Source organism: Anarrhichthys ocellatus, unplaced genomic scaffold, assembly GCF_004355925.1.
Source record: "Anarrhichthys ocellatus isolate YVR2014 unplaced genomic scaffold, GSC_Weel_1.0 scaffold4, whole genome shotgun sequence".
In the NCBI taxonomy this organism is placed as follows: domain Eukaryota; kingdom Metazoa; phylum Chordata; class Actinopteri; order Perciformes; family Anarhichadidae; genus Anarrhichthys; species Anarrhichthys ocellatus.
The window spans coordinates 3,595,626-3,667,714 of record NW_022280034.1 but is presented as its reverse complement, the minus strand read 5'-3'; the positions used below and the strand labels follow the sequence as shown (position 1 = coordinate 3,667,714).

The following is a 72,089-nucleotide window of genomic DNA, read 5'->3' as shown; positions in this document are numbered from 1 at the left end:
CACACTCTTATGTTCACACTACCTATCCTCGAAATCCCTTTGGTGGGACATGTCTGTTCTTTCCAATCTACAGCTGTATATTAATATGAGTGAAGACATTACCATCGCCATTAATCATCGTTTGTTCTTTTTCAAGAGCAGACGTGAGAAGGAGGGACTGGCAGAGAAGGATGACAGATACAAGCCAGCTGACGAGGAGAGGGGCAGATCAGTTGTTCTTTGTCTTTGTTGAGGGTGTGTTGAGGGTGTGCTCACTGGGGTGAGGTGTTAAGTGTGGGTTTTTGTGGTCAAGGAGCATCGCGCCCGAGGGACTTGGCACATTGGCCGTTTCCTCTGTGAGTTTTAGGAGGGAGTGCATGCAAGTGTGAGACTACCGGAAGAGTTCCTCGATGCCTCCCATCGCTTTAAAGCTCATTTTCTACAGCTTCCTATACAAGAAACCAAAAGTGTGCTGCCATGCTCTGACGGCTCTGTGAGGCTGTACTTAGGCATAGCTGTGCATCGAGCTAAATGCTAACGGCAGCATGTTGACATGCTCACAACAACAATGCTAACACCCTGAAGGTATAGAATGTTTACCGTGATCACCTTCTTAGTTTAACAAAAGTCTTGTGGTGCTAGATGAAAAGTCAGGGGATCACCAAAGTCGTTAGGATTCATCCTCTGAGGACCATGAATATATGTACTAAATTGCATAGCAATCCGTGGAACAAGATATTCCACTAAAAGCCAAAAGTTTAAACCTGCTGACAGTGCTTTGTGAAAAGTGAGGGGATCACAAAAGTCAGTAGGATTTATTCTCCGGGGACCATGAATATCTGGAGCAACTTTCACGGCAAATCATCCACTTGTGATAGATATCTTTCAGTATGGACCAAAATGGTTCACTAACTGCACGACAGACTGACGTCATCCCCAGAGGCTTCAGCCCTAGCATGGCTGAAAACACTAGTGGTGTAGAACTGAGTGTTAAGGTTTGCATGTTGCAGTGCAATAAAAAGGGAGGGGAAATGTCATTTTTTCCTTCCCTCCTGCCTGTGGAGGATTAGTAATGACTGAGCATATTCCCATGGGACTGCTGTTTTGATAACACCATTTTGCTGGTATTCCTGATCGAATGCCAATGCCGCAGTGCCAGCAGATGCCTTAGCATAATATTTAGACTGTGGTTTCCCATATTCCACTGTAGTAAGTAGTATTTGAGTTGACATTTTGCAGCACATTTTTATTTTGAACAGCCAGAGTTATTCTCCTCTTTTTCTATTTCTACACATTCCTTCCATTGTTGATGCCGCTATTGGAGCGACTCTGCTGTAAGACTTTGAACACAGAGAGAATTCTCAGTGGGGAATAATTACAGTATTTTGTGCGTTCTATATTTTTCAAAAAGTTGCGTTTGCTGTCCACCATGACATGTCAAAAAAACTGATATCACAGGAATATATTTTCTGAAAATAAAACATTGAAGATCAAACACAGCTCCTTCTTTGAAACAAAAACCTCTGCCATGTCAGCATCAGCACAAGAAAATAATTGGACAAAAATAGAAAAAGTATAGTAAAAAAAGAAACATATTCTATTCCCTCTGCTATCTGGTTATTTTAACTTATCATTTTTAACAAAAAAAATGGTGTCCAGTGTTGCTCATCACCATGAATTAAAGCAGAGTAAACTTTCTAATCCCGTGGGTTTAGCAGCTTCACACTCACGTTAATCCCATGTTTTACTAACAAAGAACTTGTTCCCCGAAAGGCACAAACCAAGCAAGGATTAGAGCAGAGAAAGAGGGGGAATTAAACGCTGTTAATACAGGGCTTAGAATTTTTAACGTTGTGTACTCGAAGCTAACATCCCATTTAGGTGCAAAGTGTAGTACACGGTAGCTACCTAATGGCACAGTCAATTTCAAACCAACTTTATAGACATTCAAATGCCCTGCATCCCAGACGGCATCCGTCGTTTAGTTTGCCATTTTCTCACTCAGGACCATCTCCCGTGGGTCCACTTCATTTCCTTTCACAAAACACACTTCAACAATAAATTCCCTTTATAAAGAATCATTGAGCATATGGCCCCGAGGAGATTAAGTTAGCCAGATTGGTAACTTTTTTTGGACTTGCTTACATCTATCCGAATTCTGCTTTTTCTCTCACTGTCTACACACACACACATACACACACACATATTAAAAGATGATCAGGGAGCAGGGGGAGAAAGTATGCGACTGTGAGTGGTTTTAAAAGAACATTGTAGTGAGAGCAGCCCTGGGAAACCCCTTCACACCCCCTTCTCCACCACATCAAGTCCCCTGCAGTCCCCATAGAGTACTTTTGATTTTTCTTCTTTTGTTAAAGCCTTTTAGGACCAACTACAATGTCTGCTCTCCCCTGAGATTTCACTTCACGTAGCAATCAGACGACTTTAGTGCAATGGCAGAAACTGCTGAGCACCTTTTTACACAGCTGGAGAGGTCATCATGGGGGACGTGAGTATAGTTGCATTTGTTCTCATTATGAGCCAATAGCACAGTGCTTTGAGCTATTTACAGCTGTTCATTCTCTCTTACTCTCTTATCTTACAGGTTCTTACTAAATTAAAACCACTAACTCATTGCTCTTCTGTTTCCAGAGCTGGCTGTCCACCGTCATTTTTTAATTATGATGCCATTCTGTCGAACTTCAGAGCTATGCAAACTTATTTGACACTTATTTGAGTTAATTTTGCAGTCAGTGCTTCAAATCACGAGGCGTATACTTGCTGTCTGTCCCTGATGCTCAGACAGAGACGGGGAATAAAGCCTTCATATTTTCTGCTCCAGCCACTTGGAGTTCTTTGCAGAAAGAGAGTTAATGAGGAAACTGGTACAACTCGGGCCAAATTGGAGACTATTATACATTTTATGGTAAATGATTCCATCTGTAACTTGTGTCTGTTATTAGCTCTTGTCCTCTTGTGGACTGCTTTGCCTGTTTGACTCATTTTGCTTCTTTTGAAACTTTTTATGTTGCCAAATGGACGGGTCCCCCAATGGGACCTACGTGGTTAAAGATGCAAGATCCGAAGTTCGGGAGCATTCTTTTGTCTCTAAACGACCCTTAATATGTTGACGGCGAGCCGGCGGCTCAAAGCTAACAGTGCAAACTACAGCCAAAGTGCTGACAGAGATAACAGTGTTTACCTGAGGGGGAACCAGAGTGTGTATGAGAGCAGAGCAGAGCGGCAATGAATGTTCAGAATGTTAAATACATATACGTATATATATAACAAAATTACAAAAGTCAATAGCCAAGCTAGCCACTCTGCACAGCTGCTAACGGCAGCCTCAATAATCTACTCTTTGTGTTTATTTCAGCCAATTTCTGAAATTTCAATCTCCAAATCTGACAAGTGCCATCCAGTAGATTGATGAGTTATTCATCAAAGGCAGCAGGAAAGAGGATGCGTGCGGGTGAAATACAGCTCAATACAATATTTACAACAGAAGCGGTTGTTATCACAATCCCCAACAGTGATGCAACCTTTAGAAATCTTCAGTGCAAATGGTCATCCCCCTCCCGCAAAAAGATCTTTGTATGTGCTCGCACAGCTGCACTGGAGTTTTAATCACAGAGTGTAAAACCTCTCACAGTCGAGCCTTCACCGCTAATGGCGACACTCTCACCCTCGCAGGTGGGATTTCTCTCCACCTAAAGTTTACTTTGTGGAAATATTCTGGAGGCCACAGCTGAGAAAACACATCAAACGTGAGACATTGGTTGTCTTGCGGGTGTTTGACAGCACTGGATTTGCAAAGCATACAAAATATCCTTTGACTGGGTTATTATAAGTATTCAACTGCGTAGATTTTTTTTGGCCCCTTTGATGGACATCCATCATTTAAGTCATGCCAGAAGAAAAAAAAAAAAGTGACCTTATTTTGACTTCACATTCATATCGGTCTCCTTCAGCGGAGACAAAGCATCACATTGTTGAGATACCTGTGCAATCATGAGAGTCTTTGGTGCCTCTTGCCTTTTGACCCTGCTCGTATTATCCACTCCACTCCCTCTCTTTCTTATCCAAAGCGTGGCCTGAGGAGGACTGTCAGCCCGGGCTCAGGGTAAAGACACTGCTGAGAAGCGTGACATTATGGCCACGTATAACTGACCTTGGCAGGGGATTCATTTCTTAACACGCACGCTATGTAGCGAGACACATCATTTAGCATTTGAGTGCAATTTTCAGCAGGAGTACCAAAAACCGTGATGCATGGCAGACCATATGCGCTCATTCGATTTTGGCTAATTGCCATTTCTAATTTCTAAAGCAATAACATAGATACGGCGCAAACTCCGTCTGTGGACTTTTCAAGGTTTTTTATTTGTCAAGAGCGCCGTGGCAGTTGTTTGGCAAAAGGGAGTGGAGTTGGAGTCTGATTAGTCTCATAGCTCTTTCTGTAATGCCTCCAACTTTACAGCAGGAGTTCCACAGAGTTAATAAAGGAGCGGGGAGCCTTCATGTAAAGCATGCTCTGTGGATGAACGACGTCTCGCCGCAGCATAATGGTGCCTTTGTGAGGCGGTGGCAGTAATATGCAACTTCATCGGTCTGACGTGTCTGCCGGGGCCAAATTAACTTTGTCATCCAGTCTTTGCAAGGTGCCTGCTACATTCATCACTTAGCGGCACCGAGCACACGTGCCAAAAAAAAACGGTTTATGGGCGTTTCGGTGTGAGCATATTAACGTGGCTTTGATTGTGTTTTCTTTCTCCAGAAAGAGAGCTAGTGATGTAATGAGCAGAATCCCATTCGTTTATTCAGCTCATCCAAAACCACACTGAGAATTCCCCTGATGCTTCCCCTGTCTGCTGAGCTTTCCAATCAGACCTCAGTGCAAACAGTTTACAAATGTGTTTAGCAAGTATCTCACTTTGCCAGATGATGTTTAACAATGAGTCAGAAGACGACTTAATCAGTAGAAAGGGAGTCTGAATTCTGGCTACTGCATTGCATCTTGTTTCCGTCTGAATATATTTTAGTGAAAGCTAAATCCGCCTGAGATTCTTTCTTCTTCTTTTTTGCGCTCACATCATCACTCATTCAAAATCACGGCACGTCACAGCGACCGCAGCCAGTTATTGATAAGTCATTAACACACATTTCTACAGTAAAGTTGACAGGCTGTCGTAACCTGTTGTCTTTGTAATGAAAAACGACAATCCGGCGCATCCCTTTGATTGATTAGCGTATGCAATTACTGTCTGAGCCATAGAGCTGCATGAAAAACAGCTCTGCCGCCTCTGCCCATCCGCTACTCTGTGTGACATTTTAATCTACTGGCAGATTAATGGGACTCTGGTAGAGTGGAGAATATTCCACTATTGACTTTTTTCTTCTTCTGATGAATCAAATGCCTCCGTTTTAGTGACAGGTTTCCCCGTATATCTAGTCAGGTCTGCTGGGTTGTGTGTGTGTGTGTGTGTGTGAGGGAGAGATGTTTATAAAAGGAAGAGAGACAGTAGCTACAGTGCGAATGAATGATTATATGACTGAGTGTGTGTGTGTGTGTGTGTGTGTGTGTGTGTGTGTGTGTGTTGGCATCCCTCACACAGATAGGACACCCACAGAGGAGTCTGTGCTCTGTAAACATGCTCATCCAACGCCTCCTGCTCTCTGCCTTATTTCTAATAAAGTGAACCTGTTCACATGGTTTTTTTTGTGGCTCAAGAGAGTCCTAAATGTTGTCGGAGGTGCCCACAGAGAAAAAGGACCAAAAAAACGAAACCGAATAAAGAAGTGTTCCTTGGCCCCGCTGATTTACTACTCCTCTTTAATTGGGTTGTAAAATCAAATCCAGAGCTGTTTCAGGAATGCCAAAATGAGATTCCCCGGCTTGTTTACAGGAGGAGCCCGGCAGTCAAGGACACGGAGCGATAGTGAGGGAGAGAAAGTAAAGATAGTAAGGGAGGAGGAGGCAACGTGATAGTGGGGAAGCAGGGACGATAAAGGGCTTGTTAAAAGAGAGTGAGCGGGCAGAAGAATGGAGACAGATGGAGAAGAAGGGAGCGGAGAGGAGGAAGTTGAACTAAGTTTGGCCCATCATTTATAGGCCAGGCCTGGGCTGCTTCACTCTGATTAAAACCGCCTGTGATTTATTTCGAGCGATCTGCCTCACCATGAAACAAGCAGCACCTCTGATGTGTGAGACAGAGAAAAGGACAGGGGGGGGGGTACAAACCGGTACAGCCACGTGCAGCCACTGTACAAACCCAGCTGCAGGAAACGTACACATGTAGCAAAACAGTTCGCGAGAGCTGATGTTGAACTTGGAATTAACGGCCTTAAACAGAAGAGGGGTTTACAACCCAAACCTTCTGGGCCTTTCACATGTCCACAAACACAAACAGTGCATATTTTCCTCTTGCGTAGTGAAAATAAAGGATGACGAGGCCGAGTATTTCCAGAGGCGCTCGCTCGAAACACTGGATGGGAGGCGATGGAAGCCGAAGGGATTTGAGGATTTCGCCGGCGACGTAGGGGCTAATTTGCACGTGATTAAGAAAACACACAGTGTAAAGTCTCTCAGCGACACGAGAGATTCAGAGGGGAGTGCGGGCATTTGAGAGGTTGACACTGAAAATGAATAGGAGAATGTGGCGGGGGGGGGGGCAGACATTCAGGCAACAATCCTGCACTAAAAGACTTGAAGTACCTTAAAGCTGCTGTTGCTTACGTTCATTATGTGTGATTAGCGTGATGGAGACACTCACAGAGGCTCCAGGAATGTGTGTCTGATTTCTGTTGACATTAAGAAACAGATTACGGTAAATATTTATCTTCATCTAATCCTCCAATCATTAAAATGTCATTAGAAAAGAACACAATATAGAGAATCGATAGGAAAGCCATTGCTCACGTGGAATGGTAGCTGCAGTGCGAGCACACAGACGTTTTTTATTTTCTAATGCTCCTGCTGAACTCCTGAACCCTCTTTATCCACCACTCCATCCAAAATATCTCTGATCATTTACATATGCATCAGACTGTTATTATTTCTATTATGATTATGAGACCCCTGCCTCACATTCGTTCCAAAGAGCACTTAGAGGTAATTAGGTGCAAAGCTTTGCAGAAATAAATGCCTTATATGGAGTGATAGCCATCTGACTTCTCGGTATTACATGTGGTTGCATATTACTGTGTTTTTTTATCGCTTTCTCTGTCGCGTCTTAACCATTTTCCTCATTATTACTCAAGTCATTGAGAAAGAACAATGCATTTCATCGCACATGCTGATTTTACCTGCCTCCAGTGACTCCTTGGGTTTTAATGCCCCCTCTTCAATGTACACAGGCTCTGAGATATGAGAGGAGGAGGAGGAGACAGAATGACTGATTGAGACAAGAGACAAAGAAAGAGAGAGGACAATAGCATGAGAGAGCAAAGAAAAATGACCACAACAAGTCTCTCTGAGGATGAGAGAGTCTCCGCTGCATTGAATTCAACTGAAAGTCTATGAAACGATGTCTCCTAATCACCCTTTGTTACCAGATGGAGGGTAACATACTGTTATCTACTGTACACCACAAACACTTACACTATTCAATATGCTAGCAGAAAAAGCAGTGCACAAGCTAAATAAAGCAGTAAAAGGACAACAACCTCCCTTTGCTGTAAAAGTAAAAGTAGGCCAGCCATAAGTCCTAATGTCTCCACTCTTATAGCGGGGGGGAATAAACTCAGAGGCAGCCTGAGCTGACAGTGAGGCTCACTGATGTGCTACAAAATAGTTTACATTAGAAACATGGTGTTTCATTTAGCCAGATAAGCTCGGTTCAGAGGTCTTTGCGTGGGGCTCAGCCTCCCTTTGCTGTCAGTACAAAGCCAAGCTCAGAGGAGGAGAGGGGGACAGGAGGGGGAGAAAAAGAAGGGTAAGACAGCCCCTAATTAGCTATGCAAATCCCATGCACTGGCAGATTGAGTTTTGAAATGAAATTGGTCCTTTGGATCTTCTCAGCCTTTTTTTAAATCTCTGCCAGTGTGACCAGTTAAGCAGGGGTGGCTTGAAATGGCGAACAGAGAGGATGGAGAGGTTTCTTATTAGAATCCTTGTCCTTCCCAGTCCGACTATAAAACCCTATAGTGAGCATGTTCATCCATGCACTTGCTGCACAAACACATATGCACACCCCCCCCCCCAAAGCTTTGCCCAGCATATGCCTAAACACTGGGCTGTCAGGAGAGGGAGGTTTCATCAGTTTTCTGTCCAGTTCAGTGTTCCCATGGGGCTCCTAAGCAGAGGTCTGAAACTGTTTCTGCAGACCAACACAAAGACACGGAGGTGTGTATGGCGCAGTCTGTTGAAACAATCCAAGCAAATACTGGAATATACACTGTAGACAAATAGCATTTGCATGATGTTGCCAAAAACATATTTTGAAATGCTGTCCTGCTGATATCGGCAAAAATTGCTAAACCTCAAAATGATTTTCAAGCTGACCGGAGCATAATCTCAATTATGCTACGACACAATGCATAATTCCATTATGCGGGCTGTGTAACAATTTAATTTCACAGTCAAAGCTGTTCTCTTTTGCCAAGAAGTCATTAACCTCAAACAGCACGGCTGAAATCCTAGCAGAGACTGTGGTGAGTTTTTAGGGTCCTCAAGGGCCGAGGGTTAGGATTAAACCATGTAACAAGCCAGAATGTGGCTGTACATTAATAAAAAGAACTGGCCAACTCAATTTTCTCCCCTTACGTCTAATCCTTAATACTTTAGGGTTCCGTCTGAGAAACAAGTCTCACTTTGTAATAAATAAAAGCTTGAATCCCGGTGGTTTTGAAAGAGCACGTTGTTGCCCTCTCATAAAAGCTTGAATGTAATTGGACCAGTGCGTGTCCTCACCCCGACAGATCAAAGGTTAGCAAAGCAGGTACTCATTTAGCATGACAGGGATTAGCTGGCTCAATGCACTGGTTTGGCACAGAATGTGTGTCTGGATCAAAGTTATGTCCTAATACGTGACTTGTAATTAGGCTCTCGAGAGATGAGAGGAGACGAGAGGAAAAGAGAGGAGAGGAGGAGAGGAGAGGAAAGGAGAGGAGAGGAGGGTAGGGAAGGAGAGGAGATGAAAGGAAAGAAGATGGGAGGAGGAGAGAGGAGAGAAAATAACAGAAAAGAACAGGAGGGGAGGGGAGGGGAGGATAGGGGAGGAAAGAAGAGGAGAGGAGAAAAGAGGCGAGGCGTTCGGGTTGACATTGATGAGTTAGAGCTGTGCACGACACAAGGCAGCCCCAGTGGAAAGCCTTCAGGTTTGTTTAGGGAGAACTGACATCTCTAGAAGTTGCCATATTGCTGCATTTGGAGATGTTCCATCTGTCTGCACCACGGCACACTCATGCAAGTAATAAAGATTGATTTAAGTGTAATATAAACTGTTATATCCTGAGGGCACAATGTAAACATGAGCTAAAAAGAAAATATACCCATAGTGTACATAGTAAAAGTCAATCATAACACACGGATGTGCACTAAAACAAGTGCTTTGCCTCGTAGCTGTCCATAACCCAACATGCTTGTTTTACCATGTAGTGTAAGAAAAGGTTATTTATGACTATTAAACCATTTAAATGTTTGAAGTTTGTGTTCTATAATGCTTTGGTGTGATTTATTTAGCCAAACACACTGTGTATGAGAATGACGAGCATTTTAATCATATTATTTTTACCATTTATTACAACCTTATTCTTAGTTTCATTATTTCTCGAACAATAACATCTGATTCACAAAGAGTATTGCTGTGATCTGAGGACATGGCTGAAAATAAATCTGTCTAAACTGTGTTTCTTGAGCAAGGACACTTATGACTGATAGAAAATAAGACCCAAGTTGAAATAAACTTGAATTATCTTTTTTAATGTTTTACAGCCAAACACCCAGCCCACTTCCACTCCCTTTTAACGTATTTATTTCTATGCAACCGTCAAAAAGGTAAAATGTAAAATCTACATTCCACACTTTAATGATATGAAGTTGTTTGTCTCACTCCTTAAAGGGACAGTGTGTAGGATTTAGTGGCATCTAGCGGTGTGATTATGGATTTTCAACCAACTAATTACCCCTCCGCTCACTCCTCTCTTTCCAAAACAGTGGTAACGCCGTGCACCTCACTCAGAGGCCATCCTTACCACAATAACACTACTTTATGTGCAACTGAGGTCAGACGGCGGCTTGTGGTACCACGGCTTTGCACTCTGCGGCTCACATTACCGCAACTATGGTGGCCTTCAAGTAATGTAAATACGCAAAAAAGTCTCTCTCTAGAACCAGCGTTTTGTTTGTCCATTCTGGGCTGCTATAGAAACGTGGCGGACTCCTTCAAGAGGATCTGCTCCCTATGTAGATATACATAAAGGGCTCATTCTAAGCTAAAACAAAGACAACTATTCTTAGTTTCAGGCGATTGTACACGTATGAAAACATACAACAATACATACAATACGATATTCCATTTTTTGCTAATAGATCCCCAAAATGCTACCCACTAGCCGCTTAAACAAGACTGAAGAGTCTACATCTAGCAGCTCTGTGATGCTGGACCTGAATGCTAACATCAGCATGCTAACATGCTCATTGTGACAACGTAAACACGCATTTGTTCGAGAAATTAAATGTGAACGTCAATGTTAAAAGCTAATTTAACAAAGCTTTGGACCTAGTAGTCCATTTAACATTAGAAAACAATTCCACAACTATTATATGTGAGGCACAATACTGCGTGCGGCTGTCTCTGTTGCTACTTGAGTGGATGTGTTGTCAAGACAAGTTATAATCAAAGTTAAAAGCATCTCCTAAGTGGCACAATTTCAAACGGCAGAATTTAGTCAGCATGGCTTCATATGTCAAAATGATGTGTGCTGCAAAACAACGTCTTCAACTGCAGCGTAGTAAACCATACAAATGGTACACTCTCGCTGGAGAATATAGCATGAAGCAATTAGATGTCATAGTGCATCGCCTGTGCGGTTAAAAGTAATTTTTACAACGAGAGGTGATACACGACTAGCCTGAAACAAAAAGAAAAGTGCTTATCCTTCCTTTGCCCTGCTCGGTAAGTATATGTGAGCGCACATTTTCAAAGGCAAGACAGTAAATCAGCTGTGAAGACTGTGACAGCTGAGGATGTTGTGTGTGTGTACATTTTACGTTCATATTCACTCGTGTGTGACGGCCTATAGTGAGCATCCCAGGCTCGAGCTGGGTGTGGCGTCTGAGGCCTGCAGACGAGACAGGGATTCATCCTGTCTGACTGCGGCTTATCACCGGACCGGCTGCCCCCTAATGAGATATCAGCAACCCTGCATTTTAAAATGTGCATAAACAGAAGAATGAATAACCAATTATTTGTCTAGACGAGTTCAAAGTCTCTTTATAACAAAGTTTAAGGGATGATTGTCTGTTTTCTTTGTGGATTTGTAGCCTTTAAAGCTGAGTAAAAACACCTAGACAGACATATCGCCTTTGTTATTTTGTGCTTTACTGCATTGCTTGCTTCATATTTAACTTTTATTGCCACTATTTGCATCAAGAAACTGAGATCCATCACGTTTGACGAGCTCAGGCATACAAAGAAGAAGAGAAACAGTACTACAAAGTCCAATGAGCCATGTCTTCACACTGATCGTCCTAATGCCAACAATGCCCAAACCACAGTGACAATGAGCGACAGTCCACGTTCAGAGGATCATCCCCATTAGCCCTCATTCTGCCTGTATCCATCCCCACATTCCTCTGTAGGCCGGGTGTCAAGGGGTGATAGGCTATGCTAAATGCGATGCATTAGTTGCCAGCGGGGTGAACAGAGGCCCGCAAATATGTTATTAGCGCCCTCTACAACAGGATCTAATGGGAGGATCCAAATAAAGAAGAAAGGCCGCAGCATGTGTGTTTCAGTTTTTGGATTACTGACGTTAAAGGGCATTCTTTCCAAAGACGAGGGGACTAAAAGAGGGAGACTGCCAACTGCAGTGGGATCCCAGTTGATACAAAACGCCCTAAAGGGGGAAGAGCCCTAATCTGCGTTGCTTAAAGAGTGGAAAAATGTGTGTGTGTGTCTGTGTGTGTGTGTGTGTGTGTGTGTGTGTGTTTGTGAAGCCTATGTTTTTCCAGCCCATCTGGAGCCGTCATAGTCCTGTCTGGCGACCTCCGTCGTGAAACGGGTGGCTGTCTGCAACTGCGACGCAATGACAGCGGACATTACTTTTGCTTGACAAGGTGGAGTGGAAGGCGTGGCATGAAATAACAAAAACCCTCGACTTCGTATCACTCTATCTGGGTCTTTATGGGATAGATATATAAATAGTTTGTTATGTTTCAAAATAGAAATTGGTTCTGGATTAGATATTTCAGGGGTAGTGGATAGTTTTACCGTGACATAAGTCAGTTTATGTAAATGTAAAATGCATATTAGCTCAACCTTTGGTGTTACTAATGAACACAGCCGACGGCCTTGTCTCGCTCTAAAATCCGCATGCCCACCCATTAATCTCGGCTAACAAACGCTAAGCTGTCCCAAATGCACCCGGCACGCAGGACGCCCGTGAAAAAGCCTCACCCAAACAGACTCTGACACAAACTCCAGGGTTTCCCAGGTGTTTGGGAGGCATGACATCACGCGAGGGACACAATGAGGACTTTGAGAGGCGGCGGTGAGAACAGTCAGCAAAACAAGCTCGGCACCGTGCATCAACAAGAAGGCCCCTTCTAAATAATATGGAAAGTGGAGATGAGAGCCAAAGCAGTTCACAAGCAGCTGAATCCAGTTAATGCCTGGAAAAAATTATAGGAACATTTGAAGGGGGAGGGGCACACCAATGTCTGACAATTTGGAGGTGTGTGTGTGTGTGATGACAGCTGAGGGGGGTATACATATTCAAAGAAACAACATTCTTTCTCACAGCATGACTCTGTGTACACATGGACTCCTAGCCTGTCTATCTTCTTTTTCTTTTTTGTTAATTCTGGGAGTCGAGAAAACAACTGGGTGTTTGTGTGCGAGCCGTAAGCTGTCAGCTTTACCTTATTAAAATGTCATTGACTCCTAAACTGCATATTTATGCGGCGTTAACCGGCGCTTGATGGCAGGGCTCGCGTATAGTTTCGTTCTGGCTGGCAGGCTGAGTCAGACGGACTGTGTCACCCAGAGATAAGCTTTATTACACAATGTATGCACGGGGGCCTGCTTGATTGATGCTTCTCCATTATTATTATGTTCTGGCGAGGTAATATATTCCAGGCTGCCATAAAAAGACCAGTTCTAAATTAGTTGTGTCAAATTGTGGCGGCAGAAGTGTTGGCCCTATCTCTGTTATCTGCACATCGAAAATGAGGTTGCGCTGACATTGTGATGGGGGGGGCAGAGGCGATGATCAGTGCGGTTGAAGCAGCAGCCCTGGATTTCTTACCCATTAAGTTATAGCTTTTTCACTCTCTGTTCCACACAGTTCCAGGGTATCAATCAAAAAGAGCCGGGGAAACAACTGCCTCAATGATTTCCGAGGCTTGGATAAAGGTTTGAATGAATGAATGATGGGAAAATAAATACCTAAAACATCCTTCACTCCTTGTTTTTGAGTGCCACATCTCTAAATCATCCTCATAATAAGCATTCTCAAAGCAATGGGACTGGTTCCTCTCAAGCATCTGCATTCCCCATCCTCTTTACCTATGAAGGGCAGTTGACGGAACCTTGGCCAGACTTTCATTTTATCACTCTTCTGTCATCCTGCGAGTGGTAAAAAGGGACACGAAAGGTTGACGCCATGTTTTATTCTCATTCCCCCTTCTTTTGGCAGCTCAGCGGAGCGAGAAAAGATCTCTTCTTTTTTCCCGTCAGACTTTGTGGTAAGGTGTGTGTCTGAACGCTTTGACCGCGGGTTTTGGACACCTACACACAAGCATACACACACAACACGATTGGCGCTGCATCTTTAGCCTGTGTGGAAGGAGAGAGCAATACGTTTGGGGTAAAGCGGGGAGCCCTCCTGGGAAACTATCTATATACATAACTGTTAGCCCAGATGTGGTTCTGTTTCGAGTGTCAGAGCAGTCACATCTGTCCGGGCTCTGCTATGTGTGTGGGTGTCTCCATGTGTGTAGCTGTGTATAAATACGTCTGAGTGTGACCCCCAGTATCTGTGGCTGTGTATACGTGTCTGTCTGTGTGTACACTATTTGTCTGCATCCTCCCTGGTGCTGATGGATCTCAGTTAATGTTCTGCAGCACAGTGACTCTCATCTGTTAGAAGCTTTATTAGTTTTACCCGGCGAAGGGTCCGCCTGACTCCGGCTAGTTTCTAACAGTTGAGCAACGTTTATGGCTCTGATGGCTCTACTGACTCTGCAGTGATTAACTTTAAGTGACTTTGTTGTAAAGATAGACATTTAAGACCCAGTTGCACAGATGAAGGCTGTGCTAGAAAAGAGGTTCAAATACAGACTGAATACACAACTCTTTATTATCTTTGTATACAATATATAAGCATTCAAATTTATAATTTTGTGCGAATGTTAAAAGCAGCACAGGTCTGCAGGAATGTAAATGACAATGCTGCGTCGAGTGGCTTTAGCTTGTTCTAACATGCAACTGAAGTCTGAGGTAATTGGCACCACACTTAAAACACTTTGAGGTGAATCAGCAGCCCAGATGAATGGGGAAATGACGTCTCCTTAAAAGGGAGCAATTATAGGGTTTTCATATCCAACATAACTGAAGGTCGGATATGTCAGGAGCTCGTTTAAACTGTAACACTTAAACAATACTCCGACAGAAAATTGCTATGTTTTTCAGGCCAAAACAATCATTTTGAGGAAGAGGTTGGACAAAGACAGTGGCAGCTGCAAACACAACCTTGTCAATGCTTTTTGATTATGTGCCGCAGCTAACAAGGTATCATCCACGCTTCATTTCTTATTAACGAGTCACCCAGGGCAGAAATTTAATTAGACTTCTGACGTGTCTGAAAAAGAACTCTGTAAATGGCCGAGGGCTCAGACTATTTAAGGAGGCGCCGCCGGGCCAGACGCTGACGTTAACAAATAGTCTTCATTACATATTTTCCATGTGACCGTGCAGGCGAGATCCTCTCTGATGTAAATATTGCCATGGTGGGGGCGGAGAGGTTAGCGCCTCACCTACACAAGAAAGGATGAAGAAAGCCGCCTTATCGTCAGCGAGAGATGACGGATTTATTGTCCAATTGACAAAGAAATATCACCTCCAAGCATCATTTCTACTGTGGCATAATGATCAAACAGTTGCCTTGGAGTTATTGTTTTAATCATTAAGATAAAACGTTAATGGATTTTGGAGCCCAAATCGCTAAGTGTATTGGTCGTCTTCATGCCTCTCGGGACGTCTGGTGACGACATCAGATGCAACGTGATCCCTTTGAGCATCACACCAAACATACATACTCACAGGCACGCTCTCCTTTCCAGTCGTCCCAGTTCTCATGACCTCTTTGACGGGGAGGATCAATCTCAGGTGTTTGCAGAGTGTGTGGTTTCCAGCCATGTGCACCTGAGAACAAAACAAAAACAAAAGTCTTGAATCTGACAGCCATAAAAGGATCGAGTTAATGTTGCGGCACACCTCGTGGAGCATCCAGAAAAAGATGGAATGTCATGTGGGGTAAAATGTCACTTCAACCATCCATTTGTCATTAGCTACGGAGCCCTCTGCAGAGGTAATGCAATATCCGCCACATCCAGCACCACAGTCTGCTCTATCGCTCTGCATCTCTGCTCGTATACCCTTTAGGGAGTTCATTAATGGGAAGGAGGGTGGGCTAGGATCTCCAAAAAACAGCCTCCATCCATTCATCATTCTGCACACCGTCACCTTAGCCGACTCTGACAGCAGCCGCCCCCCCCTGTCAACCTCTGCTTCGCTTTCACCGAGAATTATTCTAACTATGCACAATAATCACACGAACCGAGGGTCTTGTTTGTCTTGGACGATGCTCCGACTCTCGCGTGTCCATCAATGTGTAGACGCCGGGGGGGGGCTGACTTGCACCTCAGTGTAGGCCTGAAGACCACACAGAGCTAATTTAGGGACGGAGGTTTTTGAGATGTCATTGGCTGGGATTGATATCGCTTCCAAAGAAAACAGGTGAGGGGGACAACGCGATATCGCCGGTCTCTCCGAAAAGTTGCTTTCAACGGGTCTGATTGCTACGATATCGTCAAAGAAGTTATTCAAGTCCCAGTTGTGGTTGCGCAACATGCCTTAAAACCACAATATTCAGAGCTGATATAATTTCCATATGGCCTGTGATACAGAATTTTGTCAGTTATGTGACATGAAACATTTGCCAATATAAAGAGTGCTGCTGCTCCGCATGTACTGCACTACATCAGCAGAGCACAAGCGCCACAGAGACGTCATACGGTTGTTGCAGTCAGGCAGAAAAATATCTGATTCAACAAATGAGTGCTTTAATCGATTCTGCTTGGGCTCCATCATTGCATTACAGCAGCAAACAGCGTGAAGATGTCCTGGCCAGATTGCAGGCCCCTAACCCCTTAATCCCACACAATTTCAGGCTCTGTTTGCAACATGGTTAATTTGAACTCACAGTTAGAGGATCTGCGCTTTGCGATTGCCCTGCTCTGCGGTGGCTAAAACAACCCACAGCCTCGCTGTCCTCCTTGGATGTGTGAGCAGATCCGTATCTGCAGGAAATGGCAGATCAGACTTCCACATATTGCTTTTTAATGAACACGCGCACCAACGGGGCTCTGATGGGCTCACATGTGACGCATCATCTGCGCTGGTCATTTCGGACGACAGAATCAATCCCATATCACCCAACACCAGCTCCACGGTTTGGCCTTGTCCCAGGCACGACGCAGGGTCAAAAGGCCAACGTGGTGTGCATTTGATCCTGGACATTGTGGCTCTGTGTGTATTGATGTTATTATCTCATCCTGCAGCCTGGTTATAGTTGCATGTACTGAGGGTTGAGTCTCTGAAAAAAGGACAGTATGATCATGTTGAATTTAAAGGCTGTGTGTTAAAGCCTTTTTTAAAGCGTTTTTTTCTTCTTCGTGGTTTTATTTTCTGTCACGAATACTTGCACGAAGCGATCACATTGTGTGAAACAGGTTGAGTGGATTTACTTGATTACTCCTCTCAGCGTTGCCAGATCTGATTCACAGTTTCCAGCCCAATCACAATTTAAAACCAGTCCAATCCAAGAAAAAAATGGCCAAATGATAACCCACAAACCATTACATGCGCAATAGAAAACACATCATCGCTTCATATAAATGTGTCAAATAACTAAAGATCAAATGATAAGTAGGCTATCGCAACCCGCATGGAGAGCAGTCAGACAACCATATAACTGCCTTGTTAACGTCAATGACCATGACGTCAAGCTAAGTGGTCCTCTCTTATCCTGAACAAATATATCACATATTCCACAAATGAAATGAGTCCAGAATATGAGTGGACACAACGAAGTTTACAGAATGTGTTTTTGAACATAAAATAGCAGCTTGTTTGGTAATCTTGTTTTCACGATTTTGATCAAAACTCGGCCAAATGTTGACAAAAGCAGCCCAGATTTGATCTACCTACCCAACGCTATTTTATCACGCCAAACATAAAGAAAAGTGGCCCAACTGGGCGGAAACCAGCCCAATCTGGCAACACTTACTCCTCTCCACCTTGACGAAAACAACACATACCAGATCCAGTCCTTCCATTCTTCCATTTCACAATAAATGCCCTCGACACATAATATTCGCAGGCGAGTATTTCGCATTTTGGTGTAATTGATTCCCCCCAAAAAAGGCCCAAAAACATATTCTCTCAACACCCTGAGTGATGGGGTCCTTCGTGGGCACATTTCAGAGAATTTATTTGTTATTTTTACATGAAATATTTCTGTATTCTGTATACTTCTCTGCACCAATCAGGATTTTGCAATATTTGAATCAAAATCTGATGACAGCTGTTGGGGTTCTTTGTTGTGAGGCCACTGCCACACCCACACAGTGGCGCACAACGTCATTGAGAAATGATACCAACTTGTTAGGGGGTGTAATTATATTGAATATTCATCCCATGTTAACAATCCAGATTTGTAGCTCTGTGTGGAGCATTTAAAGGCTGTTTCACACTTTAGTGACTAAAATACACCATGACATTACTTTCCTTGTGTGCCAAGTGCATTAGAGATTCATTTGGACGATTGCCCGTCCTGTTTGCGACACAACACAGCCGGCCATGTGAGCCATTAACCTTTTTTCTACCCACACCAGCTTGTCTTTAAACCAGATCACTGGCCCATAGAGATGGACACACATCCACACAACATTCCAAGTGGGACAGCGCCTCCCTCTCCACCCCGCCTGCCTCTCTCTCGATCAGCTGCATCCTGCTGCCTCTTGGAGGAAGGAATGTGACACGAAATGTGAACTCGCCACACACAAGCTGCACGCTTTGGCATCGCGCATACGGCATAAGAAGGTTGTTTAGTCTTGAATTTATTCACCTAAATGTATCCATGAATTAAACTTTCTATCATTTTGAATGATAGCCAATGGAATCGGTTTTTAAACATATTATAAAACGATGTTTCAAGGCAACTACTTACCCTTGAAAATATTATAACAAGTATAAACTACATATAAACTAAATCATAATGCCCTACCATTTAAAAAAAGACTCAGAACCCATAATTTCGTGCCACCTCCTCCTCCTCTGCTTCCTTCAAACATCAGCAAACACAAATTCTAAGACAAAGCATTGATGAATGGGGTGTAATTGCATGTGTGCTTAATTCAAATTGGTTGTATGTTGACATTTTTGGGACTATTTAGAGAAGCCCACTTCAGATGAGCATTAATCTGATTAAGAGCACCATTTATTTGGGTTTCCGGGCTCAATAGAGACCCTTCCTGTACGGCGCACGGCCTGCCAATGAGGCAGAAGAACCCAACCTCAATGAATGGCCAACAGCTGTGTATATAGAACGAGTACATTTCCGCTCGCAGTTAAAAAAAACAACACCCTGTTTCAGTAAAACATTGAGTCATCGCTCACGCACACATATGTGCAAGGACAGTGTTTCAAATGTGCATGTATTCTCTAATATCATTAACAGGTTGTGTGCCAAGAACGGTTTTTATCTTTTCTGTTCAACAGTTGCATCTAAATGTATTTTTTTAAAGATATTTTATAGCCATCTCGGAGGTATTGTACTGTATGTTTTTAGTTTTCTTAAGTTCTTACTAACACACCTAATTGAGCTCTGAAGTGGGCAACGCCATTTCAATTTGACTAAAAGTGAGATGGTTTTAGGAGATGAACGTCTGGAGCCAAGGAGCTGCCCGGCTTGCGTGGAAATTTGTGACGCTGATCTTAGTTCAGGCACGGAACATGTCGTAAATTATATCCGGACAATTTCCATGTGTAAATCTCATTTTTACTAGCTGCATCTGTTTCTAACCGTGTTTGCCACATGGAGCATTGTGCCTTTTTTTTTTTTTTTTTTTTTTTTTTTGGGACAATATTTCAAAATCCAGCATAAATTCTTAGCAGGCTGGTTGTCCAAAAAGCCGAAGATGAATATTGTACCGAAAATAAAAACATTTTATCGCCACGGATTTCAGGTCGAGAAACGTGAAGCCATTATATTGGCAGTAAAGATGTCTCCTCCAAACTGACAGCTCCCAAACCTCAGTTCATAAACCTGTCTAGAAATTATGTGCATGGCTGAGACACGCAGTCTAACTACTTGGCCAGCTCAGCAATGGAAACAGTTTCTGCATGACTTTATTCTCACTGGTGATGTTGCATCAGAGGACGAATGCACAAGTCGAGGTATGGTTTTTACATTTCCAGAAAACAACAATCACTTGCAGACAATTCGGCCGTTCCCTATATTCGGTTTCGCCTTGGCAACGTGTTTGCTTTCCCATGGCGTGCCCTGAGAATGTATTCAATATGCAAAGCAAACTCACGATTATATTCAAAAGGATAATAAACAGTTTGTGTGTGTGCTCCCTTTAAACTTAAAACCCCAACTCTGCATCCAATATTCCCAAAAGGCTGCGTCAGTGTAACCATAGTGCTGCAATTTGGATAAATGGCGAAGATGAAAGCGGAATTACGTTTTTACATGCCTTCTAGACTGCTTGCACATTTTTCTAAAGGCACAAATGTCTGGGTATGTAATTACACACTAAATGCTGTTTTCTTTTTTTTGCTTAGGAAGTATGTGTCGCTGCACAAACTCTAAACCCGGCTGAGAGTGGGTAAGTTGCTCAAAGAGGTGCTGGTGACAGCAGAGCTATTAGACTAATCAATGATCTTCATCAGCGGTCTCTGGTCACAAATGTAATGTGTCGTCTCAGACATGCTTCAGCAAAATCATTTTCAGAGGCCTCAAGGGGAGCAATCAGTGGTCAAAAGTAACTAAATACATTTACTCAAGTACTGTAGTTAAGAACACTTTTAAGGTACTCAAATATACTTTTAATTCCACTATATTTAATTTAAAAATATAGTTACTTTGTAGTAATTGTCTTAACCTTTAAAGCAGATTATCATTTTATGAAATATGACACATATGATGCTTAAAGATTGCTTAAACTAATGAAACAGAATATGAATTAGTGTAAAAAGCAGCTCCACCTCGAACAATTGCAACATTTAAATTATGCTTTCACATTAATGCATCAATTATAATAATCACCCAGTAACCCAGGGGTTATTTTCCTGCATTACGAGTACTTTTTTAAAAGTACATTTCGTTAATAATACCTGTGTACTTTTAGTTTCATATTGCAGTGTTTTTACTTTTACTAAAGGAAAGGATCTGAACACTTTCTGTACCATAATGCATTAAGAAAACAATCACGTTGTGTAAATATATAATAAAAATAACAATTGGAAAGTGTCCATTCTTCATTATCAGAACTTTGATGATTTCATTCGTGGGATTTTGAATGCAGGACTTTTACTGGTAACTGCATATTTGTATCATGCAGTATTAAAAGGATGCAAGTATTTCTTCCACCATTGGGTAAAACTATCCACTATTTTAAAAAAAGGGATGACCAGAGAAGTCTGAAAGAAATAAACTCTATGTGTGAAAGAAATGTATTTTGGTTTCTGACCTTTCACGTTAATCACGTCTGACCCATCAGATATATCTGGTGACCCCTGTAGGGGGTCCAGACCCAGAGGTTAGGACACTCTATTATTGTAGCTTTCATAACTGTTTAAATAAATAAATAAATGAATAAAGCGGGCTGGCATTTGGTGGAACTTTCTGCATTTAATTTGTCGGAAAATGAAAACAGAGCGTGACATCTTTAAACATCATTATTTTACCAGTGTTTGTCTCCGATAGGAAGGCGTGTGAAGCCATTTTGACCTCTGTGAGGGAATGCTGGCTGTGTCATCACAGTCGGTTTTTAGGTGGTCGAGCATCTCTCCAGTGTCAGATAGAGAAAAGACACGGGGTGTGATTTGTTAAATGCGGGACACCCCCCTTGTATTGTTTCGACAACATGGGGGGACATCTGGCACCGGCAATGCGGCCCAGTGTTGAGGTCTCCATCCTCTTTCTCGAGCAGTGAGCTGTGCAGCATTGAAGCACTACTTGCACATTCTCATGCTAATTCCCCAAAAGACAGGAGCAGATGTGAAACATTTGGTTCTGTTCTTGTTCACTTGTAAAGAAATAATGTGCCCCGTTATCATTATTTCACTTTTTTTGTTCCTCTGCGTGTCATAAAAACAAGGGTTCGTGGTGGAGGGCATCTTCTTTGGTGGCCTGACTTCAGCTGCATTTGGAGAAATGGTCGCCCCCCCCGAGTGTTTTGAACATTTTAGGAATCATTTTTGCATCTCGAAACAAGCTGCTACATCTGTGAAGTACGTATTGTTGTATTGTATTGTGTGTAATTTCAGTGTGTTTATATGCTTATACTGTATATGTTCAATCTTGTGAAAATATCTAGATTTTAAAAAAAAGAGACGTTAATCTCGAGGGGAATACGATTTAAAGGATTAGATATATAAAATAAATGTACTGAAATATGTATATTTGTCTCATTTTGCATGTTTGCAAACGTGTCTGTGTCATGTCTCTTTATAATTATTGTCGTGTGTATTTTACTTTGTGTCCATGCAGCACTTCACAACTTTATTTTGTGCATGAAAATCCCCTCTGATTTGCCTGAGATGTTCGGTGCATCATTGTCCCCGCCCACCTGGAACATCATTGGCTCCTTGTCCGCTTCTGTCTTCACCTCATTGGTCAGAAAGATGCCTGTCAAGCATCCTGACATGCGAGACAAGTTTACAACTCTATACACGTGCGGGTGGACACATCAGGGCTCGTGGTGGCATCCTGCACACAGCAAGGAGAGAAGAGAGTGCAACACCTGAGAGCATACATCGGTGTGTGCTGTTATTTGGTTTCCGGTCAGTTTGGGCGTTTTTCTTTCTCACCTGTGTGCAGCAGGTATCTTCTTTTTTTTTTTTTGTGGAGGAGACAGAGGTGTTATCCGCAGCACACTGTGGATGAAGACTCCTCGGTTTCTTCATGGCAAAAAGACTGAGTAATGTGTGCCTAGCATGGCTGTGGCTCCTGCACCGACCACCCAGGGACCGGTATGGCTTTTAGCCGCATCAGTAAACTGGACCCCCCGTCCCGAGGCATCTTCAGGAAAGCGGCGGTCATGCTGTGCTCCCTGCTCACCTCTCTCTTCCTCCTGCACTGCCTCGCCGACCGCTGCAGCACCTCGCCGGTCAGGGCGTCCTCCGGCCGGGCTGCGGGGCTCTTCGAGGACTCGAGGTCGCTGAGGACTAAACGACTGGCGTACGAGTGGACCGCCGGGTCGGAGCCGACGGGCTACGGGGCCGCCAGGCGCTCCTCGCGGGTCCTCGCGGATGAGCGCGCGCGGCAGGTTTCGGAGCCGCCCGAGGAGTCTTTCATCTTGCCGCCTCCGGATTTAGTTGCCTCCAGGAAAGTGTCGCCCAGGTTCGCAGGTAAACTCAGTCCGCTCGGGGAGGGGAGCAAGAAGCTGCCGCAGGCTCTCATCATCGGGGTGAAGAAAGGAGGGACCCGGGCTCTGCTGGAGTTCCTCCGGGTTCACCCGGACATCAGAGCCGTGGGCGCGGAGCCGCACTTCTTCGACCGCAACTACGACAACGGACTGGAGTGGTACAGGTGAATATTGACATCATTTGATTATTCATGGAGGCAAAAACTCAGAAGTTAAACACTTTTTAAACAAATACATATTTAGCGGAAATTAATGAATATGCCTACACTCAAACTGATGTAACTGTAGAGATTACATTAATTACTGTCTCTTATCATCTAGGCTGAACTTCTGTATATTTTTATTCGTCATTAAATTGCCATAATGATAGATTGTGTTTATCTAACTTTTTTCTTATTTTGCCTACTTCATCACTGATAAAGATTAGTCTACACAACCCACAACGCTTTATTTAACTTGTGTAGCTGGATGAAGCCTGTTGATTTATTACACCGCATTAAGCCTGCTTTCACTAGATGTTATCAGGCTGCTCGTTTTGTTGCACATTTTAAGGTTGACTGCCTTCAAGTGGCTTTGGTCATCGCCACAGTGGAATCACGGTTTATCTTGATTAGACTGGAGATAAGACGAGAACGAATATTAAGCATTTAACATTTAAATAAATTGTAATTTACTTTTTCTCTGTTGAAACATTAATGCCTTACATAACTGCTTGTGAAAGTTTAAACAAGTTTCTGCTCAGTTTTAATACTTTTTAAATTCAACTTTATTTATTATTAACACTGTGATAAGACAGACATTTTCACTTTCTACATAACCTTTTCAGAAGTTTTTCTTAAATGTATTTTCTTTAACCCATTTGTTCCGTTTAAAATCGGACCTCAATCGGACTTGTTACAAATTAATAATTCAATTTGTTTTTGTTGTTTATGTCCATTTCCATATGCAAGTAAGCTAAACTCTTACTGGAGCTTCTAATCTAAATGGTAAAACTGATTTTGCTGATGTGCCGACCGTTAAGAAAGTGCAAAACTAATGAACAAAAGTTGGAATAAGAATATTTTACTGCAGATAAATTGCAACAGGACAAAAGTTTGATTAGATTTATTTAGTGCATCAAACTTTTTATATTGCGTGGTTTTAAAAACAAACTTTGAAGGTCAAAAGTGTCTATCCTTTAATATAATGAGGCAGTTTCTGTCCTCATTTGCTTTTTGCAAAAGTGCACATTTCGAGAAACTCTGCTCCCACATAAACACTAAGTTACTCTTCTCCGGTGTCTCCGTCTCCGCATGGAGGAGTATGCCGCGTTTACCTTCTCTCAAGTCCAATGTGTGATTGATTTCATCTGTCACTGCGAGTGTGTGTGAGTGAGCGTTGTGTGTTCACATTTCCACAGGCCTGTGGGGAATAATGGCTTCTCCCTCTCAGTGGTTCCCTGTCTAATGGGGCATTGCCAACATCGCAGCTCTGTTATTAAGAGGGATTAGGGCCATAATGAAAGGTTACCTGAGTGTCTCAGGAGGTATAATTCACCTTTTGATTGAGTTAACACCAAACAGAGCACCCTCTAAAAGCCTGGAGACAAAACTTTTACTCTCCCTCACTGACAACTCCCCCTCCTCTCCCCCCCAAGAGCCTCCTCGCTCACCCCCTCTTCTCCCCCAAGCGCTCTGGCTCTCTCCCATCTCCCACTCACACACCTCCCTCTTTGTGCCTCTCTGAGAGTGAACATTCTCTTTTCGCCATCACTCTTTCACACCCTTCTGTTTACCTATTCATCCATTGTGGGGTTTTATATCCATGAGGGTCCCATCTATCCCTAGGAGTTGCCAAGATTCTCTGGAATTTGGACCGTGCCTCCAAGGACGGACCTTAGTGCCGGTTCCCCCCTTAATGCTGTCCCCGTTTAAAACAGAAGGGCCCTTGAATTGAAAAGAGGAATAAATAACTGTTACAACAGCGTGGCCCGCTGTGCAGGAGTCCATCTTGTCGGCTCTCCTCGACAGCGTCTGAGAGTCTTCCCATTGATAGCGTTCGCGGAAGCTTTTGATTGAGTCGCTTTCATTTGAAGTTGTTGGCCTGAGGTCGTGTCGGCGTGTTTGTTGCGCTCCCCAAAAAGGTGCTTGTCGAAACCAGGAAATCGGTCCGATCGCATTGGCGAAACTTTTCCCCGGCCCCTCGTCAAGAAGCGGCACAATCTCGGGGGCCCTCGGAGCCACGGTTACTGTACCGGTGCTTTTAGGATTTGCGTGGGCTGCCACGAATAATTAAAACTCATCCGACAGGTGACTATTAAGCTGAAGAAAACAACTCTCAGATGTTAAGATGCAGCTCAGTGCTTCCAGTACATGCTGAAAACTTAATAATACTAGTTTTGTTTAAAATACAATAATCTGTTGGTGTTTGTGCCAAACAAGGCCAGATTTTCTGTGACTAATCACTGTGTCCAATTTGCTTTAATTATGCGATTCCTTTCATTAGCGGCAGTGAATACTTTCAACGTAGCAGCTTCCGTCTCAGGAGACTCTTTGTTTATTGTCGGGGCCGATGTGTGTCCCCACTGAATCACTGGTCTCCGTGTCCCTCTGGGAATGTGCACTGTACTGTAACACCTCTAAGCTCTCTATGTGGCGTGGCAACATCTCCCGCCTCCTTTTTCCTTTTTTTCCTAGCTTTCTCAGAATTATACTTGTCTGGCTTGTTTCGAGACTTTCCATCAACTGCCCTAAAAAGTCAGTCGCTCACCCAAAAAGTATGATGCACAAAAATCTGTGATTTATCGAGGAGGATCAAATTCCCCGTATTGACAGCACGGTTGTCAGAGCATGAAACAGTGGTAGCTTTAAACCTTTCTCTCCACTTTTATGTGTCCTAAGACTCCAAATAGTTGGGTGAAATGCTGTTTCACCATCTGCATTTATTCAAATCTTGGTAACAACTTGATATTTTCATTTTTTACTCTTTTGTTTTTTGTTGTAGTTTCAACAAAAAACATAATTTTAGCTCCCTGAATAAAATGCCGCTTTTCGTCCGGAGACTTTCACTGAAATCGGGCCTTTTGTCCAACAGGAAACCAACACCCCGATCAGCCCGTCAGTGTTACATTTCACTGCACATTTCTCAGCGGTGTATCCGTATAATCGCATACAACCTGTTAGGCTTTTGTTGTGGAAATGGACACTCGGAGCGAACAAGGAGGTCAAGCACAAACACTGTGAACTAAAGCAGAGGTCCATGCAAGAGAGTAGTCCGTATTGTGTTTTTGGTCTACTTGGGTTACCGAACGCCCGGCTTTCACCTGTCTAGACCCAACCGCGGTTTGTGTTTGAAGTCTGCAGGCCCGGTTGGATTAGCCTTCACCAGATCCCTTAATGGGTTAATTATCCTTCATAAAAACATGCGTGACCCGTTAAACACGAGGGCAAAGGGCCTCCAACTCCGCCACACACACATTCATCTGGATGCAAACAAACACAGCGGCCTTCAGTGTCGGAATACGCATTCAACACAACCAGGCTGATAGTGCGGCTCAGCTTTGACAGGCCTTAAGAAGAGCGCAACTTCAGGAAAATAAATAAAAAGCCAGGAAATAAAACATGGCAGCTTATATGTCAGAAAATCTTTTGTGTGAAGTTGATCAGAGTTCGTGTATCCATTTTAGCTCCTCCTAAACTGTTAAAAGCCATGACAAAGCAAATAGAGAGAGTATTGTGAGCCAGAAAAGCAGAAAAATCACATTAAATTAGGGGTTTCCCTCTTCGTAAAACTGGCTTTATTTGAAAGGACGTTCTGTAATGGTCATAAAAAATGACTCTCGACCATAAAAGCAGTGAGCCAGAGGGGATTTGTGTTAGAAAGCGATCGGATCTGTGTTTCTGTGCCGTACATTGTTCTGTGTGGCGGGACAGAATCAAACACAAATACAAATCCAGATGTAAATGTGTGGAATAATAATAAGTACCCCATCTGTGTTTAAATTCCATAAATGCCATATTTTTTTCTTCTTCATTCGTGATTAGCATTTTCTCCTGCATCAGGCTACCCGGTCGGGTTTGTTGACCCAACTCCATAAAGAAAAAGACCAAAAAGAAAGAAAGAAAAGAAAATAAAGACACATTTGTCGAGTGCTGACTGTGAAAAAAAGCTGCTGAATTCCCAACGTTTGAAATGAGGCCGACGTCCAAGTTTCTCATACGTTGGCTGTGTTTAGAGTGTGTGTCAATGAATTGGGTGGCACGGTTTGAAACTCTGGCCTTGTTCGCTGCCGCCATGACATTTCTCTCATCATTGTGTGGAGAGGTTTGGCGGACCGGTGGAAAGCATGACGCAACTCCAAAATGGGAGAGGCTCGACGTTAGGAGTGAAGAAATGACTGAGGGCTTCTGTCTTCTGGGACATTAAAGTCGCTCCATAGCAGCCTATAGACCTCTAAAGCCTCTGTTCCTACTGTATAATTGTGACCTGTAGGCTACGACACACAAAACAAGTAGTAACACGCGTTTCACACATTGTTTATCGCACCGCGTTGTCATGACAAAAACCACACAGCAGCTGGAACGAGAGGCCAGATTTAACCGCGTGTATACTATGTGTCCACATTTATGTGCTTCTGGATGTAACCCGGCCTGGAATACAGGAATGACATGTTCCACGGAGTTTTAAATGCAGCGATGGAGTTCAAAATAGTTTCCGCCGCACTGTATACCAACTCGATAAATACCTCACTTGCCTGTTTGGAGTTATAAAACCATATAAGCCAAAAATATGAATATGAAGTGTGTAAACCCTTAAATATGTGTCTCCATGGGCTGTTCAATGAGGCTTTGCAGGGAGCCATTTGCTTTAGTTTTTCTCCAAGACACAGTTGAGATTTTTAAAACAACCTTTCCCCTAATTGATCCCTCGATTGGTTCAGCCTGTTTCAACTCTATGTTGGGAAATGCCAAACAGCAGATGACATATTCCTGATGGTGCTGAGAAATGGCTTTGGAAGGTAATTTTCAAATGTAGTTAGAGCCGCTTCGTCATGAAACAGGATGTGGGAACGGGGCTTATTTCGTTTTATATACTACCCAGTACATAAAAACCTGCAGGTCTACCTTCAAGTTTTAAATAGAGTCCGTTCCAAAATAAACCGTTGTTGGCTGGGTAGCAACAAAATCTGGTGTGTATTCACTAAACTTGTTACTTGGCTAAAACAACTGTCAGTGTTTCACAGGAGAAGGGTGGGATTTCAATGTGAAAGTGAACTAAAATGCTTTTTTGCAGAATGAAATAATTACCTAGTGATATAAAGAAAAAGAGCATTTTAACAGAGCTTTTTAGGTGCTTTTCACTACATCTGCTAACAGCAGGTTTGCGGATGGCAGGTGGAGTAGAGAGGGCCGGCAGCGGCGGGTGGAGAGGTCGCGGTCGGGGGTTGTGGAGGGCGCTCACACACAGCGGACGTAACGTGATCGCCAGAGACCTCCCGAGCATGAGCCCCGAGCTGCCCTTGGATCGTGAAAGTGATTATCGGGGAGTATAATCGTAAAAACCGGGACGCTCACCTCCTGCTGAAGGCATGCAACCCACCCCGCCAACTCCTTGACCCCCGCCACCCCCACCGACATCTTTGCATGCCCTTAGCAGCTGACCCCAGGAGGCCCCCGTGCAGGGGAGGCAGATAGAAGCGAAGGGGACTGTCCAAAGTAGTGCCTGTCAGCAGCTGCCCTCCGGCATCCTGGGAATCTGCCATGAGTGAGGACAGGCGGCAGGTGCAGGGTGCTCCGCAGACACCACCTGGATCCGCACCAGACCCTCACACCTGATGTTTTCACCTGACGCACCTAAAATAAGAGCTGTTTGTCGACTTCTTGCAACCCGGCGAGGTGATGGAAGCTCATCGGCTGTACTCTCATGCACTTATTCCGTGGCCTCGGGGACCCAGGAACTCCGGCTCAGCTTTGACGAACATGTGCAGAAAGGGAAGTGTGATTGATCACAGGAGGGTCACTCAGAGGGCTGCCACAGAATGTGCCATCCTCAAGAGTTCACAATGCCAGCAGATGGTACTGTAACATTAGGATCGGGTTACATTGTTTCTAGGATTCTGTTGTTTATTCACTTTTGGGTTTGTGTGTACACTAGTCAGCAACCTGTTTGACCCCGTCGTATCTCAGGCCCGCTCGGCTTAGCAGCTGTTGGTCTTTTTTATGAGGTATTAGCCCATACATTATGTAGCATTTATTCTGGGATTCATATTTCAAAAGGAGTATTTGAGGTCAGCTTTTTATTCTCCCTGGCCGTACTAAAATACATCGCTCTAGTAATCGTTTCTATCGTCTTGTCGTCTCTGAAGTCGAGATGTTTGACCTTTTCCGAGACGATCGCTTCAGGATTGCAGCTCGCCATTTTCTTGAGCTGTACCTGAAGCCCTTTACTAGTTTAGTGCTTTTCAAGCAATGCCCATGAATGTCAGCGATGTTTATTTTCCTTGAACTCCATGGAAACCCGCCAGGTAATGTTTTCTATCATCACAGCAGCTCTGCCTTCAGGGCACTTTACAAGCAGTACGACTGAAATGAAAAAAAAAAGAATCATGTTTGCAATTTTTCTTCCTGCACTGCATTTATGTTCCTCTGTGTTTTGAGTATTTCTTCTTCTTGGCAGTCCGAGGCTGGAAGTTAAGTGTTAACCCTCCACAAACAAAGAGAGGCTGTAACCCTATCATTTGGCACTGGAGAGTCAAGGGGCTTCGGACTAGACCGTTTCAGCTCCCTCTTCGTAGAAGCGAACCGAACAAAACCGCAAAACAACCTCCAGAATTCATGCATATCAAGTCTTTCAGAGGATTTGCCAGAGTGCTTCAGGATTTCAGGAAACGTGCAGCCAAACCCATGTTATTTGGGCACAGACGGGCTCGGTAAATGATGCATGGATGGAGCATGTACCGCGTTACAGCCCTCCGTGGTGCGGCATTGGCAGGCTGAACCAACGCCTCGACGTGATGGATCTCTCTCTCCCATCTCGCAGGCAACAGCTTTATCACAGGACAGGGAGCCCTCCATATTTTCCACCAGAGGGAAAAAGACAGAGACCGACAGAAGGAGAGGGAGAACCAGAGCTGTGGAAAGCCTGGGAACCAATAAAAAGAAGGAAGCCCTCTCCTCTTGGGTCCTCCATTTTCCATTCCAACTGTAATGTTGTTTTTAAAATACTTTTGCCACATATTCAAATCGGTTTTTTTCTGGCACACATCTCTGTCCTGTATTTCAGTTCCCTGAAAAATTAGAAGGAAAGAAAAACATTCAAGTGTTTACTACTCGAGGAAGTTGGAGGTTCATCTTTCCAGCCCTTTACTTCCGTTCACTCAGCAGGAAGGTCTCTCACTCTCTTCAAGGGCTCACTGGACAAACCCTCTGCCCCCCTCTGCCGCTGTGCTTAAAGGCACGGACTCTGACGCACTCTGCCATGTGTGCTATCTGCAGCTGCCTGTGTGGCGATAGGATGGCAGCGAACATCCTTTTTTCCTCTTGTTCCAGCGGGGCACGGCGTGTGCCAGTCGCCTTGGCAGAGTCCGCCCCACAGGCATGGGCCGGGGCTAAGCCAGACGGCACCTCAGGCACAACCTCCGTTTGACTGGCCAACCTCGGTCTCCATGCAAAACACACAGAATCACACTGTAGCTAAGCTTGAGGCGCGTGGGTGAGCGCGTACGCGTCTCTTGGAGTCCGTCTGAAATGAGGGATTGGCATTTTTTTAGCACGGCCGACAAAGAGGCCAACACATTATTTCCTTCAGATGTTATTTCCCAGCTTTCAGCACTTGCACATCCAGTGTGTTCTGTGTATTCCTGCTCGATGACGAACAAAGAGTCGCGCGCTGGCGATGAGGGAAATAAAACATGCTGGAGATTAGACGGTTTGGCAGCACTATAGACCGTAACTTGAAATCCCGCACAAACTTTTTAAAATAGCTAATGATGGAGGTGGTGAATGGAGAGAGAATAACAGAGTGGCATTTAATCTGCCTCGAGGGCTGTTTTATTCAAACAGAAGCAGCACGGATCCATTGCATGTGCGGTTTTGAAAAGCTACCTGGTTCCTCAAGTAGAGATCCAGCTGTTCAAACAAAATGCTTTACATACAGTCTATTGTACTTTACACTTAAAAGGTTGCACGGCACAAAAGAGCCATTCAGAGTACTCTATAGCCGGATTTCTCTTCGCAAATTATCAGCAAAAAATGTATCGCAAACCCTCTGTGAACTCAAACAGAGTGCAGGTCCATCTGTCATAAGTCAAACGAGGTTCGTTACGATCGCAGCTGCTCCATTTTTTTATTTTCTCTTAACATTTAATTCATTCGGAAGAAAAGATGGCGGACAGCTTTTACTAACTACCTCCGAACGCCAGGCTGCTTGATTAAAGAGAGGCAATGTGTTAGAAAATGAGTTTGCCACCCCGGACCAGATTATTGATAGATGGAGTGCAACAGCACAGCCTGCGTCTTTTTACACAAAGATGGAAGAGGGTGATAAAGGTAAAGGTGATTGATATGCCCACAGAGGAGTGCAGGGAAGCCACCCAGTAATTCAATTAATCTTAACCTGAACGCTAGTAATTGCTACTGTAACTAGGTCTGACTGTACATGGGACAGGAGGGAGATTGCTGTCAGAGGAGCATGTTTAGCTAATAGAAGCAGGAAGGAACATCCTCAGTGCTCTGGAGTTGCACAAAAGGGCTTCTCTTTTTTTTTTCTTTTTTTTTTAATCCTTTCTCCTAAAGATGAGGATTTGCATGTTAATGAGAGGAGCAGGGAACAGATTTCCTCAGTTATGGACCAGTAACAGAGAAGTGAGAGATGAATCACGGAGTGGAAATTACGGATGCAAAATCCCGGAGAAGCTTTTCGCTGCCCTAATAAGAAGACACATCCTCGCAATAAAATTCTGCAATCATCTGTGAATAAAATGTCAAGACGTACAAATATTCCCTTTCTTGCCAAGAATAAGATGAGAAGATACGTACCGCTCTTACATGCGTCTCTTTATATTTGAAGTCGCAGCCAGCAGCTTAGCTCATCTTAAAGATTGAGGACCCAGAATCAGAAATCACAAACTGTTGTATTGCCAAGTGGGTTTGCACATACAAGGACTTTGGCTTGGAGTTTTGGTGCATAACGATAAATACAAGACAGAAGTAGATACGCAGGAGAAGAGCTACTGTACAGTTTGTGCAGGAATGTGCAAAGTATTGACCAGGAGATGTGCAAAAGTGGAAGTATAAGGTACAAAGGATGTGGACACTAATCTAATGTATGTGTTGTGTCCACACAAATATAAAAGTACTACTTTAGTTTTTGCAAGATGTAACGTGTGAATCAATGATATTTAGAGGTGCTGGTAGGCTGATTCTGTTGCCTTAAACAGAGCTACCTAGTTCCAGTATTAACGCTAAGCTAAGATTACTGTCTCCTGTTTAAAGCTACAATCAGTAACTTTAATGAAAATAACTTTTTGACACATTTGGTCAAACTGTCACTATATTCTGACAGTAGGCAATGAAAGCAAATAAGTGCAGAACTATTCCTTTAAAACTTACAGGTAAGTGTTTTGTGCTCAGATGCTCAAACCAGAGCCGAGCGCCACATTTCCAAATTCTGGACTCCACGCTGCTTTTGGTCAAACAAACACAGGTGTAGTCTTTATTGGCTTCAGTGATCGAAGCAGGTCATTGTTTTTCAGTTCTTTTGTGTCCAGCACCCATTGAGTTCTATAACAAATGATTTTTAGATTGTCAGAAATCCTTTGAACACACCCTGATGTATTGATCCCATTGTTTCCTGTAAGAGCGCGACAGTGGTTTGAAGGTGTTAACAAGAACAGCCGGGTTATATGCAACCTCTGGAAACTTGACACCTCGAGAACGGCGGGTAAATCACGTTTTACAGTCAAATCTGTTTTTCTCACCCTCCTGTGACCTATTCTTCTTCCACACCTATGTCTTCTCATCAGCCCATCAGCTCCTGTCGATGAGTTCGAGAGCTGGATCGCAAATCATTTGTAAAAACCGAACCCCGTCGTATCGATAAATTTGTTTCATTTCTGCATCACTGCAGTGATTTTTGTTTATGCAGCTGGCGACTTCTGGGTCAGTTTGGACCGAGGGTGGAACAACACTGAGGAGCCTGTGGGACTTGACATGAACCCCGAGTCATTTTAACCGTCAAACATGTGGCGGGGCCGGGGCTCATTATATCATTATGTTGTCAGGCCGATTGTTTATTCTGACATTTACGTCTCACACGCTCACGTCCTCCCCTACAGTCGTGTCATCAATAGGACAGATGAGCGTTCAAAGTCCTCTCCAACATGTTCTTTATCCGCTGCAGCTCCCTCCTCCGCCTCCTCAAGCACATCAATTATTAATCCAGCCAATTAGCAGGGCTGCATTATTCACCAGGAAGCATCCATTAACAGCACTGCCTCGCCTCATTGTGGCTCTCTCAGAGCTTACAGTCCTGCATTGTGCGAATATTTGGCCACCAAATCGTGTTTCCAGAACATTCATGTCGTGCTTTGTGATCTTTTTTACTTTTTCCCTTTTCAGCTGCTGCACATATCGAGTACGCCTGACACAGTAATACCAGTAACATCTGTAGTGATTGCTTTTGTCATTGCACCATGGGACTATTTCATAAAAACAATATATATATGGCAGTCAACGGCGAGAGACGAAGACTTTTTTGACCCTGTATGAATTGTGCCGTGAATTACACACATTTGTCAAATCAGGCGCTAAAAAGAACATGTTACCATTACTTACAAATGAAAACAAATTCATATTATGCCGTCTGTTTGTAGCTCTGAAGAGGAAGTAGTTTCACAGAGCGGTGACCCTGATTGCTTGTCCCTGCGATTTACGGAGCCTCAAATCTCTGAACAAAATCGCTTCCTGTTTTTGCCCGTGTTTACCGGCCGCACATTTGATAAAAACTGATTTATTTTCATCTGCTTATCTGCTTAATTGATGTCCCCCCAGGCCTCCCCGACATCCGTAATTTCATTACACAAACAATTTAGAGAAGTTTGATTAACACAAATGAGCGTTCGGGGGCCCCCCACCAAGTTTACATGTTGTTCCTCTACGCTGCTCTTCACATTGACTCTCGGGTTCAGCCATTGCACCGCAGCCGTTAATAACCACTCCCTGTTACAATAGACAGAAGCAGATATTAATGATTGCTCTCTTCATCAACAGTGTTGCTCTGCTTCACTTTGATTACAAAACGTCTTGTAGCAGTCAGAGTTCCCGTTGTGTTTTAATCATCACACTGTAGTTTAACACGCGTTTTCAAGCCTCACTGGAACGAGCCGATATGTGGCTGATTTAAAAATCCTTGCCCTCAACCAGATTGTCATTACGGTCATTGAGACGCAACCGTATTGATTTTCTTGTTTTGGTTTCAGCGCGAGCATTGATTTATCGGCCCTCTGAGGGAGCTGTGTGTAATTAGGCTCGTATTGTCGAGGGTTCACCCGGCCACCGCCTCAGTTGATAGTGCTCCTCATTGATGATTCTGTGCTTTGTTTGCTCTCCCAAATGTTATGTGAGCGCTAATGGAGAGGCCTTAACACACACGCACACACACACACACACACGCATGCTCAGACTCAGTGGCTGTCGTGGGCAGGTCTGTTTCTGACATACCATTTATTACATCATATTATTTTCCGCTCAGGCCAGCAGCAGCAGTGAATATTCTTTCACCGCCCTGTTTTTGCTCTTAGGTTCCGTCTCTCTTTCTCGTATCCAACTAGCTTTTAAACGGGGTCAGCCGTGGCAAGGCGTAAATCCCCCCCTCCTCCCCCCTTTACCCACAAAGCTTTTACTTCGTGCAATCCAGTGCCAGTGCGCGTTTCTAGCTCTCCCCGATGAACTCTTGGATGCACATTACAGCAAAAATACAGTCCCTTTAGAGGAGCTCTTTTGAGTCTCTAGGTGAATGTAGAAATGCAGACACACACTCGTGTTTGCACTCAACAGATGACACACTGTGGCAGACAAACATGCACTCACTGTAAATGTAGATACATTTTTATTTATTTTTTTACCATGAATTCACTAGAGCAAGAGCTAGTTTAACTGTTGCTTCGCCGCCATTTTTTCCCATAGGTTTACAGTTGCATTACAGGCCGCGTAATGTAAATGCAAATGTGATTGAAAGTGGTTCATAATGGCCTCCATTCAACTGTCATGAATATGAATGGCACTAATATGCATTTCGTTTTGGTTTGCTTCTTTTCTCCGTTGGATGCGTTCTCTTGTTGAACGACCCTGCGCCCCTCCTCGTCTTTGTCTTTACACTCTGCTTGTTTATTTTTTTTAATTGCGGTTTGGGGCGGACCATATTTTTATCTGTATGTAAGGCACATCCGTCATTCAAGCCTGGCAGAGTTTGACTCAATAACGGCGCACATATCCAGCCATTATCTCTCGGCGGAGCACTCCCTCAATGTTAATGTGTTTTTAGGACGATTAAATCAATGTGAATTATTGAAAAATAACCCCTCTTGATAACATGAATCATCAGGCCTGTGTCCCCTCCCCCTTTGAACACCTCATTTACCATCTCTGTGGCAACGTGCCGGGGAACTGCCGACGTGCCCATCGAGTGCTCACATTCGATCGGCTTGTGGTGCCGGCTTAGCAATCGGATGGGCTAGAATTAGAACATCCGTTATTGGACCAATGCGAGCAAACGGCTGCATGCGCCACTCCTCTGTGATGCCGAACATAAATACGCCGCAGACCTGCTCGTAAAAGAGGGAAGTGCAACATCCCTCGTGGAGATAACTGTTACGTTTATAGCTGTTCCTGAGTAAGAGCCTTCTTAGTCAGTCTTCTAGCTCGGCTCCAAGGCTTTACTAGTTTAACACCGGAGGTGAAGTAACAACCGGAGGCGTCAGTTCTGCAAAATTCATCTGGATATCAGTTTAGGTGAATATATCTGGTGTTACTGAGCTTCATGGTTTCTTTCTCTTCACGTGTTCAAAAAAGATTTTTAAAACGAGTGGTTTCACTGCCATCTAGCAGAAATGTCTTTGTCGCATGTCGCCGAGCTCCCTCTCGCCATGTGTTTCCTGTCCGTCTCTAAACAGGCACTACCAAAATAAAGGCAAACTGCCTTTTAGAAACATAATCGTTTAGTTTTTTTTAGCACTGCTTGCTCAGAGTTATTAATTTTGGCAAAATAAATTAGTAGAACAAAAACATGGCGAGAAAACTTAATCTTGCTAAAATATGAAAGTTGTAGAGCTGAAACGATTAGTCGATGAATTGGTTAGTCAATCGACAGAAAATGTATCTGCAACAATCGATTCATAATCAATAATCAATGAAAGGTCCAGTGTGTTTCAAGTGACTGTACGGTGGAAGTTGCAATTTATGCAGAAATAAATGCTGCAGCCCCTCAACACCAACGGCCCTGGAGACCAAAACAACGATGTCCGCCGGGGTTTCCGACCACGGTCAGGAATCCGAAGTAGGTTGGTTTGTCCGTTCTGGGCTTCTGTAGGAACACAGTGAACTCCCCTGAAGAGGATCTGCTCCGTACGTAGATGTAAATGTCTCGGTCTAAGGTAACGAAGACACAACATTCTTATTTTCAGGCGATTATACAGTAAAGAAAACATACGTATTAATAGTATATTCCATTTCTGCCAATAGATCGCCCGAAATGTTACACACTGTTCCTTCATGAGAGTGTAACAGGTATTTTTCACTATTTTCTTGAAAGATGACATGCAATAATATTGAATTATGGCACAGTTAACCACCCCATTATATCAACAACAAAAAGAAGACTGGTGCAGGAGTTTATTGTTGCTGCATCAGCAGTTCTTGCAGGTTACACGGAGCACAAACCCTCTTATAAATCTGATGTTTCATATTATGTCAAAATGACACATCATTTGCGTTTGTGGTCCATGTCAGTTTTTGTCTCTCTGCTCAAACTCACTTTCCAGCTACAGCAGGACGGCTTTTTTGGCAGAGAGAAGGAGAAGAAAAAAAGAAAAGGCTCCACTACACTATTCGCATTGTCCTAACCCCGACAATGAGGCTCTGCCCTGTAATTACATTCTATTTCCAAAACCATCCGTCTTTGCTCGCGGAGAGCTGACAGGCTAAAACATTAGCACGTTGTCAGCGGCTTCTCAGAATGCCGCAGCTCTCCGTTACACTCCGTATTATCTCGCTCCGGCTTCCCAGATTATCTCTCTCAGGTTACCTCTCTGCAGCCTCGGCAGGAAGTGGAGGTGTTTTCCTGTTGCGCGGGGCCAGTTTAGCTCAGCCGTCACAGGCGCCTCCTGGTTTTCTCACTGGGGGTCTGTTGAATTCTGGGTCACAGCCCGGCCCCAGGCAACCGCTGGCTCCGCTTTAGCCATTTCTGTGTCGTTTTAGCCCCCCCCGTGACACTGTGGGTAATTTTTCTCCTTTTCTTTCTGGCGACAACCTGCTCTCTGTCGCGCTCCCCCACCTCACCACGATGCCTTTCAATCACTCTGTGAGCGACCGGTGCTGATAGCGTGGCGATCTCGCACTCACACACCTCTGCATCACCTGTTCGTTATGCCGCCTCGACAGAAACGACCTGCACGAAGTTTCCATTTTCCCCGGGCTATTTATTTAATCGATACTGCAAAGGGACGCGAAAAATGGAAATCACGCTTCAGACCATGTCTTTAACCCCGGCTCCTCCCTGCCCGCCTTCCCGAACTGCATTCATTCTCATCCCCGAAGACCATAAATCATTTCGGTAACTTGTTATTACCGAGCTTGTATTAATTCTCCAGGATGTTTCAAAAAAAATCCTATAAAATATTTAAAGCTTCTACATACGTAAAGGAGCATAATCTTCATCTGCCTCTATCGGTGTCTCTCTGGCACCGCCATCTAGGAAAAAGAAAAAGATTGAGCGAGCCTGTTTCTAATGAGTTCACTTCAAAAGCAGCGATAAGAGGGAGCATTCTCACATGCTGATCTCTGCCCCTCTCTGCTTCTCCCGCGGTGACGGCGGAGGGTGCGAGCTCGCTGGTGTGGCCCCGCTGTGGCTTTGGCACGACGACGAGGAGAGCGATGTCGATGGTGCCAGCCGCTTTGTATTCTGAGCCTGGGAGTAAAAGCATGGAGGGAGGGAGAAAATTAAATGGGGGGTAAGGCGGTAGACGGAGAGGAAGAGAGCACGGAGACAGTGTAATCACTTTCACACTCCCCGATACTGCTGTCCGCCTGACGCTCGGCTCTTATCCCCAGCTCTTCTCTACCCCCCCTCTCCCAAAATCTCACTATCTGCCTCTCCTCTGCTTTCTCTTAGCAGGAACTTGAGCTCTCAGGAACTTCTGCATGTATTGAATATGTGCAGCACCGTTTAGCTATCTCGTTAACTTTTACTCCAGCTTTAGACTCCTCGTGCTCCTAAAACATGGTTGACTCTCAAATATTTGGCTTTCATAATGTTCGGATTTCATATGGAAATGACGGCCTCTTGCCCTCTGCCGCTTGTAGGTCCTGAGACAAAGTACTGTTAAAAAAAAAAAATGATAAAACTGTAATGCAATTCAACATGATGGCAGCTGAAACTGACACCGGCTCTCTCGCCGTGAGGCAGTCGGCGGCGTCTGAGAGTAAAATACAATGAAGTTCTGAGTTCACGGCGAGGAGATCTGCCAAGCCCGTCTGCTGGCTGAGATGCTACCTGACTAATTTTGGCTACGATGTACGCTTGTGTTTGAACAGGACAATGACTCCCTTTCAGAAGTCGTTCTATTTTAGAAAAATCCCAGGCGGTTTACAGTCAGAGCTCTCAGAAGTACGCCAGCAAGCGGCTCTCAACCTGTCAAGTTGCTACTTTTACAGTACGGTTATGAGTGCATTTATATGCCTACCTGTGCTGTGCTTCTCAGATGGAAATATTGTTGTGAGATTAAAGCAGATATTCAGATTTGGCTTTTGAGGATGACACCTCCACGAGATTTCAGTCTTGTGGAAATGTGCACAGACGAATGTATAATGTAGCAGCAACACACACACACACACACACACACAGTCATGCCACCACCTCCAGATCTTCCTCAGCCTTCCTTAAATCCTTTTTTTCAAACTCCCCTGGATTGAATCCCCAAAATATATCTTTTTCTAGTTAAAAAATATGGCTGGTAATATTATATCTTCGTCTTATTGTCATAAAATTCCATGAAAAGACTAAAAACAACAATGAATTGATCCTCCTAAAAAGTTTTTCATCTGAAAAGATTGTAGTTTTTTTAAAATAACTACAGAAGTGGTGTTTCTTAAGAATGGAAGTGACAAATAAATCAACGTTGACTTCTCACACGGGACGCAAACTCCCGGGTGAAAGTCCGATGTCTTTTGACCCCCCCCCATCCATCCCAACCTTCTCCATACGCAGAGTTTTGTCGCTCTTCGTACTTTCTGGTTCACCATTACGTGGATTATGTAAGAATCAACTTTGCTGGATATATACGGTGTATTACATTCAGTGTATGATAACTGCCTGATCTATGAGCCACAGAGTTTATCTGGAATCAATCCTACATACGCCGCCCTGCTGCCATAAACTATCGTGCACTCCAGCTGAAAATAGTCCCCAAGAAATGCCAGATTTTTTTCTGCTTCACATCTTTGAAAGAAACCAAATGAGTCTTGGAATGGAGTGCCACAGACAGCATGGGGGAATCAGGAAGTATTGAGGGACTTTTCATGGGATTTGCTGACAAAAGAACATATGTGTAGTCTTATCTTTACTGTGAACGACTGGGGAGACGTCTTAAACGCTCCTCCCTTTAGCTGACCCTCACACTGACATCTTTACAGGAGCTCCGTACTGGATGCTAGTGGACCGTTCTGGTGAAACACAAGCCGTAGCGACTCCTGCCGCCGTGCCACTTACGGTATAATGGAAAACAGATGCAGTGCAAAACCAGTGAGAGTTAAAAGCAACTCAGGATTTTAAACAAGCTGTGATTCATCTTTGCCCCCCCCCCTGTCTCAGGGTGTTTACAGAATGATCGGTTCATGAAGCAACGTTTGATAAGGACACGCGTGTAAACGATGGCGGACGTTGCTGCATGAATAATGCCGTATTGTATTGATGAGCTTAATGCATTTTCAAGGTGTGGCCAAACTTTTGAACTGCATTTTTAAAGCGTTCCCGAGAGTTTTATGACCAAACGCGTTTCGTGTACATGAGAGGAGCTCTTGAATCTGCTGACGTTTCGTTGACTATAATGAAACCTTCATCTCTGTCTTTAACGAGACTGTTTAATAAGCCGCCGATCGGACGACGTATCAGATCACAGAAGAAGAGAGCTGAGGGATACGGCAGAGCGGATTAGAAAACACCACCACGTCCTTGTGGGGCTGTTTCCTTGATTAAAGATCCCCAAAAAAAATCTATAAGGAGAAAGATGACAGTGCAGCGCACCAACAAACACAAGAGGTGGAACATTTGGGTGTTTTCCCCCCCAATAAAAAGAGAAAATGTCAAATGGTTTAAGTGTTTGCTGAGGAGGAATGCTGGTGCCAGTGTCTCGCCGTCTACAAAGAGGGAACTGGGGAAAGGATTGTCTTTCTGCCAGCCCATCATTTCATGTTCGTAGAAGGATGTGAAGCTGGGCTTTAGTTATCAGACTTTAGCCTTCACATTTTTAAATCACAAGCTTTTATGTCTTTCTCCCCCCCCCCCTCTGAGCTCTAATAGTTGAGTCGCTGCCCGTCTTACAGTGGAGGCACACACATGCAGGCGGGATCTGTGCCAGCAGAAATGTGGCTCATAACAGATATCTGTTTAGCGACAGTCTATGTGGCATATTCAGCAGACTGAAATGTTTATATTGAATGTTTCAGCAGCTTGAAAATCACCATGGTAATGGTCCCAAAGACAAAAGCCCTCGCCTTTTGTCGAGGGTAATTATCGCAGAGCAGTCCCCTCAAAGCCTTCCATTTGGCTCTGAACAATTTCACATTTAATTTTACTTGCATGCATTTGACACAGTGCTTTTAAAAAAAAAAGAAAAAGAAACTGTATTCAAATCAGGCTTGAATGTATGAATGTAGAGTCTAAATACCCATTGAAATGGTTTCCGTTTGAGGCAAGTGGCTCATTTTTCTCCCTCGGATTATTTCCACGCTAGAAACTACAGAGAAAAGGATGAGGGCTATAGAAAGACCACTTGGAATTTCCTAATGAAGCCACCTTCAGTATGTAAGTGAACATTCAAGGAGCACAATACCTTGAAAATGAGCTTCAGCATTAAGCCCACGTTAAGGTGTCTTATCTCCCACAAGCTGTTGAGACCCTAAAAACTGACTTGGCAGAAAGAAAAAAACGGCATTGAGCCGCTGCCAAAGCCGATCCCGCCGAAGTGTCATCTCCACACGCTCTGCCTCAAACTCCGTGTAACTCTGAACAAGTGGGTCAGAGAAATATGAAAAAGTAATGTGCGCGCCGTGTCTGAGAATCCTCCTTGAAGGATACATACACCCCATGCATACAACCCAGAGCTGCTGTTACGGGTTATATTTAGTGGTTATAGTAATTGTGAAACGTGAATCACCAAATGCAAAATATAGCCTCGTCTCAGCTGGCTCGCTTTCAGTTTGTGTGGGTTTTTCCAGACTCTCCAGGCAATGATCAGATTCGGTTCTCAGCTAACTCGGGCACGTTTTACACCTGCCGTTGAAATGCATCTCGGCCGATCACATGTCGATGTAATTGCACCCATCCGTGTGAAAATCCAGGTGTAAAAGCATTGTGGACAGATTCAAATTCAATTGCTCAAACCACCTGGGGAAGTGTAAAATTACACAATTTCTCTAAGCCACATGTGTTTTTTTTTATAATTCACTCAAATCACTGTATCACCATCAATGTTACAGATAATTTGTGCAAAGTTTTGACAGAAAATTGAGAGAAAATAAACACCCTCCGGCTACAGGAGACCTATTTAGACTCAGAACCAGGGAATACATGCTTTTAAATAATTCTTACATACAGGGGAGCATTATCTACGGCACACGGCAGTCAGAGTTGGTCTGCAATTTGTAAGTAGCACAACCTTTTTGTTTTTAAGCCACAGTAACAACCTGGCTTCAGGGACGGCAATGTCACTCGGTTGGTCGCTCCGTGCTTCACTTCAGAGTGAAATATCTGAACAAACATCGGATGGCTTTCCATGAAATGTTGTACCGACGGTTCGTGTTCCCCAGAGGAAGAAGCTTACAAGGTTGGTGATCCCGTCCTGCGCCAGCATGACGTTGATATCGACATCGAATGGATTCCAATGAATTTTTGTGCAGACATTCAAATTTCCCTCCGGAATGCACCAATTGGATATTTTCAGTCCCGATACCAAGAACCGATTATGTCTTTATACTATTGCACTGAGTTTATTGCCGTACGGCAATCACCAAGTCAAATTCCTTGTATGTGCAAACATACTTGGCAAAAAATTCTGATTTTGATTTTGATACCGGAACTATTTGAGTCAGTATTATTTTTGTTTATGACCAAATGTCTGCAAAGTCATTGTGTTTAGTGATAATTAAACGCATCCTGTTATGCTTTAATTAAAGCTACAGTGGGGGGAAAAGTATCCGCTTGTATAAAATGCCAGTTGTAAATGGGGTATTTCTGTCTGCGCCTGTTTCATTTCTTCTATTTTAGGTCTCTCTTTCTCTCTCTGCCCCTCGTCACTCTCACCCATCTCACCCACTCCACACCTCACCCCCTTGTCCTCTCTGCTGATATGCAGTCTGGATCTGCTCGCTAACGTCTAAAAGGCCTCAGACGGCTTGGAAGCTTCCTGCAGCCTCTCTGCCTCCCTCCCTCCCTCTCCCACCACAGTTAGAGAGGGTGAATAATTCACAAGCGTGTTGCCATAAAGATAAAGCTTACTTTTCCATCCTTGTGCAATAAACCCGGGAACATCCACTCAGCACCAAGGAGGAAGAATAGAAGTATTCTGTTAAAAATACTGCTGATACATTTATAAGAACATACTGCAAAGCTAACTCTATAAATGTTTTACTAAATCGCATACCCGTTGTATGGAAAAGGGGGAAAAAAAGGAGGGGAAACTCAGTGGTAAGGCGAGTGTCCATCAGGGAAGATTTATTTATACAAGAAAAAACCCTTTTTACTACAGTGTATGATATAATATTATTCTTGTACTCTATTTATAATCAAGTTCACTCAGAAACAAATCGCATATAGGTCTGATTTATTTTGTTCTTTCCAGACATTATTTATGAGGACTCTAATATTTGAGCCTATGTGGAAAAAGCAGACATTTTTCAACCGTGATGAATGACGATGGTAACGGGCAACAGGCCAGCACTATTTCTCAAGTAGTGTTTGAGGCTAGAAAATAGTGTTTAAATGCTTTCATCAGCTAAAAGCCAATGTGACTGAATCTTAAGGTAAGTGAGAATGGGCAACACAACTTTGTGGGGCTTTGTAACTTTTCCCTAAACTCTTGTGTTGTAGATTAACTTTCCGTTCTAGTTTTCCCTCCATCTTGGTTTAAGGGAGGACAGCAGGCTTCCTCCATCCTCCACAAAGCTTCCCACTTGTCTCTGTCTTTTAATATCAGCGGGAAGTTTTTTTAACAAAGTTGTTTTATTAACGACACTGAGGTTTAACTTTAAACAAGTTTTTCCATTTGCAGTCTAATTTCCTGCTCTCCTGCCAGATGGAACCACCACAAGCTTTAGAAACCCATTCACATCCCTTTTTCGTCTAATTTGAAACACGCCCAATCATCAATCTGACAACGAATTTCCTGTTATTAAAATGCTGACATTTTCAAAGTTTTTCTTCCGCAGTGACATTGTTATCTTATGTGTCCCCAGTGTCGTGCTGGGTTTCTCTCCTTTCCCACTAACCCTTTATCAAAAGCATGTCGTTTCCCAGGGGAAAACAGTAGACCGTCCTCCCTTGTTGTTTTCCAAGAATAAATGACTCTCTTATCTAGTAATTGTATGTCTCTCAAAATTGCTTCCGACCCCCTACAGTTCCCATGTACCACTCTGATTTCTCTCTTTATTCCAAGAGCCCACCTTGGATAAATGTCTACTTAACTCCAAGTGCAAATTGCTTGAGAATTTGCTTTTGCTTCATTAGCAAAGACATAATTAGTTTCTTTAAGAAGTCCATTGGTATTTATGGCATCCCTTAGCTTCCTTATGTATTCAAATCCTCATATTCACTTTGACCGTTAGTCACACAATAACACAAACTAACTAACCGATCGAGGCAGCGGTAGAGCAGCGACTCCCGTGTTCTGCGAACTACTTTTTTTGGCTGCTCCCGTCCACAGCCGCTATTCCAGCTATTTTTTGGGACAATGTCCCCTTCTTCACCGTTTAGAATTATGTCCATTGCTTCACTATGAAGCTGCTGATGACCTGGGAGTTAATTATGGAAAGGAAACCTGAAACGTTCGAGGTTGCATCAAAATAGTTTGAGTACACAAGATGATTCGTAGATAATGCTTTGATGTTTCTTTTTTGGATTGGACCAATAAGCCACATAGGAACCTAGACATGCGAAGCGTCCCTACTATGTTCTTATATGTAGTTTCATGTAAAGAAAAGTCAGAATTTGGTCAGAATTGATCAGTGTGATGAAAACTAATGAGGCTCCCATGAGAAATTTGAGGTTTTCCTCTAAAACAGGGCTCTCTACTCGTGTACCAAGCGCAGCTGAGAGCGTGCAAGCTTTTATTACGATCAAAAGCAACAACAGGTGATTTCAATGATTGAACCAGGGAGGGAAATCGCAACATGTACGGCCTTCTGTGGGAATGAAATCCTGCCCCGTCTGCCCTTTTTGTATTAGTCCCAACAACAAAAAAGTCAAGATACTCAATTCTGTTACTGAAGCTTTGCGATTCAGACGACAGTGATCCTGTGTAGTCATGTGGGAGGAGTACTTAACTGTCCAGGAGAGAAGGGGGGGGGGGATTTAGAGCTGTAAAGTGCAGGTGTGCAGGCAAAAGTGACACAGTACATGAGGATCCAGTGGAGGGGAAAGAAACGGTCAGGCTGGCTGATCCTGGAGGACTGAGACTGTCGGGATCATAAAACGGACGATTATCCGGGCTGGGACCGACTGCTGCCGCGGAGCTCACACCTCTCATCCCGGCATTATGAAGTGGATCTCAGATGATGACGGAGGCCACATTGCACTGGCCACCCTTAAAAAATGTGAATTAGCTAACGTGTTATTTTGTCATTCATTAGTGTTTTCTAACTGTCTGTGCAGCAGCGCTGTCTGCGATTGCGGCCTGCGGGGCAGGTGTTGTTGCACAAGGCTCGCAGAGCAGTAAAGCCCCGAGCTCAGAGAGGTGGGCTTTCACCTCACCGCCCAGCAGCCATCACTCTAAATCACCCCCTTCCTCCTCCTTCTCATCTCTCTTTGACCTCCACTAGCATCCACTGACCTGGAAAATATCGGGTGAGTCCAAGCCACCGAGAGCGGCGCTGGCCTTTGCTTCGCCTGCAAACAGCAGAAATATTGAGCCAATTACAAGATTATCTGGTGGTGGTGGCAGGGGAACACTGTGGGGAGTGTAGTTATGCCTACCAGGGCTCCCTGCTGGAGGAGGGAAAATGAATCAAAGGCTTGTGGGGGGGAGTGGACAGCACTCATGCCCACTTGCCTCTATGTCTTTACAATTCCCGTCAATTGACAGACATTGGCCCAGATCCAAGCCGCTTTCTGAAAGGCCCGGGACAACACCAGAAAGTGGCCCGTTCAGAGCCGATCACTCGTTAGCTTTTTACTTTTCCCTAATTCATATGTCATGTTGTCATGTTATGCGTGCACCCGATTTACAGTAAATAAGACCTTATGGCGCATTCAGACTTTTTTTCTGGCATTCATATAGCAGGCAGACATGAGTCACAGCCTGAATACGAGGGGAGAGTTGAGTTAGTTTGCGAGTAAAATTTCTCTCAGTAGGGAAACGAAAGCAGTGATGCGTCAGGCCCTTTATTCCAAAGTGGTTGCTTTATAGATGAGCCTACAAAGGACACATTGAGTGATGTACTGCGCATTACTGTGTACGTTGGATTTGGGTTTTTTAAATGGGGAATAGAGCTGCCTAAATGAGTCTTGGCATCCTTCACGAGCTAGTTGGTTCCATATGAGAGGAATGACGTACAATTACAGCATGTGTTCTGTTCTGTTCTGTGGTGTACACAAGCTGTTTGCTATGTTCTAAACTTCTTCGTCACCCGTTCAGAGATTTTGTCTTCTTACTCTCTGCAATACTCAAATGTACGTGCCAAAGCAGTGACTTTGATTTAAAGGCGGGCCGGGGTTCATGTGCCGTGTTTCTTATTTGGGTTTTGGGTCTGTGTTTTGTTTCGTGAGTGGATCCCGCTGCCTGTGTTTCATGCCTCAGTGTGCTCAGGGAGTCGTATTTTAGCAGCATGATGAAGACATCAAAGCCGGTTCTGGAGCTGCAGTAAATATCAAGCACTTGGACAGCTGGTCATCTGTTACATCACCTACCCTCCCAATAAAGTTTCATTAGAACACGCTGCATGCGTCTCCTGCAGAATAGAAAGAAATGACCCCAGTGTGGTTCACTTACTGTAGACCTGTAAAAAGGGTCACGGAAAAATTAATCAACGATATGATTTGTTTGGAAATCAATGCCAAAAATTGTCCAGGTTCCAACTCAAATCTCACAATTAGCTTTAGGGGTCTTAACATTTTGGAACCAATCCAAAGCAAGCCCTTTCTAAAAAATCTACACAAATAGGACATGCATGAATTAATAGACCTGATCCGTGGAGACCCGAGTACAGTCGGACCTGATCCACAGAGATCAAAGGATAATTGCACCTAAATCAAAATGCGGTGGACCCACCGCACACACTACCTGATTAGACTGACCTGGGTCTCAGGTCAGGTCATAGATACTAGGAACCACGTGGACTTTAATTTAACTCGATTTACCAAAAAATGTCTTTACGTTTTCGACTTTTGCTTGGACAAAATGAATAATTTGAAGACGTCAACTTGGGTCCAGAGAGCTCGTTATTTACACACATTTTGGACGCTTTTTATTAAAGGGGAAGTGTGCCGCATTCACACATCAAAGTCTGTTTACAGGTTTTTGGGAGCACCGTTGCATAATTGAAAAGAGCTACGCTGATAAGTGATTAAATTGCCTCAAGTAACGTGAAAGTACACGTTTGAAAATGAAAGAATCTGCAGGTGTGGAGGGCACTCTTCATCTCTTCCTTGAGGCTAAAGGCTGGAGGCTACATTAGCTGCAGCTAACATAACCCAAATCTCTGGAGGAGGAGAAGAGGAAGAACGAGTGGAATATGAATTTGATAACTCTGCTGCATCTTTTTTTTTTTTATTATTGCGAGTCCAATAATGTGATAGAAGTGCAATGCTCGATCGAGAATAAATAATAACTAGTTAATAATTAGTGGCATGTATACATGTTTAGATGTAATCTGCCTAATGAACAGAACTAAATGACGTTTAATCAGTATCTGTTTCCTAAGGCTGCACTCCACAGATGAACCTGAAACCATTCTCCCAATAACTATAAAATTTGCATCAGCCTGGATACATGAGCCACTTTATGACTTATGACTGTGCTTGGACTCCCAAACATGGCCGTCTTCATGTTGCACACCATACCACATACCTCACTGACCCTGGATATCCCCCCGGAGTGCCCTCGCACCGACACACCACCGCTGTGAGTGCATTGACCGCAGAACGAGCTTGACGCACGCCATCAAATATGGATGCTTCCTTTCGTACGGGCTCATCTCTTTCTTTCATAAAACCATAATGTTCTCTTTTTGAATCCTAAAGTTGCGGTACTGCACGGGCTGTTTCTGAAGTCTAGCGGATCCCAAATCAGCATTTTGCTGACATCGCCCGGGAGGCGCTCAGGAAGACTCCCTATCGATGATTAGTCTCTGTGTTCTTTATTATCGACGTGTCAGCTTAGCAGACATTGCAGTCTCCGGTGGCGTTGGGTTTGTTTTAAAGCACCACTATACAGCCTCACTCGGGGCTCTCGGGGGCGATTGGGCATCAGCTAACGTGAGAGGAAAGGAGCCTTGTCCATGTTGCTCTTTACACGGCTGTAGGAGAGGTCGCCGATACTGAGAGGACTCCGGAGGTCAGGCGGATGTCGAGACATCAGTGCACCTGTGTTGCGGGTCTTGCACTTATCGACCGTTTCCTGCGGGTCCCTCCTCGTGCTGACCTCGTGATCCGTTCATCACAGAGGAGGTCCACTCAGCCACACATGGCATGGATGTGTTTTGACATTGGCCTGAAGGTATTGACTCATGGCTTTTAGATCTGTTTCACTTCATATGTTGAGCTCAACCGGCAGCTTTTTATAGAGCCACGAGGAAAGCTGGCGCACTCACCTCAGTAATGGTGACTCTTCAGCAGTTTGGGATTCCTCCTCTGACATGGTTTCATTGTCATAACTGTTGTTCCATATCGTCTCCTTAAAAGAGTGTTGACCATAGACTGTATATTAGAAGTGGACGTAGTCATTGTGATGTCACCCATTGGTTTGTGAACTGCCATTATAAAGCCTTGAGTTTAAAGCCATGTTGGAATACGGTCGTCGCCATTGTTGGTTTGTTTTAACCAAGTCATTTTTGTACCTAACCAAACATAGCTGCCTCAGATCAAAAAAAGCTTGTATATGTCATTCTAGAGGGCAGTTTAAAACGTGTGTATTTAGTTGTGTACTTCGGAGGACTTGTTGTTGGGGGAAAGCCCTTTGTGAAAGCAGCCTTTTCGTGACAGCTGGTGTCTTTTATGAACGCGCTCTGTTTGTGTTAAGCTCTTTTTCCGTTGCAAAGATGTCAGTGCCCTCTGTCTCATCTCATTCTGTGTATGTTAAACGGAGCACGATTGTTTACCAGCCTCGTTCTGCAAGGCAGGAAAAAAGAAACGGTGCCCATCACATCAGAAAGAGACACTCGGCGGTAAGAAGGGAGAGGCGGTACTTTGACAACACGTCCTCGTGCTTGCCAGCGCGTGGTCCTGTGAACAGACTGGAGTGTAGAGCACTGTTATTTGTTTGTTCAGAGGACCTCCCTCCTTTAGGGTCTCAGTAGTTCTGTCACGGGTGGCAAACTGCGTCTACCCTGGGAGCAGCCCGGCCACTTTGTCAGCGCCGGTCCTGCCTTTAAGCAGCAGCAGCCAAGCAGATGAATAATTAACGCCTGCATTCTGTACTTTGGTGAATTTTAAAGCCGTATTCTGCAGAGGCTCTAAATGGCAGAGGGAGGGCGCGTTAATCATTCATGGGCTGCTTTTACCCGCTTTGCTTAAGGTCACCGTCCTGAAGGCAGCTGGGCAGAAGGAAAGTAGAGAAAGAGGAGTAGAAGAAGAAGGGTGGCGTGGCCGAATGGATCCGCTGGTTTTCCCGTGTTTTTTGTGAGTTTCTGGCTGAAAGGACTCAAGCACATATGAGGAGATTTTTCCAAATTAATGTTATAAGTAGAGTTGCTCTGACACCAGTATCTGAAACGCCTCCGATACAGCCTGGATCGGGTATCTGCGAGTCTATGCACCAATCGGATATCCCGTTTTATCATTTCTATATTCTAGCTCCTGCGTGATCGCTACTGCACGTGTGCAGTCTAGTACTACAAACCTGTTGTTGAACACTCGTTCAGCTTATTTTTTCCCCTGATAATGCCGCATTGTGAACAACAAATTCGTATTGAAATCGGCACTAGGAGAGCTAGTTAACGTGAGCTGTTAGCAGCCGGTGGGCAGCACGGTCCTGCTTGGCTAAATAACCGAGCTAACGGCTAACGTTAACTGAGGTGCAATTGAGTTGCATTATGATGCTTTCAAGCTCCATATAATATGATACATATAATTGATAATACAGAGGTTGTCTTAAAGTTTACTGTACTCTTCATTAGGATGTGAAGTCATTTAAAATACCAATCTATGACCATAGTTTCTGTGTGTGGAGCGCTTTACAAACAGCAAATCGTTAAACCACAATACTAAAATACCTTTCTGATGTTCCTGCACCATTTGTTGGCACAAGCGAAAGACAGGAAGGAGATCAATTATGCTGGGAGTGCCTTTTTGCTCAAATATCAATATTTTAGAAGCAGCGCTATAGTCTTGATGTAGAGATTGACGTTCTTCTTTTCTCGCCATGTGATGGTGAAGAATACACCCTTTCAAAATGGACCCAGGGGAGTCCCCTTCTTGATTTCATAAGCCCTCGGGCTACATTAAGGAACACTTGAGGCAGCATCTGCGTACCATCACCACAAGAATGTCTTTAACATCCGGAGCACGGTGCCGCGCCAAAACTGCAAATCAACATTTTGGTCACACCTCTTGGCAGCTAATTGAGCTCAAAGACACCTGATAGAGATCAAATAAATAACCTTCTGCAAACTAACTGTTTCCAGTGTTATTCTGGATTGATTGGATTCAACGTTTTTTGATGACATAGCTGTCCAGTTGTAATGTTTATTGTAATAAGAGCGGCCGTACAACTGCGACAGTTCAGTCAGGAGTGCAGGTCAAACAAACATCTCACTTCCTTTTTTTTCTGTTTTTCTCCTCTCAGGGAGCTGATGCCTAAGACTCTGGAGGGCCAGATCACCATGGAGAAAACCCCCAGCTACTTTGTGACCAGAGAGGCTCCAGCCAGGATCGCTGCCATGTCCCGGGACACCAAGCTGATCGTGGTAGTGAGGGACCCCGTCACCAGGGCCATCTCGGACTACACGCAGACGCTGTCCAAGAAGCCCGACATTCCCTCCTTCGAGAGCCTCACCTTCAAAAACAGGACTTCGGGGCTCATCGACACCTCGTGGAGCGCCATCCAGATCGGCATCTACGCCAAGCACCTGGACAACTGGCTGCAGTACTTCCCCATGGAGCAGATCCTGTTTGTGAGCGGCGAGCGGCTGATCAGCGACCCGGCCGGAGAGCTGGGCCGCGTGCAGGACTTCCTGGGGCTCAAGAGGATCATCACGGACAAACACTTTTACTTCAACCAGACCAAGGGTTTCCCGTGCCTGAAGAAGGCCGAGGGCAGCAGCAAGCCCCACTGCCTGGGCAAAACCAAAGGGCGGACCCACCCCAACATTGACCCAGAGGTGGTGCAGAGGCTACGGGACTTCTACAGGCCCTTCAACATGAAGTTCTACCAGATGACGGAGCGCTTTTTTGGCTGGGATGACTGAATGTGTTTTTCACTGAGGACTGTCGGAACTGCTGTAGCGGAGTATGAGGAGCACTCTACGGGGGGAAGATAATATTATCAACAAAAGTCATAATCTTACCAGAAACTTGTCTAATATTACAATTTTAAAGGAATTCAATTGTAAAATCTATGAAAAATAATTAGAATATTTTGTGAATAGCACAATACTTACTTTGTACAAACCGTGTTTTAGCAAGCAAAAATATTTATATTATTTATGGCGAGTCGGGCAATGCTAAGACATGCTAATCTATCCAGGCCAATGCAGTTATTTCATTTAAGTTGTTCTTGAAATCATAACTTATTCTATTCTATAAAATGATTCATACTTATAATATTACGATGATTTCTCATAAATATCTTACCTCATACTTGTTATATGACTTTGTTAGACTTTATTCTAGTCAAATATAAGATTCAAATTTAAGTATTTAATAGTTTGTTTTAAATTTACAAAATAGTTCACATGATATATAAATATATATTCGAGAATATAACAACCAAAATGCATTCTTAAAATATCTTAAATTATTTTTGCTAAAATATCTGACATTTTCTCAAAATATGGGACTTTATTCTTGAAATATTCTGACTTTAGTCCCCAAACAGTGTTCCCAGTACCCCGTCCTCAGCAGCAACTCTAAGCAATATGTGGCTCCCAGATATGCAATAACTCACTGTTACATTTTCATCGTCAGAGCTGCCTCTAATCCGCAATCAAGGAGATATTTTCTTCTGAAAACATTGAGTTGTTGAAGGAGTCGCGTCATATCTCCCTGCACTATTTTATTTTTTTTTTCAGTTCAGAGTCCTCGGCTGTGACTCATATTGTATGCAGTGCTTCTTTAAGAAGATGGGTGAAATCACATTGTGTCCAGGGGCTTTTGATGAAAGCAGTGTTTTAATGCCATATTTTAAACATACATAGCTGCTTTCAAAATTTGAACATTTTTCTAGCAAAAAAAAAAAAAGAATATGAAAATATATGTATTTTTGAAATGTATTTATTCGAGTACACAAGCAGTATGTATGTATGTTGAATAACTCCTCAGAGATTATTTGCTCTCTAATTATTATTATTCCCATGCCTTTAGAGTTTTGTTTGTTGTTTTATTCTAAAAACACGCTATCCTCATTTTACTTTCAGGTGGTCCGTTCTAGTATCTATTAGCTCGACAGCGTGGGAACGTCTCGTCGTAGCTTTCAGTGCCAGAGCTGTGAGTTTGTTATTTCGAGGGTCGCTCGCCCGCCCTTCAGCTAATGAAGTTACAGGCGAAGACGGCATTCGCTGTTATTCAAGCAACAGCGACTCCTTCGCGAACTGTGACTCAAATTTCCTCAACATGCCTCCCTGTGAATTGAATACACTTGATGTCACTGGCCTCGCTCGCCTCGAGGCGATGTGTGCGTGGAAGTGTTTTTAAACCCGGGGAGCACGAGAACAATGGCCGAGTTGTGTTCCTAATTTCTGTCTACTTGTATTGTGAGTCACTCTCTGAAAGCAGATGTGCCTCAAAGGACTCAAAACCATGTTGTGTTTTGGTGTGAGCATCAGAGAGGAGCCTAATATAGATTTTTGTTTGAGGGGGGGGGGGGGTTATATTACCAATCTAATTGTGCTGTTCTGACTGTTGTTTTCTTAAGATGTTGGGATTTTTAAGGCACTCCTTGAATAAAAAAAAATGCTAAATATAAATATTGTATTTATACTGGCCTTTAAATATATATTTGTCATGGAAATGATTCCATCTCAGAGATGCATGCATACTAACAGGATAGCGTACCATATCCACGACGTAAGGGAGTCATTCCAGCAAGCTCAGCTTCCTGCTGAATCATACGAGCGCTTTCCTATCTCTCCGGTTACACCTTCACATATTGTCTCTGCCTATCTCGGTCCAGCCTCCGGGGCAGAGCGTCAAAGAAACGATGCTTCCAATCTGGGAGACTTATTACAGGTTTCCTGGCGGCTTGTTTTGGGGGGACATTGTCAAGAAAGTTGGAGTGGCACTCTCTTGGCTTGGAAAGGCTCTTATTCCTTCCAGCTAACACGTAGAGTTTAACGTAGAAGAAGATCATTTATGCACAGCGTACAACAAAACTAACACACACACACACACAGTACATATTCAGACCGTGTACTACTTAAGCTGGGGATACAATGTTATTAATCTTGTATGTTTTGTTAACTCACATTACACAGTGTGAGGTAACATCACGGGTGGTCAAACTTTTATGGTTCGGGGCCACAGACAGAAAAATATCAGAGTCACGGGTCAAGAAAATCAAATCAGCCCATCCGCCATAGAAAACGCATTTATTACAAAAAGTATTAGTTTAACTTGGTGCATGGCAAGTTTAAACAGGCAGAAGCTACATAGTGGTTTCTGTTCATGGCCTCAGGGCCGTCTTTGAAGATTACAATGACGATGTGAATGTAAGATCTGTAACTAACAGAACAGGCAGAAATGGTAAAGTATTGGTTTCTGTGCTAAGAGGTTAAGACGGAGATAATTCCACCTGATTTAGGCTGCAGCTAGTGTTTAAACTAGGATGTGCATACAGTACATATGTACAGTTTGCTCACCAAGGGTTTGATCGACCGGTCACAACATTGGTGTTCACACAGAAACGGAACTCCCGGTAAGTTTTATTCAAACAATATGGAGGTTTGCCCAAAATGCTGACGGAAAAGAAAAAGACAGAACGGCTTTCAATTATATGGGAAGAAACAAAATAATATGGACAGGACTGCTCGGACAACATGGTTCTACAGATAAAGATAATATGTAAAATACATGTTAAAACAAGCCCACAACGAAGTTTGTTATACAGTATATATTGGTGGACACCATTTGGAAAGTGGGATCATCGATCTGCACAAACAAGACGATCAACCAAAATTTGTAATTTGCCAGAAATTCGCCCGATCGCCCCAACAGCCCGATCGTCGATTGTTCAGGTTAATGAATGTCCCACAGCAACCAATCTGCAAGAAATGCCTCGGAATGTAAAATACTTCCGGGGCGACTACTTCAAGGTTAAAACCATGCTTAATCTGGCATGCTTTAAAGAAGATTTTGCCATTAACAGATTAAAGAAATCATTTTTGAATGGTAGAAAAGCATCTAACTGAAGTGGTTGAAGTGCAGCTACATACGCAGGCTGTGTATATTTTGAGTGTTGATTAATCTGAATAACAAGCCCCGTCTAGGCCTGACTGATTCTCCCGAGCAATAAGCACGCACACCTCTTGCACATCACCTCCACCTCCTCCTGAGGATGGTACAAACTGACAGCTTGAAACAGCAAACACCTCCGTGACTGTGCAGAATAACTGTAGTCTTAATGTAATGGTGTGTATATACAGTGAATCAATGACAGCTGGTGCCTGGAGGGACCAGCTGTCATTTTCTCCCCCGTCTCCATCTTTTCTTTCCTCCTCCCGCTGCACCTGTTTGTTTTTCTTTTTTGCTAAAGGAATCTCTCGGGCCTTCTCCCTCCGCGCGGTCTGCTGACGGATTTGAGAAATTTGCACCGACAGGCACTCGGCAGACGAACCACGGCGAGAGGAGGCAACCTGTTGAAAAGTCGACAAATTTCTGAAGCGCATTCACGATGATCGTCGATAAGGTTTCGTGGCTTTGAGTCGTGGGAGCAGAAAGGGAACGGGAGGCCGATGTCCATTTGTTGACTTGTTCAATTTGCTTGTTTATTCTTCCTGAGTGGGTCAGCGGAGGGGGGGGGCGGGGGGGTTGCTCTTCAGAGACGGTTCCACACTTTAATAAACACAGACCATTTTCATCCTCCCGCTCAATCCCCTGAAGGTTTGAAAGTATGAAAGAGAAAATGGAATGCCAACATCTGCTCCGGGACGGCGCACAGATCAACCCTGTCAGAGAGCATTCGGCTCAATACCAGTGTTAGGGACCTGGGGTGGGGGGGGGAGACTTGAAGTCTGTCTATTGAAAAACAGCTGACCGCATGTAGTGGGTTTTTTGAGGTTGGGGGAGAGCTGCTGCAGAAAGACAGGAATTTCTGGTAGCCTCAAAAATCTCTTTGATCCGCATTTTTCTTTCTTCTCATATTTCCCCCTGTAATGCTTCTTTGGCTTATTCCATCAATACGGCATCATTCTCCCTCACAAACACACACGTATATAGACGCCAGAGCACCTGTGTGGAGTCACCTGTGCACAATTAGCTTGCCCCCCCAGCCCCCCCCCCCTCTCTTTAAACTCTAAGTAAGCCACCAAAACCTCCACTCATCCAGACCCCCTTCTCCATACACGCAACTCTGGGCCTGGAGCGTGGCAAGAGATGGGTGGGCTGTGCAATAACAACCCCGCCAGCACTTTATAAAAACAAGGTTCTGAGCGTGTGTGTGTGTGTGTGTACTTGCATGTGATGTGCCATGAGCATCTAGTAGGCCGTGTAAAATGATGGAGTGAGGAGATCAGAGAAGTTGCTCTGAAGGAGAAGAAGAAGGCAGCGTGGAGAGCCTTCATGCACACCCGGAGTCGTCGGTGCGTCTTTCTTTAAGTGCACACACTTATGTAGATACATGCAGACGCGGCTTCACACTGTGTCACATGTAACCGCTCGCACACACGAGCCCGGTCGCCACCCACTTGTGCCCCCTCGGAGGGACATGGAGGGGGGATCAGACCTCTGTTTTCTCTGGATCCCAGAAGAGAAGCCTTTAATCCACAGCCAAGTCTGAGCAAATATCTCCGGCAGGCACGCTCCACACACAACCCTGATCAAAACAGCCGAGGGGGAGGGGAGGGGGGGCGAGTCACACTTTCAATTTCAAGTTTTCTTTTTCTGTCGAGGACTCTGTATCCTCAAGAGACATCAAAGCAGAATTTTGCGTGTTAACCGGTGGCCAGATGTAACCAAGAAACCTGTGTTTCATTCTGCAGGCCAGTAAACATACATGCCTTTACATTAAAACATAAAGTATCGCATGCATCGACTGGGGACAGAAAGACTTTCTTGTCTTCTGCGGCAGAGTTTTGTTTCGTTTCAATGTTTTGTTTTTGAACCACACTGCAGATTTCCCTCACTGTGACAGGACGGACAGATTGCGGCCTGCAAACGATGTACACGAAGAAAGAAATGTTTAGCCACGCTGCAGAGAAACTGTCGGTTTTAAGTTTTAAAGTCGTTCTCGTGAAAGTGACCGATCGTTTGTTCGAAATGAAAAGGCATTTCACCAACCCGTTGCATGCCAGCAGTAATAAAGCGGAGGGACTGCTCTTTGAACTGTCACTTCTGTGCACGGCGCACAGCAGACAACGTAGAAAATTTGCAATTAAGATTGTCTGGGAGCGGGGACTCTTTTCCAGACATGTGTGTTTTGACTTGGAGGTTTTCACGCATCCGTCCTGAAGAGAACCTTCTTCAAAAGAGCTGCCTGCTTTTCAAAAGGGCGATAATTGATCCTGACACATGACTAAATATGTGTTCATGTTAAGCTCAAATTTTCCTTCTCCTGGATGGAAAGCAGGGTGACAGAACTCTAAACAAGACGGCCAGATCGTCTGAGGGGGCAGAGCCCCGAACGTCCTCGGGGGAGGAGACGTTTGGCCTGTTAGTGGAGGGCTCTGTCAGCCCCGCGACTCAGCGCTGGAACCTTTTAGTCAAACAATCACGCATGGATGCTAGTAGGTTATATCGGGTCTAGGAGAGTCGTCTTGATGTGTTTGTGCATGCACACAGTCCTCATTCTGGTTTTCAGAAACCCAAATATACCATGGGTTACATCTAAATAAACTAGAACACTGTGGTAGAGTTAGCTGATGTGTTGACTGAACAATAAAGTTACTACAAGGAACTTTTAACAGGTTATGAAACGGCCTCTATTTAATACTGATGCTTCTATATGACAATAGCTCATGGCCGCCCCTCTGGACTGCTACAGAAGCACCCTCTGGTTCCCCCTCAGCTAAAGACTGTTAGCGCTGTTAGCACCGTTATCTTTGAGCCGCCGGCTCGCCTTCACCATGTCGAGAGCCATTGAGAGGCAATTGAAATGCTCTCCATCTCATTTCTTGCACTTTTAAGTCTGAGAGCAGAACCAGGAGGCAATTAGCCGAGCGTAGCATAAAGAGTGGAAATAGAGGGGAAACAGCTAGCCTAGCTAAGAAAACTCCACCTACCAACACCTCTAAAGCTCACTAATAAACATGATGTATGTTGTTAATCTAGTTTATTTGCACAGAAAAATAAATGTAAAGATCAAAGTTTGTGTTTTTTTGGAGGATTACGTGCTTTAACTATTTCTTATGTCAATCGCAGGCGCAATGACTTGTTGTCACAGTGAGTTTGAAAGGCAACCAGTGGAGACTCTGCACAGAAACATTTGGGTGGCTGATAAACTGTTAGCACGTATCTTTACGCATGCTGTAATAAAACCAAAAATATACATGATACCGTAGATGGTCAGATTAGGTCAGATCCAGCGGAGAGTGATAAATGCAGCCAGACACTAAATCCTAAACTGCTGAGGTGACAGAAACACACAGATGTCAAACGATCGGAAACCTGAGTAAAGTTAGAGTCCTGGACTGTAATCAGGGGGATGAACAATCCGGTAACCTTGTGTTTGTTTTATGTATTAAGATGCTTTATTTGTGTGTGTGTATGCAATAAACATTAAGTATTTAACTTTATTTTAAGTTATCTAAATTACAGAAAGGGGTAGGACCTTATAAGTGTTTACTCCTTTTCCAGCATTTTTGTTTATTTCGAATTTGCTGTATATGCCCACTCTTCATTTTATTGGTTATTCTTGTTTTGTTTTCTTGTTATTATTTTCTACATGTTTGAAATTAAATCTATCTTATCCAATCTAAAAAAGCTGTTGCATTAACTGCTTTTCTGGGTCGTTTTGCAATAATTATTCCTTCGCACTGTGTACGTTAGCATTACAATACAAAGGAGGTGCATAACCCGGAGACATCAAGGGACAGAGTCGGGTAAAGAGTTGTGCTTGTTTTAGGGGGAAATTAGCCTGAAACAAATAGCTTTAAATAAATCATCACACACTTATTCCCATTCACTGCACACAGTCTCTGTTTGCCTTATGAATAAAAGAGAACTCACCCCTGTTTACCTCCCACTCATTACAGACATTTGCCCATGATGCTCAGAGGTCCTCACACACACACACACACACACACACACACACACACACACACACACAGGCTGCATTATTGCTGAAAAACTCAGCAACCTCTTTACACTTTGGCTCACTTTAAGCACCTTCCCTCTTCTTCAGAAACACCGGCTGCCACTCGGACTGAAAGATATAAACACATACACAAACACAAGTGATTTGAGTTTAATCATCTGTCAACCAACATTCATGTGTTTTTTTCTCCTGTGGTATTATTCGCACAGAAACAACACACGAATCCAAACACGCACAGAGAGAGAACACTGAGGCAGAAAAGCAGCTTGTTAATAATTGACGCTGTCAGAGTGCCACAGCGCTGAGCGAGGGGACAGCATGCAAACACCACAGAAGAAAAAGGCAAGACTCCGACGAGTAATTATTTATCACCCAAGGCTGTGGATGCAAAGTGTGACTGGAGGGAGCCAGCGTGATGAAGTTGCCTCGAGGAGTGCCTTTACGAGGTGCTACAGACAGATTCAATATTACCTCTCAGACTGTGTATTTTGGGTGGAGAAGACGTTGGGAAATCTGAGCTGGTTGGTCTTCACTGCAGAGAATTTAGGCGAATTTCTCCCGTTTGGGAGACTGAATTTGATTTAGTCTGTTGCTTTTCAACCTGCTTTGGGAGTGTGGTTGTTAATACTAAGCACCCTATGACATGTAACACTGTGTGTGTTTACCCGCCATCACTCCCCATTCTGTCACTCCACCCAACTTGGGGGGTTTCTCCACTCCCACGCTTTGGTTAATGTTTGTCTCGCTCTGACAAACGAGGCCGCCGTAGGGGTCATTGTGTGAAGTATGCGCTAGCTCCGGCTGCTACAAACAGAGGCCAGTGCACTCTTGAATATGACAGGTATGGCAGTTTGTTTATTTCTTTTCCAAAGGAAAGTGTTTCCACAGAGTCTTGGGTGTAATCAGGTGATGGATTTGTTTCTGGGGGTGCCACAGTATTCAGCGAGGGTGTCTGGAGGATCATTTACACGTGCTGTCAAGTGTTTCGCCACACACTGACTGCTGCAAGGTATGTTTGAGTGTGATGTATTGCTGCGCACAATGCTGCCTGGCCTTTAAAAAACAGTCGTAAACTTTGTGGATATTTGTTAAAGTAGGCGCTCTTTTCTCAGCGTGCTCCGTGGTCATGCTGGTACAGGTATTTAACCTTTATTTAACAAAGGAAACCTCAGTGAGATTAAAAATGTTTTTTTTTTTTTTCAAAGGGTATCCGGGCTGCACAACAACACAGAGTTACAGAAAAGCAGTGACACAAAATACATACCACAAGTGCAACTAACGTCAAATCAGAGAGAACCAGGACATTCTGATGTAGCGTTTCAAAATGAAAGCCCTTCACATCACATTCATGAGACAATTTGTCAAATTTCAGATTAGATTTTAGAGGAAATGGTGCTTAGTTACAAAATAATTTCACTACAGGTTAATAGCAGACCACCTCAAGGTTGTTGTATCAATCGTGTCATGTTGCGAAGCATTTTAAGTTGCCACCTGCGCTAGCTTGGCTACATGATGATATTAGTGAAGGTACTGTCCATTAAAAATACAGAACAACATGCATGAACCTTCATATCTAATGATATCCTGGTGAAGCTCATCATGGCGGCTCAAAAGAAGAGGCTGCCAACACCTTGTGTCATGGATCACATGGCACATAGCCGTCCTCGGGTCACCAGTAGAGTTAGCTGAGAGAAGAGAAAAAAATGGACTTTCCAAAGTGGGAGAAAATACAGTCAAAGAAGGTGAGACCTGAAATAAAAGGACAGCCTAAGCCCACTAGTCTAAAGCTCCATAACAGTGCCCCCAGACTAAATTGAGTTTCCACATCAATTTATATTCCCTGACAGAGAGCAATGCTTGCATGAATATACTGTACAGTAAGAGTAAGAAACGGACACTGTTAGCATCTGCATCTGTGTGTGAATGCAGCCCGGTCTACTGTACATGCGCGTCAGGTAAGTGATCCAGGTGGATGGCAGCAGAGGGGCTCGGGTGTCCCGTTTCAGACAGCAGCTGGTGAGCGAAGGCCTGGCCCGAGGTCACCTACCGCCGGGCTCCGCTCCACGCTCGGCCCGCCATCGTCATTTGATCCCAGCTCCGCGCGCATCGGGAACGGCAGCTCTGCCTGCATGACAATAGAGCTCTTTTAATTATCGGGGACAGTGTCCTCGCTCAAGTGATGACGGCTAAAATACTCGCTCCCCGTCATGGGACGAGCAGTCCAGGCACTCAGGCATGTCGCCTCAGAGGCACGGAGATAATTGATCACTTTGTAGAGGCGTGTACGCCACACAAAGGCCACGGTGAGTAGTGTTACTTTTAGCCCACATTACCACAGTGTCAAATGTGGTGGGCATATTTTGAATAACAACGGATGAAATATATCCTCAGATGTGAACAGAGACCTTGGAAAAAAATCCAACCTTACAATGTAAACAAAAGTAAAAAAGTGTGGCACCAAGAATCACTAAGCATGTGATGCAACATTCAAGTAATACACCACTTTAGCTAAGAAATGCAATCAATTGTAGTGCGAGTCAGCTGTTGGACTGCAAAATTTGACAGTTTCTGAATGGCTTGTGTCTTTGTTCTTTTCTTGGTTCCCTCTCAACCTTGTATTACAGATCAGGGCAAGTACCATAAAACACTGCATGTGTGGGAACTGGTAAGTGCCTTCATGTAAAATAACATATCCTGCTTGCTAATAATGAGAAACGGGGTTAATTTGTTTGGCCTCATTTCCTTAGCTGACAAATTTTCCACATTATGATAACAACATAAAGACACAGAGGGCTGATAGAATACAGAGGGTGTTATTATTATAGTTACAAAGGGTCAGACATTCTTCTGCTGCCGGTTCCTCGGCTCACGCAGTCAGGACTGTTGTCTGTCTGCAGCAGAGTGAGAGGTTGAGGAGGATACTGTATGTGGGACAAATTAAACAGGCTTTATGCTCTGGGTCTTAAAGCATGGCCTCTTCAGCTCACCAAGGAAATTGAGTTTGTGACCGAAAAAATGCACTTTCCTCTTAACCCCCTGACCAGCCGTCACAGACACACAAACTTTCCCTTTGAAGGCTAAACGGGCAGAAACGAGGGAGGATCGGCTGTTCTGGGGAGTTATGGAAGCCCTGATCCTATTACCCGCCCCCCTGAAAAATGTGTCTGCAGGCCCCAGGAGCTTTTAACCTTTCGCTGCTCTGCGCTTTGATTCATGGGAGCGCCGGTGCTCTGTGATTGTTGCTTTTTTTTTTGTCGATACTGCGCCGGCACACGGAAAACGTTGAACCGGTGCATTTTGGTCAAGAGTTTACACTGTCTTCCTTCTATCAGGAAAAAAAGGAAGGAGCAATGAATCAGGGAGTTAAGTGAATGAAAAAACAATGCCTGCAAATGTCAACAACAGAAATAGGAAGCAAAGTCCTACTGTGGTTTGAAAAAGATGTGTTCAACTAAACATAAGAGATGGGAATCTCAGAAGGAATTAATAAATCAACAATTCAGGCAACTTGCTGGACAATGTGTACACTGAACATTGCATTTGTTTTGATTACAGTAAACTACGACACATTATAGAGAAACATATTCATGAACCTGCATGTAAATGACTGGCTGTGGGGACAAAGAGTTTCTGACAGAAACAACAATTGAGGCTTTCGGAGAGAGGGATTCTGTAATGTCTCACATTTATGAGACAAAGAGATGAACACACGGTACACGAAGACAAACTCACACACATGTTTATTTTATAAGATTTCCAAACGGTTCATTTCACTCACGGCGTCTCAGGACTTGGGAGAGCAGCGGAGTGTTTCCAAACAAAGATGTCTCGTCAGTCAGGAAGACGGCACAGAATTTGGACACAGTTACTGGAAAACAAGCGTATTCGTCAGAGGACATAGAATGTGTCGGTATGTAATTCATCAAATGTGTAAAATTCTCAAAAAGAGGCAGATGAAATGTATTTCTAAATAAAACTATTTTACTGATTTTTTCCCTTTTTTTGGCATGTGATACCTGCAAGCTGCTTAGTTTACGATATTATTATAATATTTAGGAAATCGAGTGTCTTACAGATGCTTGGCTATAACACTCACCTTTCCTGATTTAATGCGAAGAGCCACGACATCAAGAAGAGCTGACAAAAGGCACTTGAAGGCACACTGCTTTGTTGTCGAGCAACAAAGAAGAGCCCTTCGGGGTTTAGCCGATGTTTCGTGACAATCGTGCATTCGTTGGGCCTCTGCGATATATATCTACTTGTGTGGCAGTTCGTAACTCGGCGTGCACCTCAGCTAACGTGTTGGCTCAAATACCACAGAGAAGCTCTGAAAACAGGCATTCAAGTAGGCTAAATCCCCCGAGTAGCTGTGTGCTTAGCATGGTCTCTGAAAGGTATCCAACCGTTTATGTGAAACCTAAGCACTTCTTGATCAAAGGCTTTCAGAAGACTGCGAGGTGAATGAGGAGCCTTGTAGAATTCTCAGTTGATTACTTTTTTTTTTTCAGTCGCCGCATGAGAGTGTGTGTGTGTGTGTGTGTTTAGTGTCTCCATAGACAGGAATCTTTCACCAGGGAGAGCGGATTAACACATCAAATCCAGCCCTTCAATCAACAGGGAGGTAATGGAGCGATAGAAAATATCTGCACACCGCCTGATAGATTTAAGCAGCTTTCTCTTTTGCACAACCTAATTTACACACTGTACGACAATCTCACAAAATAAGACAAGCAAAGACTTACAACACTTTTTATTCAGGAGAGTGAAGCTGGAAGATGTTGTTCATTCCTGAAGGGGAAAAGAATTGGATACGGATATGATGATGGAATAAGAATTAAAAAGCAGGTGTAAATAGGCTGAATAATTGTTTTCAATTTTTTTCTACCCAATTTGCATCAACTTCAACCCTTCACATCTGGACATATACAGCTCATACGTACGTTCATACAGACAGACATTCTTTGCTTCATAGTTGGATACTGTTAACCATGTTATGTTAACTAAGATTAGCGTGTGAGAATGCTAACATTTGGTCATTACAAGTAACTTGAAGTACAGATCAGGCTGATGGGAAAGTCCTCATTTAGTTTTAAGTCACACAAATTGAAATTCTGATGCTGGCATGGCTCAAAACAAGTATTGGCAAATGTTGATGTCTGCTCTGTTGTCCATTCTAAAGCATGCAGTAAAGATGAATATGAGGTTGCAACAGTTCTTACTTGAGCCACCTCTTTATTCACCGCTATGTGAGACGACTGAAAGCAGCACTGCTCCTGACAGTAGCTGCAACAACACGGTGAGTTAATGTTTGTACAAACTTGACCCCTGACCTCTTCCTGCGGGCTCACGACCCCTCTCGCTGACCCGTCAACGGACTAATTTGTCAACAGTGACCTCTCAGGTCGGACCCGGTCGCTGTGACCCCTCTCCGCTCCGGCCCCTGCAGATAGCACTCTCCTCACAATCAATAACAGAACTTAGTAAAAACTTAGAGATAAAGAGCGGAGCCGTTAGTGCTGACTCATAAATATTAATGCACACGACTGCTTCTGTTTTATAGTAGATGTTTGCTCCCAATGTTTAACATTAAGTTTGTGCTACACTCAGCACTTTTAATAGCATACTTTCTTTTCGTTGCTACAATTGCCCTGAATTGTGCACCTTCTTCTTCTTCTTCTTCTTCTTCTTCTTCTTCTTCTTCTTCTTCTATCTGCAAGGAGGATAATGTGAGCTGTCACATATGTGCACGCTTCCGTGAGTGAGTGTGCGCCTCTGTGTCCGTCCACGGCAACTATCGCATTCTGCTGTGGAAAACTGCATATTATTTTGGGTGGCCAGTTATGGCGGCACGCTCAAGGACCTCCTGTGGTAAAAAAAATCTTAACAAGTAGACATATGTGAGATATGGGCTGCTTGTAGCTGTATGTTAAAAAGAGAGCGATACCGTAGGAAGAGAGCAGGAGATCAGATCTGTGATTGACACGGAGGACAAAGCTAAGCGTATGAATGGCACGTGTAGGTAATGGCTGACGGTGGATCCTGCGGTGGGGCCACGATCCACTTTCTGGAGCCCCAGCATGAGGCCAGTTGTGGAAATACTTTGCTCCACAGCTTTTCCATGTCTCCTATGACATAACATATTAGCAGCACCCTCTTTGTGAATCCGCGTCATGCACAAAAGCAAGAAAAATAAATCGAAGAAGTCCCGTTAAGTTTGTGCGAGAAGACCGTTGTACGATTTAATGTTCCATTTTCTCGCCCTCTCTCCATCATCTCCATTTCCGTACTCTTTCTCTCTTCCCAATATCCCACTTTCCCTCGCTATCAGACACGCCGCCAATAATATCACATATTAATCTAGCTCCTCTCACTTTTCCTTAATCTCAACACCAGAGGAGCAAAGCTGGCATCAGTTAAGCAGTAGCAGTAAAGCTCAATGACAGGTCGAACGTGTAGAAAAGATGAGATTACCTATAGGCAAACCAGCACCAGGGAGGTGTGCGTCATTCGTACTTAACTGAAGTGGTAGTTTAAGCTGACGACGTCCCACCTCTGATTTGATTCATTTTTTTGGACATGATTCCACTGAGCTCTCATCAATAATACCTACATGTATGTGCACACACACATGAACACGGCTACAGGTTACTTTCAGTGTAGTGCGTTTCTTGCGCGGTGCCCAGTGCCTCCTTGGCATGCGTCACAGCTTTCCACACAGCAGATGGAGAGCGCCTGCATTAACGCTGATGGCACTGCGATTCTCTGAGGCCTCGTTCCTCTCGGTCTCTCTTTTCACGTACTACAAAACAAAATCAGCATTTCAAAATTGTCAAAGCTGCAGAGGGGGACTGTGTGAAAACGCGATAAGACAAAACGACTGCACTCAGCACCGGGGGCACATAGGAGATTCTGGAAGGTAGAAAGACAAACCTCCCTGGGTTTCACTCTTGACAGATTGGGTTTGTGAGGTGTGTCGGGGACTAGATTGGACAAAAATACAGCATGTTATTAAATGTATTCCTTTAACAAATCCAAAGAGTTTTGAGACTGTGCAAAAAGGATTGGGGTGAGATGTTGTTTTTCTAAAAGTAACTTTTCTCAAAACTGACATATTGGTCCTATACCAGAAAATAACCCCCTGGTTCAGAGACATGATTCTTGTCCTGGACCTTTATGACTCCCCGCCCCCACAAGGCATAGCATGTTTTTCCACATAGCTATTTTGATGTATCTATTCCGTAAATCCTGCACAAAAACCTCCCAGATGAAATAATATATAAATCAGGAAAAATGAAAGATCCACCCTTGCTCTCCCAAAACGTCCAGACCACCTGGCTGTTCTTGGGAGAACAGTCTCCCATAAAAGTTGTATTACTTTGTCAACCAAGTTCCCAACAGTACTATCCTTAAAAATGCATTTTAATTCATTTGTGCTGGAACTTTTTCACCCATTTGAGTGCAAGACTCTTCCTGAACTAATTGCAAAGTTCCAGCTACCGGCCAAAGAGCTGCTAAACATCTCAAAAGTTGTCCAAGTGAACATATGGACGCGGAGGTTAAGTGGAGGGCAAGCAGAACATGAAGCGGCATTAAAAGGGGCAGGTTTTAAAAAATGAAGCTAGATGGAGTCAGTCAGAGCAGGCTGAGAGGCAGGGCCCTGGCACCGGCGCACAATCCATTTGTTCATGGCACAGGCGTTAATGGTTGAGCAGCTCGGAGCCAAAGAACATAAGGGATCGCTTTAATCAAAACTTGCATGCATTACCTCCTCAGATCCGGGCAAACGTTTGCAGACGGTGGGCAGGAGGGGAGCAAAAGTCTCTGGAGCGAGGGGACGACGGGGGTGTAACTCTAAAAAACAACTCGGGTCCCTGTGCGTGGACCACGTGTCGGGGGGGAAATGAGGAACGTGTGCAGTATCAGAATGGGGGCAGGCGATGGAGGTTTGAACACGGAGGTAGGATTAGGGCTGTCAATAGACCACAGTGTGGCTGATCCTGTCAGAGCTGTGCCGGAGGTTAAAGACCAGGAAATTAGTCTCACACACACACACACACATGCCGACTTAATGCCGCGTGGGTGAGGCTCTTGCAGACCTTCCTCTGGAGGCTGATGAGGTGTCTTAGAGCTGATTAATGCCACACAGAACTTTGGAGGTCATTTCCAGGACTTTAATTAGGCCGGGCACTAACTAAATCACACTTACACAATTGAGTTCTCAGTTGAGTATCTTCAATTAGGCTCAGCTGAGGGCCAGGAAACCTGATTACTGTGTTTACTCGAGGAGCAGCCCCAAATGCAAAGGTCATGGGGAAATAATGGAATATCGGTTACCTACTGTAGATACAGGAGATTCAGACAAAATGAAAAGTTATGAAGGCTCTTTACAGTAGTTGTGATAAGTGCAGAGGTTGTTTGAGAGACTCATGCAAAGGCCAGACACACCCAAATCAAATTAACGAGCAAAATTCAAGTAATTTCACCAATGTGGAGAGGTTGTTCCCATTACAACAATGGCCCTTTCCTCCCTTAAACCTACAGGAAGGAGCTTTTTATGGCCTCTAATTAATTGACCATCAAACCTGCCCACCAGCACATCTGTGACAAGTTAGATATTATTTGCTGATTCATAGCTCGTCCTGTTTGCAGAGCGTGGTTCAAGTAAACAGTGTTTTGTGTCTCATTACAACACAGAGCAGAGGTCGTGCCTGAGGCCTCAAGAGGAAGTAGCACACAACGTCAAGTGGAGTTAAGTATTAGTTTTAAATGTTTTAATTTGTAGTGCTTGTATGAACCCATAGAGAAGTAGAACCCACCTCTGCAGCTCCTCTCAGCTCAACAGGGGAAGAATGTTGAAAATACACATTTAATGAATTGTAGGCAACCTTTGTTTGTATTTATAATAATACAAAACTCCAATTAAGGTACAAATTATAAAAAATCGGTGTCTTTCTGTAATCTATTTGACCTGATTAGTGTGTCGAATAGGTGGGCATAACCAATCAAATAAGGGTATTTTTTTCCTACATATTGTGAATATGATTTGTTTTCTGGAGATATCGCGCTTACGTTTTGTCCAATCAAAAGTCTGGAATATCCGTGTGATCAAGTTTGGGTGAGACCGCTGTTGACAAAGTGCTTCAAGTAGTCGAAATATTCCGACTTTGAAAAAATGGCAGCAACTACACTTTATAATCAACATGTCAATGCAAACGTCCGTGGCGAGACATTTTAAAGAAACCATCGCTGGAGGTGGAAGAAGTTGCAAGAAACAAGAGAAGATTTGGCAAACTAACTCCAAGCCACACCGCCTGCAGCCTGATGTGAAGTGGCAGCGTCTCCTCCAACATCCTCGCTCATGGTAAGATATCTCTCAAACCTATGACGCCACCGTGACCGTGGAATTACAATAATTACGTCACCGTGGCCCTTATGAATATATGAGATTGTTGTTGTGTTTATCACCACGTGCTGGCTTTGCATTTAGTGCAATTAAGTTGTTGTTTTTATTATTTATTTTTTTAATGTAAAGTTTGTTTAGGTCTGGTTGGTTGTCCTTTGGCTTTGATGTTCAGGTCTGTAACTTAATATTCATTTTATACCCTGAGAGCGTATCACACAGTGCCCGTGAGAGCAAGTAAAATAAATATTCTAGTTTCTGTTATTCTTTTTTTGGTATCACTTTAGTAGATTTGGGACAACAACATGATGATCATGGAAAACCTAGACTTTGAAAAACAAAACAAAACACAGAGAGCTATCTTTTTTTTCACAGGCCTGCCTAAATGCAGAGCAATAACTCAAATGTGTGTTTTGTTATCAGTTGGTAAAAAACAAGTGCCTTGTTGTGGGGTAATGTGCTCATTTCTGCTTCAGCCCGATCTAACAATGCAGGTGAGGGAGATGCGGGTGAAGGCCCTCAACGACTCCACATCGCTGTGGTTCTGCAGAGACCGAATGCTTTCCATCACTGTTTATCAATCAAAATGATGCCATGTTACAGAAGCCTTCACTGCACATTTCCCTGTAGCATTCAGAGCTGTACAGGAGCTCGGAGAACCTAAGAAAGCTCCGACGGTGAATGGCAGCCGACAGAAATCCGGAAAATAGAATTTCAACCAATCGCAGCAGAGGGCTCGTCTCCCCGCTGACGAGTGCTGCTGATGGGTCGTGTTAGTCAGCACAGCCGAGAGCAGACCGCGAGCGAGCGCCGCCGCCGCCAAACAACACATTGGATTCAACCATGTGGGTGATGGATTCAGCCAAAGTGCTCGTAATGCCTACCTCTCTCTCTCCCTCCCTGTTTCTGTCTCCATCCCACGCCCACACACAAGGGTTCATCAAGTGCCATCAAAGGCTTGTGCGGTCAGAGGGAACATGTTTTCTTTCCTGCTTTCACCATTTTACGAGCGACCGCAACGCATTTCCCATGTCTCCCCGTCTCTCTCCTCTCTGCCTCCCTTTTTTTTTTCCTGTTTCCCTTCTTCAATCTGTCCTCTGTCACTGACTTGGCGTAACGCTCCAAGTATCTGGCTAATGTTTTAAATGTTCAGTTAAATACCCATACGCTGGTTAAAGCCGTTGCTCTCCGGGAGAAGGCATTCATAATTCACACAGAGGAGGGAGGAGACGGAGAGGAGAGAGGGAGGGCGGGAGCAGCAGCAGCAGCAGCAGCAGACAGCAACACATTAGTCTGATCACAGAGGGATATTCCATCTTGTTGAGAAGCGGTGTTTAATAGTGCGTCATTGTGGGATATTTTAATGCGGCTCAGAGGAAAATGCGTCGGGAATGTTCTGTGTGTTGATCGGTCGGGGGCGGAAAAGGGTGAAAGGGAAACGAAGGCGTTTCCACAATCGAAAAGATTGAAAAGATGTCGAAGCAAATGTACAAACTAGTGGGAGCTTCATCACAAAGCAAGTTCGACTTAGTCTCTTTGGCTTCACCGAGCCGAACATCGGCGATCCTTCAGTAAGTTCTAAATCTACTAATCCGGAAAAATGTCTCAGTTAATCTTTATTTCATGGCACTTTATTGCAAAATCAGTATTTTTGTCCATGTCAGGATCCTGTAGGTGTGATGGATCAGTCTTTCCCCGTGATCCGATTGGTTGGCAGGCAGGCTGTTGGCAGGTTTTGATTGATTTAATCTTATTTAACTCTGCAGCAGATGAACTCAGCCGTGCAGCATGGTTTACCCTGATTTACTACTCCTGTTATAAGTCAACCAGCTTTATGATATTGGGGAAACTTGAGTCATCCCCAAAGATGGCCTGCTAACCCACTCATCCTGGGGAAGAGGGAAATGTGAAAATGTGTGAGGAAAGGGATCCTCATGCTCCGCTCCACTGTTGTGATGACATGTGGGGTGTCTGAATTGGACGCTGCAAGGTCTCGACGAGGAAAACAAAGCGACACGGCGACTGACCGTCTTGTAACATTCCGCTTGTAAAAACAGTTTTTCTGCTCCGCACACTCGAAGGTTAACGGCCGCGTGCTTGTCCCCTGCACTTGTTTTCCAGACGGCTCGTGGAATTCCAATAAAAGTCGTCGCATCTTTCGTCTGCGCTCGGCATCCTGTGTGTGTGTGTGTGTGTGTGTGTGTGTGTGCGCGTGCGGCGAGGGGAGAGGACCCGCTGAGATCTCTTTCGCTAACAGATGGGAACTTGTGGGTCCATTAGGCTGAGGAGCACGCTTCAGCAGGTTCAGTCAGGAGCGCTGCAGAATCTATTGATTCTCCGGTGAAAAGAAAATTACAATCCAGACATCTAGTTTACAATTCTTAGGAGCTTGCCGGAAAAACCCATCCTATTTAAGTGATGGCGCCTTTGCCGAGAAACCTTTTCATTCGCAGAGATATATGTGGCTTGAGAGCGGAAAGATGATGGATGCGTTGCACATTCGCCACCTGTGCTTCCACAAATGAGACGGTGTTGATCTGTTTCATATTAAAACCCCATCCATATGAATTTTCCCTCTACAGTTTGCCGTTGTTGATCCGGTTTGATCCTCACACCCTGTAGAGGACCCCAGCAGGCCTGAATCAACCTCGGGTCCCCCTTGACTCCCCTTATTTCAGGCTGGCTGTAGGCCGTTAATGGGGGGTAATGGGGCAGAAACCGAGAGTCTGTGAGGTAGAAGTAACAACAGGGCTGCTGCAGAAGAGATGCAATGACAACACAGCAATGCAGCTGTGTCCAATCATGAAGGCAAAAGTGTGACTACCTGTCTCGAAGGCAGGGCGAAAAGCTTGTTGTTGTAGCAGACTGGTGGACTATTGCAAGGCCAGGGTCACATGACCCACAGCTGAAGCTGTCATTAGGCTACTTATAAACAAATTGCTCTTCCAGAAAATGAATCGCATAAATAGAGCACATGGCAATAGTAGTTATATCAGAGACTCCAGTGGTTAAAACTCTGGATCAAACTCTTCTAAATGTGGTTCGACACACAGATTTCTACCAAAAAGGATGCGCCGAAACACGGAAAAAGACTTCCAGTTAGCAGCAGTCCTCAGTGCTAAAACACCTTGTCGATGAGTGACATCAGATTCAAATTACAATACTTATTCAAATTCAGAGGCTGGCTCAATAAATGCAAACAACTATTTAGTCCAAGACTTAGTTGCAGGTGTGCAACACACAACTCGTCAAACCTTGAAGTAGTCAAGCGACTGCAGCAGGAAAGCGTGCCATCTGTGAGCGAACAATAAGAGGATGAAGCCGCAGTGTGTTCGGAGAGGAGGAAAACCTCCGTGTGTGCTGCAGTTTGCTGCTGGCACAGTTTGGTGTAATCAGAAAGAATCCTTGAAGCCATTCTGCAATGTCAACTCATTTAAATGTGGTTATTGAGCAGGTAACAAGTGTTACTCTTACGTGATGCTTACCGCCTTTTTCAGATGAGTATCACCTTTAGGATAGTAGATGATGCTATTAAGGATACATTGTCTCAAGATGATGCAACAATTGTTTTTCTGCTGATTGTTAGTTCTATCAGATCTCACTGATATGATCTGATGAAGACTTTTCCTGAAGTGCTGCCTTCTGGAGAAAACAAATACTCTGTTTGCCTAAAACAGAAGAAAAGAAACGAGTACAACATGCTCACAGAGTAGCTTTGAAAAATCAGTTTGGGTATGTTGGTGCCCAAAAAGTCTGAAAGCTACCACCACCAGCACAGTGTGCACATGTTAGAGAGCGGCGGAGTAAGGACCAGCTGGGTAGCAATCTGAGCGAGGACAGCAGATTGTTTGAGAATCCTATCTGCTGCTGGAGCTCCTGCATGAGCTGCTGCTGCGAGAGAGATAATGGTTTTGTCCCTCCTCCAGGCTTCCTGTCTGCTTCTAGTAAAGCAGACTGGCCCATTTATGAGACAGGAGGAAAGTGTGGGAGAGAGGGGGGGGGGGGGGAGGGGAGGCTGACGAGGTGGAAGGATGGATGAAAAGATTGGAGAGGGGTGTGCTGAGAATCTGGCCTCGGGCTCTGAACAATGT

At 44.0% G+C, this 72,089-nt stretch overlaps 1 protein-coding gene across 1 annotated transcript; it reads left to right on the top strand.

Moving 5' to 3' along the window:
• The first annotated feature begins 22,433 nt into the window (after positions 1-22,433).
• On the top strand, positions 22,434-53,778 carry LOC116381717 (heparan sulfate glucosamine 3-O-sulfotransferase 3A1-like). The gene is made up of 2 exons (XM_031844089.1): positions 22,434-23,241; positions 50,760-53,778. Exons 1-2 carry the CDS (start codon positions 22,685-22,687, stop codon positions 51,379-51,381), a joined length of 1,179 nt encoding a protein of 392 aa, XP_031699949.1. The 5' UTR covers positions 22,434-22,684; the 3' UTR covers positions 51,382-53,778.
• The last annotated feature ends 18,311 nt before the right edge of the window (positions 53,779-72,089 follow it).

Coding starts and splice junctions, on each gene's coding strand:
- LOC116381717 (XM_031844089.1), top strand. CDS start 22,685: ATGGCTTTTAGCCGCATCAGTAAACTGGACCCCCCGTCCCGAGGCATC. Junction 23,242..50,759: donor AACGGACTGGAGTGGTACAG/GTGAATATTGAC, acceptor TTCTCCTCTCAG/GGAGCTGATGCCTAAGACTC.